Genomic DNA, 66946 nt, shown 5'->3' on the forward strand with positions numbered 1-66946 from the left:
GAATGGAGAAGTCAAGGTGTTGGAGGAGAATGTTGCGGACATGGACTGGTCATCAAGCAGACAAAGAGGTTGCTCATGGGGCCATTGCACGTGTAAGGATGATTTGCCCAGGTCAATTGCATTCAGGCTTCAAGACTAAAATTGTACTATATTCTACCTGTTCTTTAAATTTTGTTCTCTCGATCCAGAGGCGGTTGAGAAGTAGTACTAGACTGAACTAGGGAGGTTTTGAAATAGAAATGACTTGGGTAGATATATATACTTGTATAAGTTCTCTTTATACTTATCTTAGTAGAAGCTCCATAATTGCTTGCTGGCCTTCCTCTCTGCAATTATATAAAATTAGATTTAGATTGACTGGTTTAAAAAACATAATTTAGAAACATGTACGCCATTTGCTCCCCTCAATTGGCACCATTCCTTAGTTTTGCTTATAATGGCTAATAATATTATAACTCACAGGTAACCTAGTTTGATTAAGCACTCAATTTGTTTACAAAAAATAATTTTTCTATTCCAAAATTCTTTCATTATGTTTTGCAATTAATTAGGGTATAAAAGTAAAATCGTACAATTTATTATTAGTAATAGGTCCAATTTCCTCCTAGGGGAGGTCAGTGCAATTTTAGAAATCATAGGGGAGGTGAGTGCTGGTATCAGAAACCTCAGGGAGGTTTCTGGAATTATCCCTTGGTAAAACTGGCTCATTGAAAGCTCTAAAGTATATCACAGGCTTTGGGCCAACCCTTCGTACATTAGACATTTGCAAAAATATGACCACAACGCTGGAGTATTTCTCTTGCAGTTGCTCGTGTCAGCCAAAATAATAAAATGGTACGAATAGATTGACTAGACTGAAAGAAAGCCAAATGAGAGAGAGTTCAGAAGTTTGCAGCTTCAAAAGAAACTTTAAGTAAAAGTGAATTCTTAACAAGAAAGAATTCAACTAAAGAATTATGTATCTGTTAATCGACTTGATATCCTTCATCTGCCAGCCAAGCAAAGTTGCTTGTGCCTTAGATATCCATTAATTATCTCAGCTGAGCACCTCAACCATGACATTTAAACCTATTCAAGCAAATCAGGGGGGAAAAAAAAAAAAAGAGAAAAGACAGTAAGGAGATTCTGCCTGCTGTAAGCTTCATTTGACCGCAAAACTTTCTTCCTTGAATAAATACAAGTATTTTTGAACAGCAAAGAAGAATCTGATGCAAAACTACCTCCCGCAGGGTTAAGGCCCTTCAGTTTCAATGCACTGCCTTTTCATCTCCAGCTCATCTCCCTCACCATCAACCTCCTCTTCTGTATCATGTTCATTGTCTTCTGACCCAGTCCCACATCTTTTTCTTTGAGGAATCACCTGGAAGAATGAAGCCTTCCAATCCCCTGTTTCCAGGTACTTGAGGAGTATCTCTACCACCTGATTTACAGTGAGGACCTGCGCTCAGGTAGTGAGAAGCATTATTTTACAAGACACATGGAACATTTTACATTTTGAGACAACTTCAAAGTGATTTCTTATAGCAAGTGCCCAAACATTACCCTCCTGAAAAGTGGTCAATTATCCCATATCACCAATACAAAGCTGAAAAAGACAACTCTTCCGCCCAATGATATACAAAAACACTTTACTAACTGAGAAGCATCCAGCAATCAAGGGGAAGTTGTGTAGCATATCTCGCGACATTACCACAGAATCTTTCTCGAGAATAAAGTACTATAATTTATACTACCAAGTCATCATAAACAATATCAAAATCCCAAATGTAGAGAAGGCAACTTATTATTTAAAAACCAAGGCTTCTATACATATAAGTGGAGTTGCATGTGGTGAAAATGCAGATACACAAAAAAGACTCTACTTGGCAGCATCGAAATCCTTTCTCCAACATCCCCATTCCCATAGTGATACTGAGTCTGTTAGGGATAGCTATCTCTGGTGAACAAACTAAAGCCACTAAGAATTCCTTAGATTCCTAAAAAGGCAGCACATTGAGGTAGAAGAAACCAGGAATACAAAGTAGCATAGGTGACAACAGTATGTCTGGCTCATGCTATTCTCGAGCACGATTCTAACGAAACACAACTATGATGCAACACACTCCATGTAGTTATATGAAGGCAACTAATACAGTTAGGATAACAATGTGGAGGTCCAGCAAAATCTCTCATCAAAATGCGCATCTTCATCCAGAAAGTAAGTCCAACATGTTCTCATACTAAAATAAATAAACATACGAATCGTGATGAGAAATTTTTCTTAAGGTTAACCAGCAAAATGTTATTCCTGATGTCCAGTAATGAATTCCAGTTTGAATAAAATAAGCAAATTGGATATACCTGAGAACTAGACATCTTAAGGTAATATCCTATAGGGAGCTTCGCTGTCTGAATGCCCTGATCTTTTGCTTTCTTCAAGGTTATCCCTTTCCACCGATTCCGGTCTACCATTCCACCAATAATATATACTTTCTTTGGATCGAGGTCATCTAGTTCAGTTTCTGAGTCAGCTGTGAGGTACACCAGGTTATCCTTCTGATGTTGGAAAGCTTCAACATATGGGCGACTCTCCTTATCGATTACCCACTTCTCATATCCTGGGAGCCTTTGCAGTTGGCTCTGCATTTCTCCTTGACAGCCAGTCAACCAAAGATGGGCAGGACATGGACATCTTCCATTTACAGCATAACAGTACATAATCTGCAAAAAGACAAATCCATTATTACCTTGTTCATATTAAGTTTATTAGCCTCTCTGCAGTTGACCAGAAATTGAAACTTAACCCATAGAAGTGTCTTTGGAATTCCATTGCAGGATTATAGCAAGTAAAAAGATGCTCCAAAAGCATAAAGGCCAAAGCCTTTCTTAATTGAGTTAAGTTGTTCAGAGATAAGCAAAAAACTGAAACCTTGTCCGGAATATGCATTGGCAGACAAAATCAGGTTATGAAGAAATCCATGCCATACACATATATTCACCAATCTTGAGCACACAAAATACTTTTCTGTTCCTCTTTTTCCTCCTAAGATCACTCCAGAAGTCCAAGTTTATTTATTTAAACTGCACTCAACTAAGGCTACAGGATAAGCAAAAGAATTAATCATAATTCAGCACAGAGAATGGGTCTGAGGAGAAAAGTAAGTGAGCTGCAAAATAGGAGCACTGGAACAATACTACATGGAACAGTCAGATTCTAGCAAATACCTTTAGGAAGTGTTGCGTTTAAAAAATGAGAAGGAATTAGTTGGCCTCGGCATAAGGTGAAGGATTCTTCTCTTTCTAATTAGCAGGTGTATATCATGGAAAAAGCATTAATCACAATAGTAAAGGCCCTTGAAAGGAAATGGAGATGACATTTTGAACCTGCACGAGGTTCAAAGACTCTGATTAAGCAGCAATGTGTGTTGTTGGCATACCAAATGTGCTCCCTTCTCCCTCAACAGAGAGAAACGGAGAAACTTCATAAGAAAACAAGCATCAACATAATTTGGATGTATAGAATTCATTTTAGAAGAACATTTGGCAACCTCTCTAACCATTGACAAGAGCTGTAATATCGCTTGTATTGTGCTCGCGGTTATGCATTGAAATCAGAATAATACGTCATTCATAGTCCATTCTCAAAGTCAACGCAAATCAGAGTTCATACGAGAGATATGACATGCTCGGTCAATTTCTAAAGAATGCTCAAGTTTTCTCCCTCTCATTCTCAAGGTGGGGGGGAGAGAGAGAGAGGGGGGGGGGGGGGGGAGGAGGAGAAGAAGTGAATGCTTACCTTGAATAGCCAAAGCTTGCCAAGTAACAAGGTGATTTATGTTAACCAAGGGAAAGGACAGGAATGAAAAAGAGAGAACAGGTGATACTGGATAGAGTTGGAAGCATGGGCTAGCTATCATGGATTTCCATTTCCTGCATCTCATGATACATACAGAATCGTGTATGAATCAATAAAGAAGCAAAGAAAGGGCCAATGGATTTCCAGATGCCGAATACATGACAGAAAGCACCAAGACTTGTCTTTTGCTAACTCCATAAGTTTGACAATTGGGGATGAAACTATATTTTCTAGTTTGAAGTGGTGAAGTGCAGGCAAAGACTAATAACATAAACAAAATCCAACATTAATCTATCCCCTGAAGAATAATAAAAGGAAACGAAATCACGGGGAAAGTTATAAGTAAGAAATAGGGACCTGTTGAACGAGGCTGTTGAGTTGAGCAGGATTCATGAGATGGGAAAACTCGAGATCAATAACGATATTCTGGCCATCGACTCTGGCATTATTCAGCCTCTCTAACTTGCTCTCTTTCTCCTCGCACCGCTTCTCCATCCTCTCTTTTCTTAACCCCTTTCTGGACTCAATGAGCTTCTGCCTCTCCTCTTCGCTCCCTAAGCTCCCAAGTTTCTCTTCCCACTCCCTTTTCTTGCGTTCAGCTTCCCTCTTCTTGTGTTCCTTCATCATCGCCTTCTTCTCCGCCTTCTTCGCCTCCCACCTTTGCTGCTTCAACAACTTCTTCCGGGCATTCTTCGACAGCGGCTCTGGGGACTCCACGGGGCCGGCGTTATGGTCGGGTTGCTGCGGAGACTCAGACTCCATTGGAGGATCAAACCAAGCTCGCTTACGACGACGTACTTATCAGCGTTCAATTACAGGCGATCTCTGCCTTGAAATTGAATTCCATCCATAGGACTCCGAAATTTGCCCCATTCAGGTTTGATTTGGACTTTCGACCCAAATGGTAAGAACTTACATACTGTCTTGGCCCAAAGTCGGACGTGTTACTGACTTGGATGCATGGGCTCCATGTTCACTTTCTTTGGTTCTTTTTTTTTTTTGTTTTTATAATATTACGTGCTGAAGTTGAGAGTGTGGTTTACAGGTAGACAATTTCATACGGATAATAATGTGAAAAAGAGTTGCATGTGATGATGGGATAAGAAGGGCTAAATCCAAAGTCCATTTTAGCTAAATATTTCATATTGCTAAATAAAGGGCAGGACAAGACAACCATTTCGTTACAATTCTTTTATGGCCAGTTAATGGTAGAAAATTTATACGAGAAAAGAGAACATGTTTTAATTTTGGTTGAATATAAATGTCACTAAAATGTTTATACAGAAGTCATTATTCAAGGTAAAAGTTTATACTATTTTCAAAAAATTATACTCCAACTTTTCATTCAAATTCGGCGCATGTATGTATGAATAATGTATATAATTCGGCGCATGCATGAATAATATATATAGTCGGCTCTGCGGGTCTCTTTTAGATTGCTTGTTTATCGGGTCGATTTATCCGTTAACTCTCGTGCGTGCTTAGTAGTTTAATTAAGTGTGTGTGTTTATTTCGGAAAAAAAAAAAAAAAGGCAGAAAACTTTCTGACACGCACAAGTACCTATGAGAGGGTTCACCAGTGTTGGGGGAATGGGTACTTGAAACGGGGTACACTTGGACATGGCAACGTAACTAAGAGGAAAATCAGTTGGAGGATAATCGGACAAAAAAAAAAAAAAAGTAAAAGTGGTGGATGAACAGAACAGAACAGAACAGAAGGGAATACGAGGAAGAGAAATTTCCGAAACGGTTAGCTGAAGCTGTCGAGTATATGGAACGAACATGTATGGATGGATGATGGTGCTGAAGTCAAGAATGAGGAGGACAGGACGGAGTGACAGACCATCCTCTCAAAATCCAAATCCCTTTTTTTTTTTTTTTTTTGGGTCTAAACTCTAAAGATAGATAGAGAGAGCTCGTGCGAGTGAGCCAGCAAGGACACTACTAAGTAACGACTAGACTACTAGATTATTTGTTAGTAGGAGTCAGTAGTAGTATTAATTTAGTACTATTTTTTTTTAATTTTTAAAAAATATAAATGGGGATAGAGAGAGTGGCCAACCCCATTTGTTTCGCTTCTTTGTTCGAACCCACAAACGCAGAAGCGAAATACCAATAAACTTCGAACCCCCCCCCCCCCCCCCCCCCCACCCCATTTTCTCTTCTGTCTCTGGGAAGAGCTTCTCTCACCAACACAAAGCCCTGGGAAACGTTTTATTTTGTTTTCTTCTTCTTACTGACTGTCAGTAAGAGCAGCAGTGAGGTGTGGTGCTCAAGTAGCAGTGGTTATGCAGCTGGTGAAGCAGTTGTGAAAATTACGGAAATGGCTAATCAAAAACTTCTGCTGCAGCTCAAAGAGCTTGGATCCAAGCTCGACAATCCTCCCTCTACTAAAGACTCCCTCATCAAGCTCCTTAAGGTTTCCTCCCCTCTCTTATTCTTCCCCCATCCCCCCCACCTCCGGAATTTTTCCTTGCTCTTGATTTTGCTCGTTTCTCTCGATTAAATTTGGGTTCTTGCTGATAAAAATTGCATTCTTTTCTTGGGGTTTCAGTTCAAATGGGTTTTTGGGGTGTTGCTTTTGCTATTCACTTGAATTAGGGTTCTTCATGCCTGCTCTGCGCGCCTATCTAATTGAATAGAATTGTGCATTTCCTTTGGACTTCTGGCGTCATTCATCAACCCTTTCTCCCCCTCAGACAAAGATGTAAATTTTGGACCGTTGAATTTTTACTTTCTGTTTTCATAACTGCTAAAAATTTGTTGTATATACTTTTTAAATGTTCTGGTAAAATTGTTGTTGTTCTTGTTTGTTAAAGCAAAAAGAACAAAATAAATGTCACAAATTCTCTGCTCAACTCACTGCGCTTTGTGCCAATTCAGTTCAATTAGGGTTCTTCTGTGAGTGAATGATGGAAAATTCTGCCATTTTTAACGTATCGACTTTTATTAGTCTCTATATGTATATATACGTATATGTAAATTGCAGTCCTTGACTTTTTTTTTTTTTTCAAACAAAAGGGATGTGGGATTCTAAACTTGTGCACCTAAGCTTGCTTTCGATTTCTGCATTTTTTGTTTTTCAATATGAAACCAACCAAAAGAAAAATTTTAAACCACTAAAGTGCTCCCTTCTGTTTTGTGATTGTCGTGAAATATTTAAGTTAAACTGAAGCAGCTCTTGATCTTGTCTTATCCTAACAGGGATAGTTCTTATTACACCTTCTTCTCGTGATTCATATTTTGCTTTTGTAGAGCACATGAGAAAGTTGAAATTACATATTTTCACTTTTAAGTTAAGAAAAATTTGCATTAAAGGTAGCGTACTTTGGGGTTGAAAGCTACTCTTTACATTTTGAAACAATGAAGACAAGATTTAGTTAGACTACATCTTACAAGTTTTTTCTTTTGGGTGTGTTTGTAAGAGAGAGAGGGAAGCATAAAGCTTGGTGCTATCTTTAGGAATCTGGAACTCTTTTGAATGACTGAAAGGAAGGTTAAGATGTACGTCTTGGTTTTGAAGGAAAAAGGATTTGTAAAATTTATCATGCAAGTTACGTTAAGCTTATCACGAAAGTCTTTATGTGATTTTAGCTCAAGATTGCTGCTTGGCTAGCATAGTGATTCTAAGTAAGGGGATGTAGCAGGAGCATTTTACATGTAAAGATATGTTTATTTGTTGTTATATGAACAGAACAAAATTTCTGACCTCTTGAGTATGTTTTGTGGACTGAGGTATTCTCATTTTTTTTATTTATTTCAACTTGCTAAGAAACTATTCTTGTCTATTCTGTTGGCTTATCCTTATTGTTCTTTACACGACCTCCATCTCAAGTTATCCTGAGCAATATTGTCCTTATTGCTTGTGTTTCTGTGTTAATGATCTTCTGCTATTTACTGAATGTACAGAAGCGTTGATATTTTCTGAATGTCTTACTGCTTGTAATTTTCTTGCTTCTGGGTGTCTAACTTGGATGGCAGAAAAATCTGGGGAGAAGTTATAGACACCTTTCCGTACTTTGTATCTGGAGTACTTCATCTAACTTATATCCATTACGGAGGATGTCTGTCTGAACCAATACTGTAAACATCACCCCCATGGTTTTGCAGCAAAACCAAGTGAAGTTCCTTTAGTCAGTTGTGCAGATTAAAGCAGATCTTCAACTGACTGCTTAATGGCAATGTTTTTCTTGCAGCAAGGGGCTACCTGCCTCTCTGACTTGGAACAGTCACCACCAAAGGCTGTCATGGAATCCATGCAACCTTTTGTAAATGTAGTTGTCAAGCCTGAACTTCTGAAGCATCAAGATAGGGAAGTTAAGCTTCTTGTTGCAACATGTATCTGTGAGATTACTCGAATAACCGCACCTGAGGCTCCTTACACAGATGATATTCTAAAAGTACGTTTTTCTTCTACTCATTAACTGATCAAGCACTTCAATAATGAGCTCATGCGAGCGCTGAGCTTCTGTCATATAACTAGTAACGCCTCTCGTATCTGCTTCAGGATATCTTCCATTTGATTGTAAGCACTTTCGGAGGATTAAGCGATACAAGTAGTCCATATTTTGGGAGAAGAGTAGTCATTTTGGAAACTTTGGCAAAATATAGATCGTGTGTTGTGATGCTGGATCTTGAATGTGATGATCTTATCACTGAAATGTTTAGTACATTTTTCTCTGTTGCCAGGTGTGTCTCATCTAATGCTTTACCATAATATTGAGGGTATTTTGTTTTATTAACCAGAGGTAGCTTCGTATGATACTCTAGTGTGGCATTTGGATAGAGTTAATTTTTTCTGAAGTATGATTCTTCACCATTGCCTTTGGGAGAATTAATTCCTGTCTTGCTTACATCTAAATTCAAATAATCAGTTCAACTTTTGCTCATACACTTACTCATTTACATATTCTGGTGACATGGTTTCCTAATTTAAACAAAGTCGTTTCCCTCTCTTTTTTCTACTTTTCCCCCCTCTCCTGTGTGTGTGGCTTGCAAATTTTTCACTGTGAAAATTTCTCCCTGTCAAAATGCACATTCTTTGGTTTTTATTTCAGTCTATTGGAGCTCTTGGGATATGTGTTGCAAAACATAAGAGACTGGGAACTTCATGTGGAGAAATTAACTAAGGAGAGTTGGAGGTGGGTGTTAATGACCCTTTTAAGATGAAAGCTAAAGACAACTTTGAAGAAGCTAATTCATCAGTAGTCAGGGTTCTAAGCACTAAGTTACAGCCAATGACTGCTGAACTTGGGCTTTCGGATAAAGCAGTGATATTTTCTTCTGCGCCATCTATATGAAACCAAAAGGGCTCTATATCTTGTACTTTTGCCTGTGATCCCGTTGCTATGAAAATACTAATAAAGGGTGTGGTATTCTAAATGCTTATGAGCAGAAATATTAAACTAGAATGGTCGTTAGACTGAACAAAGTGGCAAATATCACGAGTGTTAAGCTATGGCTCAGAAAATCGAAGATGTCTGTTGGCAGGTCCTAATTGAGTATCCTTGGCTGCTCTTGATGCAAAGAAGCTACTTGTGGTATTTTAGTTTTCAGTGCCTTATCAATGATAGAATGTTGAAGAGTATGATTAATATCTGGACATTCCTGTTCCTTTTAATCTGATTTCTCATGGCTAAATTATGGGTCCATAAATCTGATGTTTGAGAAACTTTGTGTATATTATGCCTGATTGATTCTTGATTCAGTAATTTCTGCTTCTTTTACCTTTTAATCCAACCTATGCAGGGATGAGCATCCGGAAAATGTTCTAACATCAATGGAAACAATCATGGCTGTTCTCTTAGATGAGAGTGAGGATGTCTGGGAGGATGTCATACTTAATGTATTGTCTAATCTAGGCCGCGATAAAAAGGTAAGAATAGATGCTCTTTGAACCTTAAAAGTATCTTCTGGCACAATAAAGATTATTTGCTGGTCACTGGAAGAGGAACTGACTGTTTGAAATTCTATGATCAGGATGTTACTACAGCTGCAAGGAGGCTTGCCATGAATGTGATTAAGCGATGTGCTGGAAAACTAGAACCTAGCATAAAGCAATTTCTTATATCATCAATGTCGGGAGACAGCAGATCATCGAAGTATCAAATAGACTATTATGAAGTTATTTATGATATCTTTCATTCTGTCCCTCAAATTTTATCAGGAGTCGTCCCATACTTGACAGGAGAGCTCTTGGTAATGAGATTGGCTGCTTACTTCCTGTGCCTCAATTTTGTACAATTTTGCTGCTTATGATATGAAAATAAATAATTGATGAATCTCACATATTTGAGGAGCAATTCTCATTCTTGTGCTCATGAAAACCTGGTCTGGCTGAACATTCCTTGTGAAAATTGCTCAGTTTTTTTCATTTCATTTTTGTTCTCCGTAACATTTCAATTATAAGCTTGCAAAATTGGGTCAATTAAATAGAATTCAGGATATTTCCTGGTATCATGAGATGGGATGTTATTTCTATTTCCCAAATTCAGATTTTCAGGATACTTCCTGGTGTCATGAGACGGAGATGTCATTTCTATTTCCCAAATTCAGATTTTGGATGGAATATTTAACCTTTTTGTTGTGCATTCACAGACGGATCAGCTGGATACTCGTTTAAAAGCGGTGAAATTAGTTGGGGATCTTTTTGCACTGCCTGGGTCTACTATCCCTGAAACCTTTCAGCCAATACTTATGGAATTTTTGAAAAGGCTCACTGATAGAGTAGTTGAGGTTAGAATGTCTGTCCTCAACCACATCCGAGTTTGTCTACTCTCTGATCCTTTTAGATCTGAGGCTCCTCAAATTATTGGTAAGGATTTCTGAATTGGTTATCCTGCATTAATGTATTTTAGCACGTTAGCTCTGATATAGATCTGTACATGCTAGCTGCCCTTGGTGACCGACTAATGGACTATGATGAAAATGTGCGCAAGCAAGTAGTTGCTGTGATTTGTGATGTAGCATGTCATGCTCTAACATCCATACCTGTTGATACTATAAAGCTTGTTTCGGAGCGGCTTCGCGACAAATCTGTGCGTTTAAGCTTCTCTGTGTGCATATCTTTGAGGCCTGATGTTCCATTCATTAGTTCTTTGGGATGACATGCTGATCTTGTTTCCTTTAATATATTCAGCTTCTTGTGAAGAAGTTTACCATGGAATGGCTTGCTGAGATATACAAGAATTATTGCATGAGTTGCTCAAATGAGTCCACAAAGAGTGATTCATATGATTGGATCCCTGGGAAGATATTGAGGTGTTTCTATGACAAAGATTTCAGGTATCCTAGCGTTTATTGATAGTTGCAATGTATCAAATCTTTATTCCTGTTTGCTTGTATTTTTCTCAGTTATACACATTCGTATTCTCTCTGCAGATCTGACACAGTGGAACCAATCCTAAGTCTGTCCTTATTTCCATCAGAATTCCCTGTTGAACATAAGGTTAAGAATTGGGTAAGATCCTTTGGTGGATTTGACAAAGTTGAGGTAAAGGCTCTTGAGAAGATATTGGAGCAGAAACAAAGGTTTGATATTCATACTTAAACTTGACAGAACACATTCCTAAGATGATTGTTTTTAAACTGCCTCCTATTATTTGAGACTTTAGGATTTCCTGTTTGATTTCAGGTTACAACAAGAGATGCAGAAGTACCTTTCTCTCAGGCAGATGTATCAGGTTTGAGTTTAATTTTTAGTTGTCATTTCAGGCTGAGAAAAAGTGATGGATTACAGTGTTGATAAACTTGATTTTACTCAAATGCAGGATGGTGATGCTAATGAGATCCAAAAGAAAGTTCTGTTTTGCTTTCGTGTGATGTCTCGCTGTTTTACTGATCCTGTAAAAGCAGAAGAGAGTTTTCAGATTCTTGACCAATTAAAGGATGCAAATATCTGGAGGATTTTAAGAACACTCCTTGATCCAAATACTACTACTACACAAGTTTCCAATTCCCGGGTGAGAAAACTTTTTTAAGTTTATTATACTCTCTTGCTCATTTTTCAAGAGTCTTGAAATCAATCATCATAATTTTTTACACAGGATGATTTACTTCGTATCCTGGGCGAGAAGCACCGGCTTTTTGAGTTTTTGAACATATTGTCCTTGAAATGTGCGAATTTACTTTTCAGCAAGGAGCATACCAAAGAAATCATTCTTGAGGCGGACATCCAGAAATCTGCCGGAAATGCACAATTAATTGTGTCTTGCATGAGCATACTTGTGGTAAGAGTATACGTTCTTTAGCTGCTTCTAAAATGATTTTATGATTTTCAGAGGTCATACCTCTTGTGGTATTATATTTGGTACTAGCTTTAAGCTAGCTGTTAGGGAGGAGGATTATTTAATTGGCATTATTGTACATCGGGGGCCAACTGTTCCAACTCCTAATCATACATCATGGGAACTACAGAGTTTTTAGTCTTTTCCATTTCAGAGTACAGGAAGCAGTTTTGTATAAATCACCCATCTTAACGAGTCAAAAGAACAAAAGCAGAAAAAGAAATGAAGGGCAAGTCTTGCAACACATTTTTCTGCCTCCAACTTGTAGCTTAGACATTTATATGTTTTGTTGCCCAATGCACTTGCCAGAATTTTTGAAAAAACTATCATTAACTGCTGGTGAAAAGGAAAGGACTCCACATGGTTTGATTACTAAATAAACAGCAGTTCTTTTGACATGACTGAAAACTTTAGCATTTTTAATTGATGACAGACATTTAAAAAGTGGTGCCTTTGTAGCATTAAATTGCCAGTTCACTGTCTTGTATGCTTCTGATACTTTGTCAATTTTGGTCAAGCAATCTAGTGATCACTTTTTGCGGCACTTTCAGGACAAAGTCAAAGCTGTATTTCCTTTGAACTGCTTTGTATTGTTCATGATTTTTTTTTTGGTTTATTGACACTATTTTGTACATTTTATTTTTCCTTGAATTTTTCAAGCCAAAGCATCTTATTATTAATTCTGCAGATTCTTGCACGTTTCTCTCCTTTCCTGCTCAGTGGAATTGAGGAAGATTTAATTCATCTGCTTGACGATGATAATGAAATAATAAAGGAAGGTGTCTTGCATGTTCTAGCAAGGGCTGGTGGAGCCATCCGAGATCAGTTGGGAGTTTCATCAAGGTTTGGATGTCGCACTATATAGTTTTATCTTTTTGGTTCAATGCTTGGAGTTTGTCGAAGTAATTTTTTACATGCAGATCTCTTGACCTAATGCTTGAAAGGATATGCTTAGAAGGTAGTCGAAGGCAGGCAAAGTATGCTGTGCATGCACTAGCTTCAATAACAAAAGATGATGGACTGATGTCTCTTTCTGTATTATACAGGGTTTGTTCTAGCATTTTGTTTCACATACAGATTTAGTATTTACCTGCTTTGCCTTTTGCTGATCTATTATGTTTTCTTTTTGTCTTGATAAACATGGACACTATGTTCTCTGTCATCACGTTTCACCATAAATTGCAGAAGCTTGTGGATATGCTGACGGAGAAGTCACACCTGCCTGCTGTTCTGCAGTCTCTGGGGTGCATAGCGCAAACTGCCATGCCAGTTTTTGAGACAAGAGAGAAAGAGATTGAGGGCTTCATAATGAAAAACATATTGGAATGCAGCTCTGTATGCCTTCTAAAACCACTGTACTTTTCATTATGCTACTTCTTTGTTGCTTATTTCATATGAATCCTATCTAAAGTATTGTGCACAATCAGGCATCAGAAGATAGAGTGAAAGAATGTTTTGATGATCAGAGTGAACTTTGTTCCCTGAAGGTCAGTTCATAAATTTTAGCATGTTGTGAATGAGAATATACTGTTTGCATGACATGTGGGCATAAATACGCACGCATGCACATACATATTTCAGCAAAGTGCAACATTTATCTGTAAAGCATTTTGTGGATACTCTATTTGCTACATCTGCTTTCATTAGGTATGATTTTGTGAAACTCGTATTTATTGTTGGATTTTCTCGTGCAGATCTTTGGCATTAAAACATTGGTAAAAAGTTATTTGCCTGTCAAAGATGCTCACCTTCGATTGGGAATTAATGACCTTATAGGAGTCCTTAAAAGCATACTCTGCTATGGTGAAATATCGCAAGAAATTGAATCGAGGTAGTGTGAACTTCCATAGGTAAAATGTTAATTGTATTGTTTCTTAGTTTATATATATATTGGTTTCATTTGGCAGTTATGTTGACAAAGCCCATTTGAGGCTTGCCGCAGCGAAGGCTGTTCTTCGTCTTTCTAAGCACTGGGATCATGAGATTCCAGTCGATGTCTTCTATCTAACCCTGGGAATTTCGGAGGTGATATATTATTTGATGCTTTACTTGAATAATGTAGAACAGAATTTACCAGTGCTTGTTGGAAGTTTCTGGACCCAGTACTCTTTTAAGTTAATGTTCTGTTTTTATTTCACCCTTCATGTTCTTAGGCAAGTTTTCCTGAAGTTCGGAGACTCTTTCTCAGCAAAATATATCAATACATAAAGGATAGGCTCTTGGATCCTAAATATGCTATTGCGTTTTTACTTGACATGGGATCTCAGCAGCAATTATTGGAAGAGGTGTAGTACCATGCTCATGGCCATTGTCATACATCTTGCTCATTTATTGCATGTTCCAATTTCCCACATCTAAAAAAATGGTTTTGAGTTTCAATTCTTCATAAATTTGTGCCTGCTAATGCTTTTTGCAGGAACAGCACAACTTAATGGATATCATCCAAATGTGTCAGCAAGGGAGGGCACGCCACTATTCTGCACCAAGTGATGCAAATACACCACCACTTTATCCTGAATATGTTCTCTTGTACCTGGTTCATGCTTTTGCTCATAACTCGTCATTTCCTAATCCTGACGAATGCAAGGATGTTAAAGCGTACGAATCTTTTTACAGGTACAATTGGTTTCTATTCTGTTGCCACGTCAGTTATGCAATCCCACAGAATTGAGGGATTAAGAATTGGGAGGGAAGACTGTTGTAAATCCCCCCATATGTAGTTCTACATTTTTACCCTATTTTGCTACTCCATTTTATTGATGAACTAACTTCACAGTCATTTATCAACAGAATTGTTGATTTTTTTTTTCCGAGAGATGGTTTATTTTACTTTTCCTTGTAATTTATTCTGGCAAGATGGATATGTGAATGGAGATCTATAAATGCTCTAATAACTGCGGCAAAATATAAAGCAGAACATAATAAGCAGTTACTATAATATTATGTCTGCTCCATCACTGTCTAAAATGTATACTAAGCATGGAAGCTGAATTTATATAGGAGTCAAACCAGACAAGGGACAAACTGAATTAGAGTCAAATTTCCTAAATAATATCCACTGGCTCCTGACTTTGTTAATGTAATAAAGTGACATAAAGAACAACTTGTGTGATTTTTGAACATTTCTGCCAACTGGTAGAAACTTCCTTCATATTGTTACGAGGATTTCCGATAGCAAATCTTAAATGACCTCTTTAATGTCCGTCTGAGCTACTAAGGTCTCTCCTCTAGTTTCTTTTCTGAAATTAATATGGCATCTCACCATGCCCTATTAATGAGATCTCTCCCCATGCCAATGTCAAACAAGCTCTTAATTACAAGATTAGTCTTAGTAATACTGTGGAGTTGTAGGTTATAAAAAAATATAATCTATCAGAAAAGTTGTTAAAGCTCCTTGAAATTATTAGTCGTGGAGCTTACTGTAATCTCAGCCATGGGGGAGGTCTCTGTCATAGGGATGTACTTGAGCTAACCTGGTTTAATTGTCCGTGACATGTCACATACAAGGATCTGTTGATCTAGTGAATCAGTAGCACAAATCAATCTTCCATTCACCCATAATTTACAATCATGTGCTCACATGTAATTATGCTAGTGATGCTGTGCAATTACTAGGAAGCAGATCTACAGCTGCTGATACGTTGTGTAATTTGCAACCACTATAGGCATGTTAGTGTTTCTTAGTTAATTATCAAGTCTACACAAACTAAAAACCAAAAGTTCAGTGGTAAGTTATGTTTAATCACTTGTCAACTCATATAACTATAAATTACCATGTTTAAAATATTCTAATCAAAATACTCTTTTTTTTCCTATTATGTAAAGTTTAAGATAATTTTTGTCAGCCTATGCTGCCATTTTCCTGATCATTTTGATTGTTTGAAAGGCTTTTAAGTAGACGAACTTGTCTTGAAGCACAGAAACTAGGACGGAACCACATTTCTCAAGAAAAAAAAGCCCGGACAGTGATCCATAATCAGCAAATTAGTTAAGAGGGTGACAGTCTCTTTGTGTTTTACAAAGCGTGATGCTGTTTCTCCAGCTACTTAACCTGACTCTTTTGAGTGGGGCTCAAACCAGTTGTACCTAAGAAACTAGGTAAACTTTAGCCTATATCCTTTTAGGAAATAGCGGGCTGATAGGAACTCGTAGCACATAGCTTTAACTCATAACTAACTCAGGAACTCAAGATCGGAACGGTATCCCCCTTAATCCCCCTCAGGGGAGGAGAAAGAATTCCTTAATTCATTATTAGATCAAGAAGGACTCTTTTCTCGTATCTTATGCATAACAACTCCTTTAGGTCCTAAGCATGAAAAACATTTATTGGAATCACAATCTAATGATAACTCATTCGTACTATACTGCCAAGTCCATCAACCCCAACACAGAGCATGGAAAAAAGAAAAAACGTTTACCTGTTGCTTGAAACTATATATGGTTTCAAATTGTTATCATTCAATTTGAGGAACCTTTACACATGTTTGCTATTCAAGATGTTTGCTAAACAAATTTATCTGTTCTTTACTAGGCAATTGTACTTTTTCCTTTCAATGCTGGTGCATGGAGATGAAGATGGAAAGTCTGACATTGATATTAGCAAGGACAAGGAAAGCCTTTCTGCAATAATTTCCATCTTTGAAAGCATCAAACGTTCTGAAGATAACGTTGATTCTACAAAATCCAAGGTTGGATAGACTATTAGGTCGTTCTTAGGCTGGGTTCGCAAATATTGCTGGTTGGAAAAGGAGAGAAGTCTGAAGTTCAGTGTAGCCTGATTAATACAAAATATATTTCCTGTTAGGATATTTTGACACCTAATGAAAAGAAAAAGGAGAAAAATAACATTAATGACGTGAAACTGCCGGTTCATGTCTGCTTAGTAATATGTGCATTTTGTGTGGCAGCAATTATATGCTATATGTGATCTTGGCTTGTCAATTACGAAACGTTTAGCACCAAAACAAGAGGATCTTCAGGGCTGCAGTGCACCTGTCCCTCTGCCTGCAGTACTATATAAATCAAATGAGACAAAAGAAGGCAGTGACTCAGTGGTATGTCATTTATGTGGACTATTTATATCTGCAGTTCTTCTCTTTCTCTATCAATTTAGTTTCCCAATGTAATTGCAGATCTTGCCTTGGTATCTGCACATCTCCTTTATAAGTCCTCAATAAACATACGAGTGAGAAGAAAACAAGAGAATGTAGTGCATATGCCTTTTCTGATAAGTCGACTTGACTGTGATGTCATCAGATGGAAAAACCATGTAACAATTTATTGAGAGAGCCTTTTGTGAGTGGATTTTGAGATTTACAACCTGGTTTTAGTTAAATGAATTCGATGAATACAGTGCCTAACAAAGACTGGAAAAAGATAAGCTGGACTCGGAGATCATTACAGTAAAAGTATAGGATCCATTTTAATGCTGTAAAGTCTTTTTGATTGGATACTGAACTCCAATAACTTCAGAAACCATTTGCATTAAACAGGAAATTCTTACCTAAAAAAGAAATGGATAAAGAGATAAAGTTCCATATGATTGTCACTAATATAATTCATGAAAAGTATAGTGACATCAGGACACGGAAATCCATTTTCCAGAATCTTAAATAAAATGTCTTTTGTGATTGGATATTGTAACATAAAATTATTTGGGAGTTCAATAAATTCATCCACATATTTGCTTTCGCAGACAAGGGAAAAAACATTAGTTGACATGGAAGGGACTGTAGTTGCCCAACAAAAAGTGAGTATAGTCTTGAATATTTGACGTATATTTTCTACCACGCATTGCAGCAAGTCTTTAAAGATATTTAATCTCACATGGAGTGCTCAATTCAGAATATCCACAATTTTTTTCAACCAATAGATGTCTTCCAAATTAAGCTAATTTTAATGAGGGCCTCCTCAGTAAACGGTGGTTACCTAACTCGAATCTGGCTCATTCTCCAGTTTATAAGTTTGTTCAACTGATTCTTCTGTTATGTGTGTGTCTGTGTGTGTTCTTTTTTTATTTTTTATTCTGACTAGTTCTGCTGCACCTCATGTTGACGTCATTTACGCATTGTTCAAATAGGTTGGTGAATCAAGGACATGGTTGGCTGATGAGAGCGTTTTGACATACTTCCAATCCATTAAACTGGAAGCTAATAAAGCTGTAAGATTTCTTTATATCTCTAGTTGTAGTTGTTGCTTGAACTATAAAATCTACTACATAAGAGAAAAAAGAAAAGAAGAAAGTCATCTTGGGGCAATAAATACTTTAGGATTTTCAATGTCTCGTCTTGATTGATTTGTTTGTGGCCTACTATATCCATGTCAGGTTACTCCGGAAGTTGTTGAAGATGAGAGCATGAAGGACAGTGAAACTGATGGCAGTGAGATGCCTTTAGGAAAAATTATAAAGCGCCTTAAAGCTAAAGGAGCCAAGGCAAGAAGAGAGGTGAAGAATGAATCTGCACAATCTGTTCAGAAGAATGAAAATGATCTTGATATCTTGAAAATGGTGAGAGAAATAAACTCAGATAATTTGGGTGACTCTAGCAAGTTTGGGTCTAGCAATGGCCACGAGTATGTGTTAAAGGAAATGAAAGCAGATCGTAAGCTTCAGAAAAGGAAAACAATGTTGGACGAATCAAAAAACGTTCCTGTTCCAAAACGCCGGAGATCATCTTCTAGCTTGGTTCATAAATCTCCTGCTAAGAATACTTCGAAGGAGGAATTGCCATATTCTGAAGTGATGGAGATGGATGAGGGTTTTAAGACTGGTTCAGAAGAGAGATCTTCACGTCAAAAGATGAACGAACCAGAAGAGTCAGACTTGCTTGTATCGTGCATTCAGAAGGATTCAAATCCAAGCTTCCCGTCAAAACATAAAGGAAAGCGTTCATTTAGGGGCCATGACAAGGGACATGAAGCTAGATTGCTTGGGAATGATGAGCAGAAGGTAACCCTCTGTCATTCAAGAAAAGTTCTGACATGCATACAAGCTCAAAGTATTGCATATTAACTTCTTTTTTTCTCCATTTTGTCATATTCTGCCTTCACATCCTGCAGAAGTATAAGAAAACCATGGATACAGATAGTGATGTTGCAACTAATAATTCCAACTCAGCTGCCACCAAGAAGCAGAAACGTCGAAGTGTTGCTGGCTTGGCCAAGGTTAGCCTGTTGTCTCTGTTCTTTGATCATTCATTGAACTTTGTTTGGTGTTCATCAAATAAGATTTGCTTTGTCAAATTTCAACTCTGAACTGCTATTTCTCTTTCTTTTTCTTTCCCTGCTGTCATTTATTATTTGACAATCCTGAAATGAAGACTTACTGTCTTATATTTTCTGTGCATTATAACAGTCATTGCAATGATATGTAACTTTCTATTAGATAGGAATAAAGTTACTTAGACTTGCTTTTGTTGTTGCTATCATTTATAATGACTTGCGACTGCATTCTTTGTTGGTGGGATTATCATTTCCTTGAAGAGATTCATGGAGATTATGTGTTTTGATGGGGGCATGTGAATTGTGCTGCTGCCAGTACGGTTGGAGTTGAAGGGTGATAGGATGGTTTTTAGACTCATTCTAGGCTGAAAATTGCTACTATGAATATAGTCCTCCTATATATGCTCATTTCTGTTCATATGCAAGGAAATAAATTTTATTAAACAGTAAAAAATCCATCTGCTCCATGAACCACATCATACATTATCCATTATTGTTATAGTCTCTGAGTTATACCCCCATTATTAGCTCAAGCATTTTGAGCTAATGTTTTGTGGAACAATATTCTCCGAGTGAACCTCGTTGCTCCAAACTCTTTGGCAGCTAGTTTGAAGTTCTCTCCATTTAGCAATCTGATCTGATTGAAAATATTGCTTTGTTTGGCACAATCCTGATCTATTCCTGGGTGGAGAAGTAACAGAGCTGTCAGTGTGAGAAATACTAAAGGTTCATTTAATTTGGTGGTTGTCCAAATAGTGAAAGAACAGTTTTGAACTCTCGCAGTTAAGTTCATAAGTCTCTAATATGACAATGAATTGTTTTTTGTATGCGAGTTTTGTTACAAGATTTATTGACTAAGCGGTTGCTTGAAAAGAAGCCTTGAAGACAAGAAGCTAAGAAAACTGGTGATGGTACAATGGCATGCGTATTTATACACTAATACATTCACTGTATGGTTGATTTGGTATTTGTCCCCAGAAGTACAACAACAGAGTGAAACATGGAAAGTACCTCTCTTGTACTAAAACTTCTGGTATTTTTTGTTTCCTTTTTTATTTTAGATTAATATAGTAACATTTGCACATAACATATAGGCAACAGTACATGATGCAAAAGTTTATCTTCCATTGGATGCTTGGGAACCTGCTATTGAATTTTGACGTGTACTTGAGCATATCAAATTTTTGAATTTTGGAGGCTTGCCAATCTTTTATGAATCTGAAAATTTTGTGTTTGAGTTAAACATCATAGTGCCGCCATCATATAGTTGTTGCAGTGCTGTGATTGTCACCAAAAGGGGTCTTAAATATGACCTATTCCTTAATATAATAAGGGGTGCTGTGAGATGAAATTGTTGATTCTTAATTAGATATCAAATTCTAGATCAAATAGGATAGGTGATGTCTCTTTCTATCATATAGTGTTAAAGAAAAAGTCACATAACCTAATCACTTGCCCAAGTAAAACAGATGATTTACGAATAATTCGTTGCTCATGATTACCTTTGACCTCTTGCTTTAATAGATGAAAAGAAAAGGCTTTTTCTTTGCTCTAAAAAGTACCTGGTTGTAGTATTGATATGGAATAATTTTTGTTTGAAATAACTGCCTTGTGAGATCCGTCTCCAGTCTTTGTAAACAAGTACTTTGTATTATTAAACTATTCTGGTTGTGTTGTCATCTCCTTAGTCTTAGCATGCCCTTCCCCTACCCTGACTGCTCTTATGCTTGTTAAGAATGAGTGATGGGACTTTGTCCCTAGTCACAAATATGGTGACATAACTTTTTTATTCTTTCCCCCTGCCTTGCTAATAAGATGTTCACTTCTTAAAATATCCTGTATTAGAATTGGAGTAGGTAGGAGGCTTGCCAATTAGAATAGCATGTAAGTGGTATGTCAGCCTTTGCAACTAAGAACCTGACAAAGTTTTAAGATTGTGGCTTAGCTGTACTCTTGTCTAGCAGTTAACGCTTGGGATGACTCCCTTATCTGGTGTCGCCTATCCGCTGCAAAAAGAGTTTGCATATTGAATGTGACATCTGCTCTTCTCTTAGCATGAACATGATTTAGATTCTATACGTCCTTTTTTAATTCTTAAGAGAACACCTTCCCCCCTCGCACTACTCTTCTTTTTCTTATTCCTTCTTTCTCCATATATTTTGAGCATACAGTGATATAGTACACAGTTCATTCAAAGCACGCAGCTCTCTCTACTACTCAATTTCTAGTGATATGCATGCATAGATAGATTTTCAGTTCCAAAACCTTCTGCTGTGCGGCTGTAGTATGGTATTTTTGTAACCCTTCCATCTTAAGGTTCCAAAGTCGAAGGATAATGAACTTGTGACAACTGAGAAAACATAAACCAAGATTTTTTTGAGTAATTATACTTTGTTCGTCGTCAAGCATAATTTTCAAGTAATATTGCTCATTATTATGCTCATTAGCAGAGTATGATATGCATATTGTGACTGCAAGAAACATACTCCAGCATCATTGGAAGATAATTTGCAAGTATAGATAATACCTGCTTATACAGTAGGAACGTTCCTACTGTACTACTACCCCAAAAAAAAAGTAGGAACGTGTTGTTTCATTATATTTTTGTACTACTTTTTGAATAATTGCTGCCAATTTTCTGTTTGTGGCCTCATTGCACCAGTATCAGGCCTAGTTTTTGCTAGTTATTATTGACTGACTGTACTTTGTGGGATGATATAGTGCTCCTCAAAGGAAAGTGATACATCAATCGGAGACTTGATTGGCTGCAGAATAAAGGTTTGGTGGCCAATGGATAAAAGGTTAGCACTATCTTCATTAGAATCAGCAATGAGTTAAGGTTTGTTACTATTCTTGTTGATGTATTGGAGAAAATATAACCGTGCTAAAGCAGGAATCGTGTTTCCTGTTTTTTCAGTTCTTTTATAGTGTTTTGATGTTGTGTGATTTATGCTTGTCTTTTCCGTTAAGATTTCATTGTAAAAAAATATGATAATATGCTTAGCGTGTATCTTTCATTGAAAAGCATTCTTGGGTTCCTCATCTTTCCTCTTTCACTTCTAGTGGGCTTTGGTATTTACATTACCCTTTCTTGTCAAATTTATTCATATCTTCTTGTCAGATTATCTTCAAACACGTATTGTTCTTTAGTCATTCAAACTCTTAATTAGTTTATCAGTTACCCTGATTTTTCTTTCTTTTAAGTGTTTCATCCTTGTCTAATTATTCTTACATGATCCATGAAAACTGAAGGTTTGGATACTTTAATATTTTTCCTGTTTTAAGTTTATTGTAGTGGATATGGTGCTGCAAGACACCTGCCTTGATGTTTTGACTTGTAACCTGCAGGTTCTATGAAGGTGTTGTAAAGTCCTTTGACACGGAGAAAAAGAAACATGTGGTAAGCTGCTTTCTTAGTTCCTTTCATTTCCTCCCACTTAGGAGGAAACTTCTGTCTGTCTTGCAATGGAAATAATCCAGTGCATTGGTGGGTTTGATTTGGTCATTACCTGTTCCTTTAAACAGATATTGTATGATGACGGAGATGTTGAGGTTCTCCGGCTGGAGAAAGAGCGCTGGGAGATAATTGACAAAGAGCAGAAACTGGTAAAGTTTGTTGTTATCCTTATGACACTTTTTTGAGCAACTTATTCTGGATATTTATCTATTAATGATCTCTGTTTGCAGCGATCAAAATCATCAAAGAGATCAGGATCTAAAGGAAGGTTAGTTCTTCACTGATTACATTGTTAATTGATGAACAGTTGAGGTGGGAAATGTGTTTTCAGCTTTGTCTGTTGCTTGTTTTTGGTTACTCCAATTTGTTGTGACTTGCATTTATTGGTTTTTTGTGCATGTACTTTCATTTTAGTGTATTAAAGATTGTCTTCTTGGCTGCAACAAAGAATATTTAGTTGCAGATATAGAGAATAAGCAATTATAGGACTCTTGCCAGCAGAGAGAAAAAAAGGCATCCATCAAAAACCAAAAAGTACAAAAAATAAAGTTCATGGGATTGTATTCATAGCTGCATGACTGCTAACATGAATGGCCCAAACTAGAATCTATTGTAGGTGCTGACTATCAGCCATCTATTGAAATGCCTGCACTTCCACGACACATCAATAATACAAATCTGATCATGATATATGGAAACTCGAATTTGATGATTCTTTTAATCCACATGGTTTATCTTGAAGGTAGCTTGAGTCAGATAATAATTACCGCTGCAATCATAATAGATTTGTTTATTTCAACTCATTTATGAAAATTGGTGCAATTGCATTTCCAATTTCCTAATGAGGATCTAGATTGGTCAAATATATGCTTCAAGTGCCTTTTAGAACCAGCCTTTTCCCTTTTGAAGGCACATTGTGTACTTGTCTGAAGCCCTACTGTGTGTAATATCTAGGGAAGTTTCTTTAGTAATAAATCCATCCAATTGATGGATTTTATAGGAAGACTTTAACAAGTCCAGTATCTGGTTTCTTGTCGAAGATGGAAATGGATAGCTGTATTCACTTTGATTAAATGCATTTATTCTAGAAAAGGAAAACATAGAAGAAAAGGTTTTGATTGAAACCAAATGAGGAATTGAATTGATATTGGTTTCCAACTTGAGCTGGGAATTATTACTGATAATAGCTTTATGCTCACTTTTGGTGTAGATCCATGCTATGCTTTCACTTGAAAATACATAGCTTGACAAATGGATGAGGATATACCTCTTGATTCATTTTGACCCATGATGCTTTTGAATAATTACACAAATTTGTGCAGGAATTGTAGCTTTATGGTAGATTAACAGTATATAATGGTCATATTTAGCATTCTGTAGCATAAACTCTAGTTCAGAAAAGTGAAGAGAAGGGTCGATTTCAAAGTTCTTTGCAATCCTCATTCTCCAATACGTGGGGATCAAGGAATAGATGCTGAGAACAACAGGAAAAAAGGTTCTTGTCCAATTCATTATGTTTTAAGCAGCAAAAGGTGGAGCTAACTCTAGATAGCATTATTTAAGTTGAATAAGAACATGTCAATCTTCAACTTGATGACAAAAAAAGCCATGTTTTTCTCCATTTTGTCTTTCAAAGACATAGATTTATGTTCTTGGGAAGCTTGAGAACCAACTCATGGCATCAGTTACGAATGGGAGGAAATGGGTAAATAAACAGGAAGAAACACTTGAACCAAATGGATGACTTTTGGGTATTAGCTCATGTCAAAGAAATCTATATCATTTTCATCTATTTTCTTATTTATTTTTTTTAAATACTGCTTTTTTTTTTGTTTTGTGTGTGTTGGGGGGGGGAGGGGTGCTGCCAGTGGCGTTCATCATGGTTTTGCAATGATTCTCAGGAAACCTTAATGATGCCTGATCACTTTGTGAGGTACACAAGTGAGTTTTCCTTTTTCAGCATCTCACGTCGAAAATTTACAGCAGCTTGCACTGCATGCCTCCTATCCATTACCATGGCATGCATACAGTTATAACATTTTTATTTAAAGAATTTATTGTTCGTTTGATGATATAGTCTGAGGGCTTTGTTACTGTTCTTTCTTGTGCAAAATTAACATGTCAATGTCAAGTTGCTTTGTTAGTCTTTGATATTATACTGTCTTCCTTCTCTGTACATGTGCTTGCATTGGAATAGGATGTGAATTCATCCTCAATGATGTACTACTGATCTTATTGACTTTTCAGGTCTAAAACTCATCAGAAGAGGAAAGCTTCAGATGTCTCAGGGCAAAAAGAGAAAATTCTTGACTTGTGAGTCAGATATTGCACTGCCATTATTATGAAAATAGCCCCACATGTTTCATCAGCTTTTGAAATTGATTGACAGGTCACCATCATCTCAAGCAAGAGGCAAAAGAACCCCAAGGAAAAATGTAAAGCATGGAAAAGCGGATGTGTCAAAGGATCAAGTACAGGCTTCTTTTGAGAGTGGAGGCAGTCCAAATTTGCCAGACCCTGTACCTGAAAAGTCTGAAGATGCAGACTCTGATGAAGGTTATCATTTTTTTCCTTTTACGCCTTGTGTTCTCGGGAAGTAAATTATTTAGTTACGACTTAAGCTGTCAATTTTTTATTGAAGCATTTATTTTTTTTAAATGACATAACCAGTCCTGTTGGTTTTCAATTGCAAAAGTTTCATTTGATAAATATAAATGGTACAATCGGGATAAGGATGCTTGATTAATTTGAGTCATTTCCTTGTTCCTCCACTTGGATGGCTATACCAGGTTTTCCTGGCCATTAGATAAACTAACAAGTATGATCTGTAAATTTACAATAAGCTCAGGACCAAGATGAGTTGGTTTTATAGATACGTCTTTATGGATAAGGGTATTTCTTGAGATATCACCGAGTGTGAGGTTTATGGGCCTTAGTGGGACTGTCTTCTTCAGTTTTTGTGATGTTGTACAAGTTTGTAAAATATTGTGTTTAATGATCCGGGCTGAAGAATTAAGGAATTGAGGAAGCTAGGAGGGAAGGGAAGATAAACTCCTGTATATAGATGCAGCTTATGTAGTGCTTACGGACGACTAACTGAGCTATTACAACTGTGAGTAACTAACTATTCTGGCAATATTACAAATTTTCCTAGGTAACTTCTTTAAATGATGATCCAGCCTTGATGATCTGATAATGAACTGTTGATTATGAAATTTTATGTTCACATTATTGTGCTTGATGGTTTGGATCATAACATTGTGTTAATGATCTCATGTTTCATGGGGATTCGACTGTTAGGGGGTATTTTGGTAATATGGTAGCTGCTGAAAATGGGTTTCAGCTGTGGCCTGTATAATTTTGGTTCAATTTACCTGATGTCTCAATTTACTGAGTTTGAAAATTTTGTTTTGAATGCATGTTTAAGAAGTTTGTTTTGCTTGTTATATCTTTTTATGTCAAATAATAGCTAGTTGCTTTGTAAAGTACAGAGTGATGCTGTTTGTGGTTATAATTCTCAGTATGTTTCATGACTATTCCAGAAAGGCAACAAAGTGTTGGTGGGGAGAAGGGTTTTGCGAGTAGCGAACAAAATGAAAAGGATGAAGGTTCAGTTTCTGAAGGAAAAGAGGAAGAAGATGCTGAGAACATGTCAATTGACTCGGCCAAGGCCCAGGAAGAATCATCTTCTGAAGCTAAACCGGCTGAGGGTGTAACTGAATCCTTGCATGGTGATGGATCTGACAAGGAAGAGGTTTCTTCGTCAGATGAAGAAAAGAAGCCAGCAGTGACAAGGGATGCAGTGGAGAAATCAGATTCTGAAGATGTTCATGGGGACGATGCGGGTATATTTGGTAAAGAACAGCATATGTCTGATGAGAAAACTGGTTCTGCAGACGAGGAAATCTCTGATGATGAACCTTTGGTAGTGAATACTTTTGTCTTTCTGTTACATTATAATAATGTGTTCCATATCCCAGCGAGTACGTGCTCTGCATTCTGATACATGTATATGTTGTATGCAGTCTGCGTGGAAGCGTCGAGTAGGGAAATCGGCTGAAGGCAAATAGGGCAGCAGTAATGACAACGTTCCTATAGATTCTCCTGTGTCATTTTGTAGAAGTGCAACATAGACAAATATTTCATTTTGACTCAAATCAAGTTGGTGCAATCCGTACAAGCCTGACTGCGCTGCTAATGCTCTTAATGATATTTCAGTTGACAGCATACTTCAAATAAATGGTCGGAAGCATAGTTTCCTGCACAGGATTGTAGCATTGCCAGAAGCAGCAGATTTTATAGGACATAAGAAGAGACATTTCTGTATAGATGCAGGAATGGATGTGCAGTTTGAAATAGATCAGCAGTTGTCGAGAGTATTTTGTACAGCTACACAATTTGGCATAATGTAGTGCAGCCGGGGTTGTTATGGCTTAGCTTTTCATTTGTATATTCCTAGCTAGAGCTAGCTAGCTTAAAAAATGAGACTGATGTAAGTAAGTGCATGCTGTTACCTGAATTCATTTTTGTAGACACACCCCTCCGTCCGTCCAGCCAGCTATGGATGTTGTTATTAATGTATTGGAGCATGGAGTGTGTACATTTGTGGCCCGCCAGCCTTCCCAGTAATTTTTTCAAGAGAGAAGCAGTCGAACAAGGGGCTAAATCATATGAAGTCTGAGGACTAGGATTTGTTTTGGTAGAAAGGTTGAACGTAACGTAGGTTTTGAGTCCTTTGACCTAACCCATTTAGTGGAGTACTTCTTTATGTCCTGGAAAAAAGAAAGGAACCTTTTACATTACAGGCCATCTTCTTCCGCCCAGACTTTAATTGAGTAATAATAAACCGCGGGAAATGCGACAGATTAGAATCTGTGATATGTGGGGATAAAGAACAAAAAAAAGTCTGATTTGCAGCAGGATGCCCTCAAGCGTCCAAGAAAAGAAACCTAAATGCAGACAAAACACGAGGGACAAAAGCAACGACTTGAAGTTGAAGGATGTCTCTGCCGGTTGGTAAAGTACGGTAATAATAATAATTAATGTTTACTGATTTACAATCCAGCAAATGGATAATGATTGATAAAACGGCAGAGAAAACGCGGCAATTAAAGAATCCAATTCCGCATCACCGGTCCAATGGGTTCAAAGCGACAGCCACTGAGGTAAGGAATGAGGCGCCGCACTACGCTACACTACAATACTTGATGGTCGAAACTAAGGACTCAGGACCAATGAAAATCACACGACTCGCGTCAACAGAATCCCATATTCCCCACCTTGGATGTATATAGCTTTGGACCAAAACTTCCGACGGCCTGCCTACACAGTCGACACCTCCAAGCTCCAACAACAACCCAGAAAAGGAAAAAAAAGGGGGGGAGATTTAAGGAGATCACAGGACAGGACAGGACAGGACAGACTTGGTGAGGGTGAGGCTATCTTCCTATATTATGCCCATTTTAGTTCTTCAATTTCCTTTCCTCTAAATTTTCTCCCTTTGTGTCGCTACTGCTCTTCCTCTCTTTTCCTATTCTTTTTCCTTTTCCCAGCAAAAAAAAGGGACCTTTTTTCAGTTGCTTCTTCTTTTACGCTTGTTGAATGAATGAAGGTAGTAGCTTCGACTCTTTAACTAATCCAGCAATCTGGAAGAAAATTCAGTTTAAAAAAAAAGGTCTTTGCTTAGTAGTACTAGTAGGGTAATAGTCTTTCGTTTCCTGTCTGATTGCTTCCATTGCCAGAAGTAGAACGAAAGAAGCAAGTAGAAAGTAGAGTAGTTATCTTTAGCAGCTTCATGATGCAAAATATTTTCCTACCTACCCTATCTGTCCGTCTCTAATTAGTACTCGTGCATCGAATAATGGAAATGCAGCTAAACTCTAGCCTACCACTCTGAAATCAAAACACGGGAGAAGCAATGGGGCAGATTAAAGTAGAGGTAGTACACGGGAAAAGACTGGTGATCAGGGATTTCAAGAGCAGTGATCCTTATGTCCTTCTCAAGCTTGGAAATCAGGTTTTTTTCCTATGCATTTTACTACTCTCCTATACACCGCCTTCTGTCATATTTTTCTTGATGCATTTGCATCATTCCTTTTTATTGCTTTTGCTTTCCTTCATTCCCCCCCCCCCCCCCCCCAAAAAAAACCAATATTTTTGTTTTTGTTTTTGTGTGCTTTTTGGTTTCTTACACAATTAGATGGGATATGAATTGCTGCAGAAATCACCATTTTATTACCTGTAATCAGCGCTACATCCTGGAGGCCTATTCCACATAATTTTGTCCTTAATAATTCTGCCTTGTGAGATCTCCACATCTATTTCGTTCTTATGCTGAATGTTGACATATTCGTGTCTGTAAATTACACCGCATTTTGAATTATGTTGTTGAATGCATCCAGTTATTTTGTTTTACATTATCTCAAATCACTTTGCTCCATCAAGAATCAATTTTTGTATCCTCTTATTTGCACCAGACAGCAAAAACCAAAGTTATAAACAGCTGTCTCAATCCCGTTTGGAATGAAGAGTTTAGTTTCACCTTCTCTGAACCTGTTGGAGTTCTCAAGCTGGTTAGTCTCTTCTATTGACAATATCCTCTCTTGATCTGTGGCACGACTTTTTTGTTCCATTTTCATTTTCAAACTGTTTATGGTCATTATTGAGATAAAGGACAACGTGAGTGCAGCCTCACCTCTGCATGAACGGAAGCTGTTTCTCCAGTTATTATACCTTAATGTTAAATGAGTTTGTAATCCTATGTGTGGAATTAACCTTCTGCATCAACATGGATATATACCCGTATTGACTCACAAGCCTGCACAGGATTTTCAGCTGACATTTTGGATCAGTACACATGTAACAAACATTTAAGGTGAAATTTCATTAATTAATGGTATATTAGATATATTCATACGCTTGCATGTCATCAATGATAATGCTGCATTCTTCAACTATATAAAAATTTCCATTGATGTGTCATTGAGCTATGTACTTGTTGCCACATGGTCATAATTATCTGAAAGAATGTCTTCAACTGGTCATTCCATAAAAGACCAACTTTCTTGATGCTGCATGTACAATAACTGTATTGGAAAGTAAGAACATGAGATTGACCATGAAATAATTAATCCTTACTGTTTATAAGTGAAAATCCAGACTGCAGAGGAGAGGACAACTGAGGGAGTAAACAAATGAATCACTTTTGACAGCATACATCCTTCAAATCTCAAAACTTAGAATCTTGCAGTTGGAATAAGACTAAAGCTTGAACAAAGTGTTCGCATTGCCCCCGCAATTACATTTGAAATACCTTTTTCACTAATACAAAAGGTGCTGGATTGGGGAAGAATGGGCTGGTGGAAAACTTACTATTGTTAGATCTCAGCATGAGGAAATCGTGAAGTAGTCACCTTATATGCCACTGTTAATTTCCTAAGAATGATGTTCATATACAGTACAGGCCTTTTATAATTATAAAAATGGTCATTCCAAAACAAGAATTGATCACAAAATGGTATTCTGGAGCTAGATTTAATTCCTTTTATTGTCAGAACATTCCAATTTTCAGTGGATGATAGTTGTGAGTACTCGGCTGTTAGTAAATGTTGAAACTGTCATCATTTTAATCTGAGCCAAAATGTAGGAAAAAGCTTCATTTTTATACCAGATTCACCATGATACCTGTGTTTATCATATATGTAACTCTGTATCTTGTGGCAATACTAAAATTGGTCTTCCAAATTGCTTCATGCTAGAAATGGGTTCAGTTAGCGGTAAAAAGGAATTTATGTAAAGCATTAACAGGAGAAGATACCCCATCATGATGATGTATTAGAAAACGATTGTAGGAGTGCCACTAAAATCATCCCCTGAACTTTGTCATTGTAAGGTAGGAAACTTCCATAGCTTCTCTCCTCTCTTTTTCATTTTCAGAACAATAATGAGCTAGATGTTTCTTGTCTGGTTGGTGTCTTTGGAGATAACCTGGCCATTATAGTTTGTAACTGCAAGCAAGTTAACAAAATTTCAAACAAATGCTGCTTACTGTACCCTTCAATCTGCTTTGTCTTTAGCAGCCTAGGCAAACTGCCACTCAAATTTCATCAAAATATGTGCTGTTGTAAATAAGTCCAACGGGGAGCTGGTATTTTCCACCCTCCTCCTTGAAATCTTTTCGAGACATCAAAGTTTGAAACACTTTGAGATTCTAATGTGGGATTTAAGCTTGTGAAGTTTTATATTGATGCAACCTACGAAACAGGAAACAAAAGAAGGAGAAGAGAGAAATGGTAGATGGGAGTCGTACCCTCCATCTCACACTGTGGTTAGACTTTCACTATCTCCATTCTCTATATTGAGTTTTTGTGATGCTCAAGGTACATGCGTGCACTTCAACTAAACCAGGAGCTATTGCTGGGATTAAAAAGAGAAGTCATATTGCATATTTTATCTTTCATGCGTTCTAAAAGTTTGGCCAGAGAAGCACATTTTGTTTGTTCGTTGATGAAGGATGCACTCTTGTAATAGAAAAAAGTTTGAAGCTTAATTGCCAAAAATGAAATAGTAGAGACAAAAGAAGAACCTTCAAATCTGGGACATGAATGGCTATTGAACATTTGCTGAAAGTAATCATGAAACTAAAATGCTCACCAGTTAACCGCAACTGATAAAGCTGCATTTTCAATAGGAAGTGTTCGATAAAGATCGGTTCAAGTCTGATGACAAGATGGGACATGCTGAGCTTAGTCTTCAACCCTTAGTTGCTGCAGCGAGGCTGAAGCAGATACTTAGCGTTGCCACTGATGGGATGACCTTGAGAAAGGTTATCCCTGAGAGCGATAACTGTCTGGCCACTGAAAGCTCCATTGTTTGGGCAAATGGTGAGGTGAGGCAAGATGTTTGGCTGAGGCTGTGTGATGTGGAATCTGGTGAAGTAGAGTTGAAGATCAAGCTAGTGAATCTTCCTGCAGTTTCCCCAGCAAGGTAGTGGGGGAGCAAATGTTCGGCACAAGTGTTTGATAATCCGTTAATGTGCACAGGAGCTGATGTCGACAGTTGAGAATCTCAGAGTCTAACCTATTCCAGCTATCCTTGGAGTAACGAAGATTTCAAAGTAGTTTTAATTGTAGTTATGGAGATAGTGGGTCTAAGTTGCTAGTCACTCACTGTGAAACATAATTATGGTTTTCTCTAGCATAAGATGTTAAAGAGGGTTGTATGTGAAATGCGTGCAGTATTTGTCTCCGTAAATTTTCATTTTGAATTTGGCATTATCATATGTGGGATGAGGCATCAGAAGACAGGGTAAAAAGGCTAAATATTGAGCGAGAAAATGCTGCGTTGTGGTTATAATTGTTTAAGGTAGATGAAAGTTGTGCCGATAAAGAAGTTGATAAGTGAACATATGAGGATAAAACCCCCAAAAAAAAAAATTCAAAGGCGGAAACAGCTTCTGTCACTCTAAGAGTCTTTGTTGGGGAAGCAGGTTTACAACATATTATTGTATTTAATGAGTTCCATCTGACCAAATTCCTTCGTACCAAACAGAAAGATGTCAAAAGTGATGATTGTGAACATAATCAAGACCGTGATTGAAGCTGCAACACTTAGAACAATCGATGGGTCAAACACAACAGTAATAAAATTTGAGTCTTCAACCTGTAGAATAAAAATGATATGCTCCATTTGTCATTTCACCCCTTTTACACCCATTTCATTGATTTATTTTTCCAGCTAACATTTGTTGTTGCTGTCAGAGACTACTGCTGTAAGAAGAAAATCGTAGGCTGGCGGTGGCGGGTTACGTGTTACAAATTGCAAGGGGAGTGGAGAAAGAAGCCGCGAGTTGTGAAACGACTCGATTGATAGATAAAGAGAGATTCCAGAGGGCGCCGCTCCAAAAAGGGGAAGGGCGGTTAAACTTTTGATAGTGCTAGAAAACTAGTATCGCATTCGCATGACGACGGTGACGAACCTTATCCTGAAAGCAGCAGCAGCAGAGAATGGTGAAGAAGACCCTGGTGGCGCTGTCGGTGGCGGTTCGGGGACAAGCAGCAGCAGCCGCCGCCGTTCCACATTAGGTTTGGATTTAGGAAATGGAAGCCAAGTGGTGTGCGTGGCGAGGTTCCTTGGCTACCAGGAGTCGTGGGATTACTTCCACTATCTAAACAAACACATCCCTTGGACCCGTCCAACCATCCGCGTCTTTGGCCGATCTTCTGTCCAGGTAGGTGCAAAAAAAAAAAAAAATTTTTTTTTTTAAAATTTCAGATTCAATAATGTTTTATCATGCCGATGGTCTTAATTTGCGGGTTGTTGAGCGAGTTTTGTATGTGGGATTCTGAGATTCACCTGGTTTTCTTTGGCGGGAATACTTTGAAGGTGTTGGGCTTTAACTCATAAATAGTACTCTAATACTTTATGCTGGAATTGATTTCTGATGCCTGAATTCTGATGCTGTCTCCTGACTTGATGCCTTCTCACATTTTGCTGTGGGTCATGGGCCAAATTTAAACAAGCGCCCGCAGCAGCAAATTACACTTGTGTAAACATAGTGATTAATCTTCATTACTGCGGCATTAGACTCGTAGCTCGGAGGCACAACCACTTTTGTCGGCTTGAAACGAAGAGGTTTTCTGATTTGTGATTTTCCTGTCCACAGCCCAGAGATGTGTGCTATGTCGCCAGTGAAGGATTGCCAGACCTAGCATACAGCGGATACCAGCCTCATGCACATTCCTGGGATGAGTTCCCCCCGCTCAAGGACATTCTGGAAGCAGTATGATTGGTGTTTCTTCAGTTTGATGGATTTGGCATGCTGCATATGTGTATGTGTGCCTGACTGACTAATTGGCAAACCACGCTGTTGCTATGTTATAGGTCCACAATGCGCTTCCTGGGAGTTGTTTCAACAGTTTACTGCTGAATAGATACAAAGGCGGAAGTGACTGCGTTAGCTGGCATGCTGATGACGAAAAACTGTATGGTCCAACCCCTGAAATTGCCTCAGTTTCTTTTGGTTGTGAACGGGAGTTCTTGTTGAAGAGGAAGCCAGGCAAGAATTTTCGAGGTACTCGAAAAACTTGTTACTGAAAAAGGGCGTTCTTTCCTTAGAATGTGCTTTCCGATGTATGTATATGATGGATGATATATCTGCATTTCATCCATCGGTCGAGAGTCGAATAACGTGTAAAAAGAAATTTGAAGCACATTAAAAAGAACATTTTATTTCATCTTGTAATGGCAGCAGCCAAGAAGAGAGCAGAGGGCAAAAGGCCAAGGGTCGCTGAACAACACTCGTTCACGTTGAAGCATGGGTCGCTTTTGGTGATGAGAGGCTACACTCAGCGGGACTGGCTTCATTCGGTGCCCAGGCGGGCCAAAGCTCAATCCACACGAATTAATCTCACCTTTCGACTTGTTCCGTCGCACGCTGGTTGATTGTTGAACCACCTAATTAGTAGATAGATTATTGCTCGCAAGGCTTTTGTTTGCTTGCTCCTTTTTGTGTTGAAATGAAATTTCGATATCAGTCACTGCGGCTTGATCATACCGTGAAATCAAAGAAGCAATTTTGTATCGGTCAAGAAATTAGCCTTTGTGTAATGACACTTGATGAATCAAAGACTCGTCGTCCCATGTTTGGCACCATCCCATCATGTTTGGGTGGTCTGGTCTTGAGCTTTGACATGCAGCCTGTTTATTTAACGTTGTTGTTGTTGTTATTAAATAAACAACCTGCTTACCAACTCTCTCCCAAATTCGGCACTACCATTAAACCTAACCTACCTGCCGTGCGGACAAAACTCACAAATTGCTGCTTTACTACTCACTACTACGTATTCTGTGTACTATGTGACGTCGATGAATTTATCCAAACTCGCACGAATCGATAACCACGACATTTAACATTTTGTAGTGTTTGCATTTCCAACAAATATATATATAATAAAAAAAGTTGCTAAAATTAGTACGCTCGCTCGTGCACTAGAATTTAATAGACTGCCACTTTGCTCTCTGTGTCTGCGTTCCCCGATTCCACGGAAAGGGTCCTCCGCTCCACCTCCGTGTAGTCTTTGCTTGGTCTTTTCCTGTCTGCAGGACTGGAGGCAGAGGGCGGCACGGACGGACTAATTTCAAGATTCTCTCCGCCGGAGACTGTTTTACCGTATCACTTACACACCTTGGTTTTTGGTGGGTCTTTTCTCGTTTTCGTCCCGATGTACGTTTATACTGCCTGCCCGGTTGCTGTTGATAATTAATTTCATTCTCTTGTTTACAATTAGAGTTGTCCAAGCTGTTGCTCTATGGATACCTGTACTTCCGTATGAAAATAAACCTTTTTTTTTTTTTTTTTCTCTAACATGCCTCCCAATTCTAAACTCTGAAAACATGTAATAATTTGCTCTCTCCTAATCCTCTACTATTCCCAATTTTTCCATTTCCTCTGCTGAAACTACTTTTTTTTTTTTTTGGCAGATCATCTTCATCTTGATCGGGGACTAGAGACCTCCATGGCCTATGCTACAACTGATAACTCTATTCAACCGAGAGGTCCTCCTCTGATTTTTTAGTTGTCTCTCTTTTTGCCTATCTTGTTTCATTACTACTGGTAGGTTATTTTACGCTTCACCAACTTGTTCCCGTCTTCTTAACCTAAATTTTTTCCATTTCTCATTTTCTGGATAATTGCACAATATGGTCTACTATTGCTATTACTGATTTCTGGGTTCCTTATTCTTTATGCTGCTACTGCACGCTACTACGTTTGAATCTTTGGCACTTCTGCAAAGTGATACGTGAATCAGATATTGCAAGTTCTTGATCGTGATCCTTGCCCATGTTTTGCTCTTGAATCCTATCATACTGTGATCAAGTTCACAACTTCTTCTTGTTTGTTGTTTGGCGGGCTCATCACATCTGCCCTTTTTTTTTTTTTTGGTTAACCATATCAAACAGATGTTTGCATTGTTGGAGTTGCCAGAACTCCAATGGGTGGATTTCTTGGCTCCCTTTCTTCTTTGTCTGCAACAAAGCTCGGCTCTATAGCTATTCAATGTACGCAAGACTAATCAGTATACACCTGCAGCTCTCCAACTCCCTGTTTCTTTGACATTGTTACCATTTCTGCGTATCTGACCCACATCTTTAATGTTACAGCTGCTCTAAAGAGGGCAAATGTTGATCCATCTCTTGTACAAGAAGTCTTTTTTGGAAATGTTCTTAGTGCAAATTTAGGCCAAGCTCCAGCAAGACAGGCTGCATTAGGGGCTGGGTTACCATACTCGGTAATTTGCACGACCATTAACAAAGTGTGTGCTTCAGGAATGAAAGGTGCGTTCTTTATGTGTACCAACTCGCATCTCCGATTTGAAATGCCAATCTCAGAAGAAAATTCAAATTGAAATACTCTATGTATTCACCTATTTGTTGATTTGGATCTGAAGTATCATGCTAAGTGTAATGAAAATTTAATTTCTCGTTTGGTCCAGCAACAATGCTTGCAGCGGAGAGTATACAATCGGGTACAAATGATGTGGTGGTTGCTGGTGGCATGGAAAGCATGTCTAATGCACCAAAATATTTGCCACAAGCAAGGTTAATCTTTCTGGTTAACAACTAAACCATGTTTTTATCTGGTTTTTCTGATTATTTTTGGATAAATTTTGAGGAAAAAAATAAAGCAACAAAGAGAAGGAAGAAAAGGAAACAAAAGGAACATGAATACAGTACATAAACTTCTATCACTTTGAGCAAACGTTTCTTCCCGTATGATCCCTGTATGATCCATTGGAGGTTCAGTCACCACCGAAAGAAAACATGAGACCTCAACTTCTAATATTATTCCTACCATTCCCATCCGATTATATGGCTTATTAATTTTAAAATCTTGAGATCCAGTCTTATCATTTAGGAATTGAAAGCATACTGGATTTCCTGCATCTGCTCCATGCTTATATAGTGAAGGTTCCCCATTAGTTCAGGTTTTGAAGCTACTTCTGATTTGCTGTTGTCACCATCTTGAGATAATAAGAGAATAATTTGACCTTCCTGAGTTATACAAATTGTGGTTTGAAAAGTTGCTAATTCTCTGCATATCAACAGGTTGGGTTCTCGGATTGGGCATGACACCATTGTTGATGGCATGCTTAAAGATGGCCTGTGGGATGTTTACAATGATTTCGGAATGGGAGTATGTGGAGAATTGTGTGCTGACCAACACAATATTTCAAGAGAAGAGCAAGTGTGTTTTGGTTGCATTTGGAATTGTATTTTCCATTTTGTTTTACTCCATAAGTGTTAATTTTTTTTTTAAAACAAAGGTCAAATGATTGAAAAGGACTTCGTGGATATCTTCATTTGTGTATCTGTACTTTTCTTTCCCTAGGACTCTTATGCTATTCGAAGTTTTGAGCGTGGAATTGCTGCACAAAAAAGTGGTGCTTTTACATGGGAAATAGCTCCAGTGAGACCCTTTCTCTCATGCTTTTGTCATGAATATTACATTGCTTTCACAACAATTAAGGTAATTTTTGCTATTTTGGTGTATTACACACGCAGGTCAAAATTTCTGGGGTAAAGGGGAAACAACCCCTCGTAATTGATAAAGATGAAGGTTTAGGGAAGGTATGCACGTCAAAATTGGGAATTTTCACAAACTCATATTGTGCAGCCTTTTTTTTAGCTTTATTCCACTGACGGCAGGGTAGTATTAGGAAAAAAATTGCTATAACTGGTCGGTAGATGAGTGTCTGAAAATGCATTTGTGATCTTAATGTTTATCTTATCTCTGTGATTTCTCTCCACTCCACCTCTTAGAATCCTTTGCCTTCTCTATTATGACCATTGGAAACTTGATTTGGTGATATATTGACCAATCTGTCATGACATTTTTCATTGGTCTATTGATTTCTGCAATGTTAACTAACCCAATTCAGCGCTTAAACTTAATGGATTCAGATCTTAACATATTCAGACTGTTTGATAACCAAAAATTGAACATTTGAATAAATTAAGTGGCACTGAATTTCCTAGGCAAAACTTGCTCCGAAAATTAAGTGATAAGTTATTCACTTATCATTGAATGTGATATGCACTCAAATGTATTAGATTTAATACTTAACAATTCAATAGTTTAATAGATTCAGACTTCAGTTTTATTAAACGCGCCCAAATTTGGTATGGACATTGAAGCTAATCATATTTATAATGTACATAAATTATTTGAGCTAATACTGACCAGAGTTTGACATTTAAATGCACTTTTAACTGCATCAATTGCTTAAATCTTCATATGTAGACTTTGAGAACTCAATTTACAATTTTGTCTTGCTAGTTTGATGCTTATAAATTGAGAAAGCTTCCACCAAGTTTTAAGCAGAATGGAGGTACTGTTACTGCTGGGAATGCTTCTATCATAAGGTTCAGTTGCTCTCTCTTTTCTTTAGGTCTGTATGTTTGTCATTTGTCAATCTCCAATACTTCAGTGTACTCTTTTCAGGCCCCTTTTATTCCTACGCAATGCTTGCGTTCCCATTGCCCTCTAAATAAACAGTTAATTTTCATTTGTTATTTCTTACATGACTTAAGTGCAAACCTATTCCCATGGTTTAGCTCTTGATTATCGATAGCATCCTGTTTGCCAATTTTGCTTTCCTGTGCTCACTTAACCTCTTTGGTATTCTGTTTCTGTACAGCGATGGGGCTGCTGCATTAGTTCTAGTGAGTGGAGAGAAGGCACTTAAGCTTGGACTAAAAGTTATTGCTAAGATCAAAGGATATGCTGATGCAGCACAGGTATTGTTAAAAAAAAAAAAAAAAGTATTTATGTTGTGAATTTGGATTAAGAACTTGTGCTCTAACAATGTTTGTGGACAGGCACCTGAGCTATTTACAACTGCTCCAGCTCTTGCAATACCTAAAGCAATATCAAGCTCTGGCTTGGAGCAATCTCAAATTGATTATTATGAAATCAATGAGGCATTTTCTGTAAGGACCTCTCTCCTGTCTTCTGCTATTACTGATAGTTTTCCAATTTGTTACTAGTGTTTTAGCTTTGTTTGTGAAGGTTGTGGCTCTTGTCAACCAGAAGCTGCTCAATATCGACCCGGTGAGTCTTCTCTTGCCCTTTGCAGTCTTTCTTTGACCTGTTATAAATGGGATCATCAAGATCGTGTCTACCATTTGGTTTATCAAATTTGTTAATTTTCTTTGTCTATTCGTATTGGGCCATTTTTTCATGTTCCTCGATTCTTGTCCCCCCGTTACAGGAAAAACTTAATGCACATGGTGGAGCTGTGGCTTTGGGACATCCATTGGGCTGCAGTGGAGCTCGCATCCTAATTACATTGCTGGGGGTAATCTCATGACTATTTTTTCTAGAATTTTGTTTAAATGGAAAAGCATAGAGATGTGCAACTAGTCAACCATTTAACTGATTCTCTTCTCTTCCTTTCTCTCTCTCTCTCTGTGTCTCAAACATGCATGTATATGTGTGTGTCTACATATTCTTTTGCTCTTTAAATGCTGCAGGTTATGAGAGAGAAAATTGGCAAGTTTGGGGTTGCTTCAGTCTGCAATGGGGGAGGAGGAGCATCTGCCTTAGTTATGGAGCTCATGTAAGTCTCTTGGTTTACTCATTTATAAAGTTTTGTAACTTTTATGTCATCAGGATTTCTTAATTCAGGAATCAGTGCACTGATCTGCATGTTGTCGTTTGTGCGCAAGCACATCATGTATTCTTTCACCTCAATTCTGAAAATTACGGTGATGGCCTAATATTCTGAACTGGGTAGGAGGAAAAAGTAAAAATTCTGATGGTTGTCTTTGGTAATGATAATATAGATACCAGTGTCCCAATTTTTCTCCTAGACATTGAGAACACTTTGTGCTACTTGGCTATGGAACCTGATTCACAGCAATTTCTGTAAGTCACTGCCTGCTTTGTTTGTTTAGTGAATCTAAACAGTGTTACCAAACTAGATAAAAGATGTTAGTACAAAGATCTCTAGATGCTTTATGATTACTGCACAATAACATGGACCATACAATTACAAGTATATAACTTTTAGCAGAACAGTGGATCAATGATTATCAGGTCAGAAGAATGAAAGAAACTAAACATGTTCTTCTTATTGCAAATGAAAATATATTGGAATGGCTACCCTCGCTGTGTGTTTGAAGGAGACTTGACAAATGAAGTTGTGACTAGTTAGCAACACCAGGGGAGAATCTAGCAGTATGCAGAGAGGGTTTTTCATCCAGAATTTCAGACTACAGAGATGGGTATTGTTGGATTTATGATCACAGTGTTGGTTAATAGAGTGGCTGTTTATTACACATTGACAGGATTATTAATGTGCAACCTTTTTAGATCATGTCATTTGGAGCGGTTGCTCAACATATTTTAAATGTACGGAAACTTTATATATTGCAGGCCATTTACAAGGGTGGTGCGCTCCTCGCTTTAAAAACTCAGATGTTGGTTGCAGAAGTGTCACTTTCACTGCCAGCTGATGTATGATTACTCCTTGCTGAACGAACCTTTTTTTTTTTTTTGTTTCGCCTTACTAGTTTTTGTAATTAAATGGTGCATCAGATGGTACCATCAAATGGTGCGGAGTACAGTTGTGTACGTGGTCATTGACTCTGTATAATTTGCCTCGTTGACAAGAGAGTGACTACTGAAGCATGCTCATAATTAGGAAAAGAACTGCGACAGCACATTGAGGGAAAACATAAAGGTTGAATGGTACTCTCGTTGCTAAGATATGCGCTGAGAAAGCACCAACCCCATTTTCTGTTGCCCCTATCTGGAAAGAAACTCCTTTGAATTGTGGCTAATCGAGGATTCTACGTTAACAAATAAATCGGAAGTAAAATTGCAAAAGAATACTCTTTGAAGAGGAGTGCTTTACTATTTTAATTGTCACAATAATTAAGACTTGATTAAATTTATGACGAGATGCTTCATTTTTGTAACCGCGCGCTATCATTATTTACTATTATCAGAATGCAGTCACTCAATTGTGGGAGAAGAAAGTACATTTGGCGTAATAATAAAAAAAAAAAAAAAACTGATTGATCTAGTAGAGAACAACGTAGGATGGATTTAGACGAGATTACTGATTGGAAAAGGGAAACTTGCATGATAGAGTATGAATAAACTACTACTTGCTGTGAAGAAAGAATGGAAGTGTCCTTTCAGCTTGCTTTTGTAGACTAGAGGGCATGAATTGAGGAAAATACGCGTTAAATGAGCGGTGGAGGATTTGCCTGAAGCGACGGGGGGCCTTCATTTCATTGACTTGGTTGGATGGCCGGGAATTTACCCGTCCGTCTTATTACTGCAGATACCCATTTAGCTTGGCGTTTATTCCGGGCTGATAGTTGATTGATACCACCTTGATTCTCCAATCAAAGTAGTGGGGGGTTTTTCATTTTAATTTCTTGGCATTGTGTTGGAACAAGGATTTAGGGTGAATTTCCTCCTAACGCTATAAAGAAAGAAAGTTTCTTCAACTGAACATTGATGCCAACACTGGGCATCCTCCTACTCCAAGCACAAGCTCAAAGTCGTGTATTGCTGTATGATATCTAATCTCAGCTAGTTGCCGTTATTAATTGTTTCTCTCGGTCACAGGATTAATTCATAGGTCATTGACCATTCGCATGGTTTGCAGCCCCAATATATCCTTCTTCATTGAGGTTGAATGGGGAAATTGGAGGAGGAACGGTAACTCCCTGCTTCCCAAGAATATATAGTTTCACCCTTCTAATTTCTTGTGGGTTCCTAATTGTGCATGGGAGGTCAAATACATCCACATCTCGATCACCAATGCATGCAAAAGCGATCCATCATTTGAGGTATGTTTTATAGGCATGCTTTGTACCAGCCGAGTCTGCAATCATTTCGTTTGAGGATTCTTGTCATTGTCACTCCTTATTTCCTGTCCAGCCATTCATTTTTACCGCTTAGTGTGTGTGTGTGTGTGTGTGTGTGTTTTATTTTCCTTTCCCGTTGGAGGGCATTGAAGTGAGCCATTTTCAAGAATCAACAATGCTCGTAGTAATTATTTTGGTGGATTGAACTAAATACGATAGTACTTGACGAGCTTGCTACATTTTAAAAAAAAAAATTAAAAGAAATAAATAAACTGAATTGTTTGTGGCGATTTGATTTGTTGTAGGTAAACAATTTCCTTCCGAAAAAGAAATTCTCACAATGTTCGGATTCCACATACGAACTCGTTCCTTGGATTCTACAATTCCGGCGGGTTCACCGAAACCAACACTGGGAACTCCGAGATGCAGCAATGGAGGCTCTCCAAGAACTGAGGTGGGAGAGGTGGACACCAGCGCTCCATTTCAATCTGTGAAGGCCGCGGTTAGCTTATTCGGGGATGCTGCAACCTCGCCTAGGTCCAACAACGACGACAACAACAAGAAGCAGCCCCTTCTAGCTAGAAAGCCAAAAAATTCCTCTGCCGCTGCTGATGAGGTATGGTATTCTAAAGCCGCCCTTTTTTTTTTAACATAGAATCTATCGTTTCGACAGCCAGCCACCATCACTTTTACCTCCATGGTCGGACGCAGGATAGTAAAAAATATTTTTTTTTTTTGTTGGGTGTTGGGTGGGGAGCAGAGAGTGCTCGAGAAAGAATCCGCCCTTCACTTGGCCCTCAAGCAACTGGAGGACTTCAGGGCACGACTCAAATGCACAGAAACCACAAAAGCTCAAGCTTTCCGGGAACTCGAGAAAGCCAATAGAACGCTACAGGAACTGACAAACAAGCTCGAAATCATTAGTGAATCCAAGCAAACGGCCATCGAGGAAACAGAAGCTGCAAAGCAAAGAGCCAGGGAGCTCGAGGAGCACAAATCCAGCAGACAACACCTTGGCATCGATGCTTGGAAACAGGACGTCGACAGCGAAAGAGAACTATACAAGGCCTCCGCTGCTGAGCTCATTTCTGCTAAACAAGAGCTTACAACCCTCCGACAGGATTTTGATCGAGTCCTCGAAGCAAAACTGGCTGCATTTCAAGAGGCTGCGGACGCCCAGCACGCCACCCAAGTTTACCGAGACAGGCTAACTCGAATTTCCAGTGAAATCACCACCTTGCGCGATACACTGGGAGAGGTCAAGTTAGCCACGCTCCAGGCGCAAGAAGAAGGAAATAAGCATCACGAAGAAAGGCAGGCTCGCTTCCAATCTCGCCAAACAGCCAACGAACAAGTAGAGCTGAAAATCAAATCCTTGAAAGAAGAATTTGATGCTAGCGAAATTCTCGAGGAAAAGCTCGAAGAAACGACGGAGGCAATCAAGCTTTTGCAAGAACAGCTGCAAAATGTTAGAGAATCAGATATGTCCTCTCTGAAAATCGCCACAGCAGAGCTTGATGATGCTACAAGAAAACTGCGAGAAATTGTGCAGGAACAAAACTTACAGAGAAGCTCAGTAGATTTCCTTAAGGAGGAGCTCGATAATGTCAAGAGGGACCATTCTGAATTGAAGGACAAGGCATCGAAAGCAGAATTAACAGCTGAAACTTTGCAAAGTGAATTGGAGAGATATAAAGCACTGCTCGACGCAGCTCTTGCAGGAGATCCCCAAGGAGAGTACGATGATATGCGCTTAAAACTCCAACAGCTGGTGTCGGAGGCTGAAAATGCTAGGCAGGGAGCAGAAGAGATCAGGAAGGACATCTCATTACTTAAGCAAGATGCTGAAACAGCACGCATTGCAGCCAAGGAAGCAGAGGAAAGGCTACAAGTAGCACTGAGTGAGGTTGAAGCAGCAAAGGAAGCAGAAAGGCACGCAGGCGAAATCATTCATGGTTCATCCAAAACTGATGCTGTCCAAGGCTCAACTTCAGATTTACATGGCAAGATCAAGTTATCTGTTGAGGAGTTCGAGTCTTTGAGCAAGAAAGCTGAGGAATCAAAATCAGATGCTGACCTAAAAGTAGCAACCGTCATGGCTCAGATTGAATCAATTGAAGCAAGTCAAAATGAAATGCTCAAAAAGGTGGAGTCCTCTGTGAAAGAAAAAGAGGCAATAGAGGCTGCCATTGAGGATGCTTTAAAACAGGCAGAGATGGCTGAAGCAGCAAAGCAGGTGGTAGAGGGTGAACTCATGAGGTGGCGTCAGAAAGAACAAGACGATGTGGCCTGAGAATCTTCTTACTCGTAGGAGATGGATAATCAGCTTGAATTTACATGATGAGAGAGTTTCGCAGTCAACTGCATGAATTTTTGAAAGACGCGCGTGGAATTTTACTCTTCTACTACAGCATAGTGATAAGCATGCACGAATATTTTCTTCTAATTTTACCTACTCGTAATAGATGGAATCCCCAAGCAAAGCAGGAAAAGCGCATTCACCCTTTTACTGCTTACCTCGAGAAAAAAAATAAATAAAGGTAAAAATCCAATGGCAACTTGAAGCTTCAAGTTCTTCCTCTGCGACAGGGAGCAATAGCCGTACATATAAGGACTACAATTCGGATATTGTAGAATTAGGTGGACCAAATCAAATTATAGCACTAAAGGGAACATGCAATCCTTCCACCATTTTCAGAAGCTTTTTTGATGCAAAATACAGTATGGATGTCCTTAGTCAGTTGATTTTCACCAAAAAAAAAAAAAAAAAAAAAGGCCTACATGTTTAATGATATGCATAATACATATACAGATCCAACAGTTAATGAAGAAGATGAGTTGATGCGTAATGCACATTGACCTAAGAATACATGTTTAATTCCGCCCATCCTTAGAATATCGGGATGTTCTTTTTGGAGGTTTTTAAGTTCTTGGCACGAGAATGGCCCACAAATCACTTGTTTTTATTATCATCTGCTGATGATGTTTGCATTGCTGTCATGAATTTCAGTTTTTCTTTTGTGTCTTTTATTTCCAATAAATATCAATGGATTGGCTTTTATCAACAACAAGAATAGAGAGCATAAGAGTGAAAAAGAGCTCACAAGAAACCAACAATTTAAAGCTATGAAAAAAAAAAAAAAAACTAACCCGCTGATCATTTAAGATGTTCATATGCAATAAGCCAACCAAGGTGGGAAAGTCGCGCCTGAAATTAGATTACTCTGAGCCGAGAAGAAGCTTAGGCTGTGGGTGCTGAACCAAGTCACTGCCAAAACCTGATTGTGATTCGCTGCAGATATGCTTTAAACGAAGAAAAAGAAAATGAATGGCACTGCGTGTCCGTTAGTTTATTTGGACTTTGAAAGATTCAGCGGCCAAACCGTACAATGAAAAGTCAAAAGGGTGTGAAACTTGGACAAAATCACCATATACTTTTTAATCAAATGCTGCGGACTTTTAAGCATTTGCTGTGGGTTTAGGAGTGATTAATCCTATTCCATGCATCTAAATTTCCTCAAAAGCAAAACAAGCAATATCCTTGTCTCCTTAACTACCTTTTTGCTTTTCTTACCTACTGCTACTGGTAGGAGTATTGATCATATCATTGTCATCATCAAAAATCTCAAATCATTGTCATCATCAAAAATCTCACAGTAGGAGCTAACTGACTTTTCTGCCGGCCAATCACAGGTGAGATGCGGAGGGCAGATGATAAAGCTCAGAACCTTTATGGATCCGAAAGCAAGCCTGTGGTTGCCGTCACTAGTGTTGACCATCAAAAAGGTCCGTGGGGTCCCCCGTCATCAGCTCATTATAAAGGTGATGATGATTTCCAGATGATGATGATGATGAGCAGCAGCGGTGGATGGGGTAGCACTGGTGGGGTGAGCGAGATCGAAGAAGAAGAAGAAGAAGACGAGCCTGAATATTCAAGAAGAAGAAAGGTATTTGACTTCAATAAGAGCACGGGGGGTCCCCTGGATAGCATTAGAGAGGAGGAGGATCAACGTCAAGTTGTAGGCTTGGAATTGGAGGAGCAGTGCAGCAGCAGAACTAGTACTCTGTTTTCGTTCGATTTCCACGAGGGGGAATCAGAAGATGCAGTGTACTATGTGGCACTAGTGCAGGGGGGGCAGCAGGGGAATGGGGGCAGCAAGAGGGCCGCCGATCAGGACTCAGCCAGCATGGATGCGCTTTTATGGACGCTCAATCACGCCGCCACCGCCAACAATGATCCAACTACCACTCCTCTGCTCTTTCTAGTCCATGTCTTCCCCGAGATTAAGCACATCCCAACCCCGCGTAAGTAAGGCTAGTTTACTAATTTCTACAGCTGAATTCAGGGGATATTATTACTCTAGCAAATACTAAACATATCTTCAAGAGCAACTTCCATCTTCCATGATGATTATTCTTATTCCGTTGGGGGTTAAATATGGCAGTGGGAATGGTGCCACTGAGTCAAGTGAACCCTGAGCAGAAGGAAATTTACATGGCTCAAGAAAGGGGGAAGCGCACACAATTCCTTGACAAGTTTCTCAATGCATGTTCCTCTGCTGCCGAGGTTCGTACCAGTCATACTCTTGCTACTAAATTTGAGCAATAAAATCTGCAAATTTGGTGGTGTTGGGGGTTTGACAACATTATGGAGCAGTTAAATTTTGTAAGGAAAAGAAAAGAAAAACAATAGAACTCTTTGCAATTTGATCAGGTTAAGGTGGACACCATTCTTATTGAGAGTGACATGGAGGCAAAAGCAATATTAGACCTCATTCCCATCCTCAACATAAGAAAACTTGTGCTGGGCACCACCAAAGCCATCCTCAGGTACAAATTCATGCAACACTACATCTCTAATGTTATTTATTAATTTTTGTTTTCAAACCTTGGGGGAACGAAAAACCAATGGAGTTAATTTGTTTCCCATGGACTGCGTGGTCGTTCAGGAAGGTGAGGTCTAAGAGATCAGCGAGTGGGGTGATCGATCAGATAGTAAAAGGTGCACCTGAGTTCTGCGAGGTGAAGGTAATATGTGAGGGAAAGGAGACGCTTGATTTCATGATCAGGGATTCTCCCTCTGGAACCTCTCCCTCTCCACAGGCACAGGGTACCTACTCCGACAACAACCATACTTCCCAGCCTATGCACAGTCAACGACGTTCAAGCAGTGCTACCGATCAATCCTTCAGCTGTGGATGCTTCAAACCCAAGGTAGCTGATTTCTAAAACAGCAAATCCTGCATTCAAGAGCTGAGAGAGTCGATGCTCATGCACCTGGGTGAATAGCTCAGTTGGGAGAGCGTCCGACTGAAGGTGATCCGCGCTCACCGCAAACGTTGTCTCATCTTAATCACTTTTAGTGTTTGCCTGGCCCCCAATACTATTCTTAAGTATACTTTCTACCTGGTGATCATCAGAGTCTGGCCCACAATATTGTTGTTTACCAATTGCTTAATTTTGTTCATTGTATATATAGTTTCTTAGTTTATATTATACCAATAATCAAAGTTTTGCACAGAAATTTAATATGCTAAAGGGTTTAGGCAAAATATATTATTATATATTGCATCTCAAAGAAGAGCCAGCCCTATAAAGCATTGACGCAGGCAAAATAGTTTTAAAAAGTGTTAACCGTTTTTGCTGCAGCACATGCACCAACAATACAGGTACCAAGTACAACTTCTTGGAGTTAAACAGGGCACAGCTTTCTTATGTTTGATCCCTACTTACCATATCCTGTATCGTTTTTGCGAAAGGTGATGCCATTGCCGTACATCAAAAGAGTCAAAACTCCTGCAATCCTAATCATTGGTTGGTTGGTTGCCTGGACAATAGAATTCTCTTAATAGATTTCCAAAGCTGCTGTACAGAAGCAATTCTCGCCCTGGAGAAAACCATCAACACTGTTGTCTTTGTATTCTACAAGTTGAAGAATAGACTTTACTTCGTACATGATTAGTAGTGTTTATGGCACACTACAGTATGTGTAACCGTTAAACGGCAGCAGGACAAGGACAAACAATACATGCAATTTTTCATCATCAACTAATATGAACGAAAGTCTTGCCATCCCTACAACTAGCAATGTTTACTTTTCCAGAATATTTTCGTTCCATAAATTAAACAAATCTCCACACTGCTATATTCCTTCGTACTAAAAGAAATCAAATTCCAGGTAATTATCAAAGCCTTTTTTATCTGCAGCAGCTGCAGCCTTCTCACTTGTTGAAGCTGCTGGAACAGGTATCCTCTCAAACTCAACTGGCTTTGGGATCTCAGGGGGGGTAGCACAGCGGATGAGTGCCCAATTAACTCCTTCAAAGAAAGGGTGCTGCTTTATCTCAGTTGCGCCTCTTTTGTACGCCAACCGATGCTGTGGTTCTTTCACAAGCAATCCCCTAATAAGATCCCTTGCAGCAAAACTGACAATAGGTGAATCAGGAAATCTGAGGGGCTGTCCCACAACATTGAACAACGTCGCTCGATTTCCAGATCCTTTAAATGGCGTTTTACCAAACAAAAGTTCGTAAAGAAAGATCCCAAAAGTCCACCAATCTACAGCGCTTCCATGACCCTCGCCTTTGATAATTTCAGGCGCCAAATATTCATGGGTCCCTACAAATGACATAGAACGTGCACTAGTTGGTTCTGCAATCAACTCTGGCAACGGGCTGACTTGGCTCCTGATCTCATTTTTCGGCTTCCGGTCCTTCTTGGACTTGCTGGAAAAGAGGCGAGGAGAGAAGCAAGTTGTTGGAACCACACAGGATGGTTGCATGCAGGCAGGTTCCATGCAAGTTGGCTGGACACAATAAATGGGGTTCTTCCGGAGGGGATCTGATTCAATAGAAGAGGTCTTAACTAGTGTTGGGCTAACAACGCAACGAAGGGAAAGGTCAAAATCGGATAGCATTATATGTCCATCTTCCCGTACAAGGACATTTTCTGGCTTGAGGTCACGATAGACAATCCCAAGCATGTGGAGATACTCCAGAGCTAGGAGGACCTCTGCCACATAAAATCTGCAAAAAGGACAATGAAGAAGTGTAAAAGGCGAACATTCTGCCTGCCTCAATCAAAGTGTGTTCTTTCATAAAGATGCTTATAGCTGGGTGAAATGGAAGAAAGCCAGACATTTGCAATTGCCTTATTCCAGCTCACAAAATAAAAAACAAGAAAAAGGAAAATATCATAAGACTAAGAAAGTAGTAAATTACTTGGAAAAAACACTGCCCAACTTGTTTCCTGGACATATTTAACACATAATAAACAGTATGAATCGAGTGTGCAAGATTCGTGGTACTGCCTTGTTCTCAGTAGCACACATAGTTTTTCTGGCATAAACAACCCATGCCTAGCAAACAGCGCTGGAGCAACCTTACCATTCCATCAAGGGTTCCCTTTCATTAATACCTAATTCAAAATGCTCAAGTTTCACTATCATTTCTTCTTAGACACAGATTGAGATTGAGATTGAGATTGTAGTCACAGTGAGATTTTAACATGTACTGTTGAAACCTGAAGCTCCCTAACTTGTAATTCAGAGTTTAATGGTCAAAATTTAACCTTCACTCAACTCTATGACACAAGTAAAAGACCAGTATCACATGTCTACAATGTGCTCATCAATTTCATAAAACAACTGCATTATGGAAGTCGGAGCACCAGAAATCTTGAAAATACTACCAAATACTTTTGAGTATCGGACTCCCCAGAAGTATCCAGGAGAAGACGTAATATATCAGTTGAGGTTCAACTACAAAGTGATCAAAGAAATCTGGAAAGGTACAAAATTTACAGGCAGCTGGAGGCAGAGAAAAACCCACAAGATGCAAAGGGCTACCTCATCTTATGAGCTTTCAAACTATAGAAGGGTAAATGCTGCAGCTATGACTTGCAAAAGAAGATTCAATCACGGGGAAACATTGAAAAGGAGAAAAGAGCATGAGCAAATGAAAGCATCTTCAATATTGAAAAGTTATTCTATAAAGGATTAGACAAAGATCATACTTTACTGCTTGTTCAGAAAAATGTTTGCCTGGCTGTCTTTGCCGAAGAGTGTGCAAGTCTCCTCCAGGGCAGAATTCCATCACCAGACATGAAAATTTATCTGTCTCAAAATGCGTGTAGAGGGTTGGAAGGAACGGATGATCCAGGGACTGTAGTATTTCTCTTTCTGTCTGAGCACGAAGAAGCTTCTTACGACTTGCCAGAGATGCTTTGTCCATTACTTTCATGGCAAAGTAACACTTGGTTCCACTCAACTCCGCAAGGTAAACACTCCCAATGTCTCCACAACCCAGCCTTTTCAGCAATCTGAAATGGCTTAAGCCCAACATAGCATCTTTTGTTCGGATTCCTTGGATGGCCTCCCATCTCAAGTCATTTGCTTTATGGGGTTTGCTGACGCTGCAACTGAAACTGCTGCAAGTGCTTTCATCGCTAACATCACTGCTAGTGCTGTCTCTACACATACTGCTCTTACCACTCTCAACAAAATCAGCACGATCACTAGTTTTAGCACTCCCACTGGTTTTCCCAAGACTGCTAGCCCCGTCACTCAGTTTTCCAGAGACGGAACTGTTCTTTGTGATTTCAAGCTCAGAAGCTTTCTTCTCTTTTTCACCTGAAGCTTCTGATGAGCTTCCAGTTTCACTGAGCACAAGACCTACAGTTCTTGAAACTCGATCAACATCAGCTGAAGGATTATTTGAATGAGATATTTCTATTGATGGATTATTAGATCCTCTTCCATTGCAATTTGATGGGTTTTTTATTTCCAAGGATTCTACAGTAACTGTCGTCATCACTTTCCCAGATTCTGGTAATTTCTTGGGTAAAGCTGACTTGGATTTGCTTGTTTTTGAGACGTGCGGGGGCAGAGACCCGCAATCCTTCATTTCGCTATTTTGATTATCACCTAAGGGTTTCTGTCGCTGTTCTGCAGAAGGTCTAATGGCAGTTGTTGAGGCCATATAAGAGTATGGAGACAATTAATTGTAAAGATCAGATTCAACTCAAGCGTCATTCAGCATCCGCCAAAATTATGGCAAATATAGCTTTCCATAAAGATTGACGAATTCTTGAACACTTGTACAACCAGACTGGATCATAAGCTTTCCCCTGGCTCTGACCACGACAGTAATAACTAGTCACTCATTTGGAAAGTTACAAACGCGATGATCAACAGATTTATAGTAACATACAAGCCAGGAATAAGACCTTTAACATTTTTTTGGCTGAATTATCACTAGCTATCTTGATGCTATATGGTTAAGGTAATAACCAACAAGAATTAGAGATTAGGTCAACAAATGGAGGAGAAGTACTGAAAGTATGATATAATGATAAAGAAAATACGCACGTAGTCAAGTCCTAGATCACAGATGAAATGCATTGAAGGCTACAATTAAGGCAAAACAGGCCCATCAAGATGCAATCTTTCACAAGCAGAATCGCAAGAAGGATGAAATTAAAGTTACAGAAACTACTAGAAAGGAGCTCAAACACAAGGCGTCATGCAGAGTTCCATCAATTGTTACTAAGGAGTAAGGATGGAACCTGGAGGTAGCATGCACAAGGAGCTGCTACAGAACAGATACAGACTAGGCTGATATATGCGGCAAAACAGAGGTCCAGCTTAAAATTTTTAAGAAGGGGTCTTGGACACTAGATTGTATTAATTTCAACTTTAAGAAAAAAATAAAAAATAGTGTCCGTGGAAAATACTGAAACTCAGAAGACACGGAAAAGAATTGAGGACCACCAAAAAGTAGAGACGGGAGTCAATCCAGTCAGCTGCAGCAAAACCCCAGGCAGTTTCACGAAAGCAAGCATCAGACAAGTATACAAATACAGCCATACAGGTGCATACAAATTATTCGAAGGCAAATTCAAGAGCATGATTTCAACTTGAAGACCCATTAAAAAAAATCAGATCTTGATGAGAAAAGATTAAATTTAGGCACGGCCCAGATCCATCAGCATGGAAGATATAAAAGGCTAAACTCGGAAGTAAGTAAAACTCGTCAAATTTTAGAAGAGCCCCCAGAAAAGTAAGGAGGAGTTTGAAGCACCTGAAATGAAAGTGGCAAACAGTAGGAGACGAGCAGTGTTGTTGAGTTGAGGAATCAGAGAGAAAAAATCACACTAGCAGAAAGAAAGAAAGAAAGAAAAAGAAGAGAAGGAAGCAACTCCTCTCTCCCTTGATTTAGCAAAACCTGTGGCAGCAAAGTAGGGAAGAGAGGAAACAGATGCTCCTCCCTGTGTCTGGATTTTGGCGTGAGGGTGATAAAAATTGGAATAGTGTGGGGTGGGGGATGGGGATGGGGCCCCATGGGGTCCTCAACTTCTGGAACGAGTCCACTTAGTAGTTAGCACTGGCAGTAGTAGTTTCCTACTTCAGGGTTCAGGCCCTCCCTCAGGCCTTTCCCCTCCTCATCCAATGGAGAGTTATCGTGTCGGAAGAAAAAAAAAATAGTAGTTTCCTACTTTTACTACACTGTTACTGACTTCAGTAGTGGGAACTGGGAAGGGAAAAAGTTAACTGAAGCTCTCACTCACGCAAGCAAGGCAGGGGATACGGGGCAGTCAGAAATAGAATCGGACGAATCAGACGCTGTTGTGTTTTTTATTTATTTTTTCTTTTTCTAGTTAGTACTATTATAGTCTTTACTTAGTAGTACTACTTTTAACTGGTCCCGTTCATTTTGCTATTTAGATTTAGATTGACGATGTCCAACCAATAAATAAATAAACTCCGTCGTCTTCTTTTTATTGGTCGTCCCAAAACTGAAGATGGGGGGGTCCAATCTTACAAAATCCAAATCAACAGGTCGGACTCTACAGCCTAACCCTGTCTGCCATGCCCCTAGGCCCTAACCACGTGTGACGAACAGCCCATAACAGATTGAATTCCGTGTCCCATTAAAATGAGTGAATTACACAGGCAAATGCTGCTGCTGCTGCTAATATCATTTAACCCCTACTGGTGCATCGGAGCGCATTTGCATTCAGCCGCAGTGAGCAATTTGGGTTTGTAAAGTATACGGTACTGCCGATGATGTCTGTGAGTATTGAAGGAATCGCAGGCCGATCTTGGGTTGGGTGGTCCCCTGAAGATGGATTAGGCAAGCAGTTTGCCGGGACCCCACCTCCCACCCATGCAGGCTGGCGGCAGTGCACAAATCCATCTCGGGTTCAGCTACCCAATGACCATTATTGTAATTAGCCGATCATTTACCACCGGCACCCCAGTACCAGACAAGAGGATACGACAGGAAGAAACTGAGAGAGAGAGAGAGACAGCACTGTTTTGCGTCTTGCATTCGCTTAAGATTGGAACTAGGACGCCCAGAATCCAGGCGACACATGCTTCCCTTCCTTCCTTGCTCAATGGTATCACGTACGCTAAATAGTAGTAGTAGTATAAAAACAAAACGAGCAAAAAAAGAGAAGACAAAAGAGAAGACGGGAAAAAAAAACAATAAAGAAAAGGGAGAGCTTTCAGATGAGTTTACTGTGTGATATAAAAGAAGAGGGAGAGAGTTGGTCATTGCTGTAGCGTAGAGGGAGAAGAAGAAGAAACAAAAGAAAGTAAAAAACAAGGAAAAGCAAGTGACGCCTCAACAAAGAAAGTGGGAGGTCCTTCGCAGTCAGGTTTGACATTTTTTTTACTTTGAAAACCCTAAAACGTTTTGCTAATTATATTTGGCCCTTTATAATTTTAGCAAAATGTAAAATTAACCCATCATATTTTCTAAACTACATTTCTTCTTATAACCTTTAAAGTTATTTAACCAGAGTCCTTTTGGATTAAATCTAAAGGTCATCAAAGAACTATATAATGTTGTAAACCACTAATTTAATTTAAGGGACACTTTTATATGTTATTTTGTATTATATATATTAATTTATATTTATGACGTCATTCGATTTGATCCCCAATCGAACCTATCGACCCTTAATTCCTGAGTTTGACCGAGTTAATATCCGATCCATGTTTGAAAACATAGGTTAAAGGCCAAGGTCCCCCCCCCCTCCCCCCAACCTCTCATGCATCAGCATGATACATTTTTCTTATTCTTTTTTTTTTTTGTCGCATTGATAACATTTGTATAGCTGCCTAACCTTGGAGAAGGGGGGGTCTAATCGATGGGTTCCTTCGGAGAAAGCCACTTGAAAGTGGTGGTCACAATTAAGTGACAAGTATACGATGGTAGGCATCAAGACTTTAAAGTCTTGAAGGTGACCAAGAGCCCAAGAGGTTGTTGGCAACATTTCTCTTATTCATTATGCCTAATATTATATGTTGGTTATCCTTATAGCTCTTCTTTTAGTCACGAGTCATCTTCACATTAAGGTAACTGCAAATTAATTTAAGCACTCACTTGTATTATCTACTATTCCACACTTTGAGTTGTGACGGGCTCTTACCATTGATGTTTAGTCTGTTTACCAAAAATTACCATCCCATAATCGCCCCATAAAAACCAAAAAAAAAGAAAGCCCTGATCATGAATATATGAATCTTTGGCCCTCCATTTTTCTGCGACTGCAAGAGCTTGTACTAAAAAGTAGCGTAGTAGAGAATACAATCATACATGTACATGCCAGCGTAAGTAGTAAATGGGGCAGGCAGTTGATGAGATGAGATGACTAGGAGAAAGAATTAAGGACATCACGAGACGGTGAGATGGAAATGAAGGTGGTGGGCGGGCGACTTTGAGTTGGCCGTTGTTTTGTTTGGCTGCTGTTGTCGCTGACATCTCATTTGTCTTTTAGGTGCCGGTCCACATCCAAGAAGATGACTCAAACTCAACTCCGTCCCTTTGTGGGTCTATTTTTTCAATGTCAGTTGATTAATTAGATATTTAAGTCACGTCGTCTTGCCTCTGCTTTATAATCTAAGGGCGCGCTTCTTCGTAATTAAAATTTTTTTGGAGTATTAATATCATCATTTCCCTAATCTAATCTACTGAATGATTGATTGATGAAAATATGAATAGAGGACAATGGATGCCCAAATAACACTCAAAATCCATCGAACACCAAAGGAATGGGTAGTTCGTGGTGTGAGGGCATCTACAATAGAAGGCGTAATGCCCTTGAGTAATTACACCCATGCATTGTACTATCTTCCACGATGGGAATACATATAATATGATAGTCACGTCACTGCACGCATGATTGAAGCACAAAAGTTGAAAGAGTGGATCCCGTCCGTCTGTCCAATTATTCAAAACTTTGTAAGGGTCTCATTTTGTCCAATTATTCAAAATTTTACAACAATCCCTTGAATCCAATTTGTTTGCAACGGTAATAATATTTATTCACTTTCAATCCTCAAAATTTTGTCTATGAATATGGTTAGGTGTTTGTTTAATAACTACTTAATTATTTTTAGAAAATAACAATGTATTATTTTTTTTAGAGCCATAAAAATATATATTATATTTTAAAAAATCAATAATATTATTTTAAAAAATTGAAAAAGTAAAAATTTCAACGAGATTAATACATTATTTTTTTTAAAAAAAATAAATTTATCTATATATGGGATATGAGACATGTATTGAGAATTATTTTTTTAAAAAAAAAATAAATATGTAATTTGAATGTGGGTAATCTATGTTATTATACTATGTGAAGCGTAATTAAATAAATACCAGCAACAAACTTACTACCAACGAAACAAACAAGAAAGGCGGAATAGGAGAGTAACATTAATCCATCATCATCTGTCAACGAAGAATGAGCAAGTAGTAGTAACATTAATCCATGATGGTGACGTGATTTGTGGTCCTGGTAATAAAATTAAATTCAATGGTTGGGGATGCATCATCCCAGCAGAGAGACTTGCATGTCACCGTCTACACTTATTCCTACCCTAACTATACTATACTAAGGGAGTGACCTTGTCTCCAACAGGATCACAGAGGAGAGGAGAACTGACAGGAACTGAACCACCATCGGATCGGACCGGTGTATATCATCATGTACATCTACACCACCTAAGGGGGAGAGACTAGTAAAGCTATATGGTACATGTGATCATGGCCTGTGCATGTGCGATAGATAGGCCAGGCACATGTGAGGGTGTGATCTGGAGGAGGAGCATATCTTAATGTGTAGTAATAAGCAGGTCCACTTTTGGACGACCCTATTCTTGAATTCCCTCTTGACTTATTACTCCTGTCCTGCATTAGGCAGTACAATAAAATTGACGTTAGTATATGCTACCTCTGATCATATCATATGCTCCTCCCAGCCTATCCTCAACGAACGGAGTGATGATGGACCAAAACAAAAAAGGCATTAGTAGCAGCAGTGGCAGTTGGCATTCAGCACTAGCAACAACACCACCACCACCTAAAACCAGTTCAACATCACCCACCTTCACTTCTGAATTCTTCCAACTGCATGCATGGCAAAGCTGAAAACAAATTATTAAGGCGGTGAAATATATATACGTATATGTATACATCTACTTTCTGGTGCAAGTTGAATGACCGGACAATGTTCATTTATCTTTCCATTCACACACTTGTACAGTCCTGAGCCATAGGGAGACAAACTGGGAATACCCAAACTACAATGAGACCGCCACTGTTGCAGTTGATGCACTACAAAAAGCTGCTGAATTCGACCCTACTCTCATGCATCTCATCAATCCTTTCCTTTGTTATCAAATCCAAGCATGTAAAACTGAAATTAATGCCAAGGCTTTAAATCCAAGTAGGTAGACTTTTCGCCCAACAAGCCTTGGATCCACCGCACACCAGCTCAAACTATTAAGGAAAATAATCAGCACCTTGTCCAAAAATAAAATGAAGTAAAATTAAAAAAAAAAGAAAAGAAAAAGAAAAAGAAAGATTCTCATCCCCTTGAATGTTTTCCACGTCTATGCTTTTAGATAAATCCTTCCATGAATACTAGGCCAATCATACAAGAGAAACAGACACACACACATATAATTATTATTATTATTCCAGGCCAATTAGATACAGCACATGCCGGCCATTGATGAGTGACTTATAAAGTCTTAAACAGGAAACAAAAGTGCAACCAGCAGAAAAGAACATGCGGTAATCCAAAGACATACATAAATATATACCCTTTATGTTCGTGGATCATTCTCAATGAAGGCAACCTAAAAATTATAAGCAAAGAGCAGTAAAATGATTTACAGAACACCTAAAAAGCAGCCCCAATGCAAATACAACTAATCCACGAAAGCATGATTTCAAAAAAAAAAAAAAAAAAAAAGGGAGGATGAGTGTTAATTAATTCTAATGATGTGAACCTTTCAAACGCTTCATCACGTCCAGCAGACTGGTATTACATGACTTCTCAGTAAATAGCACCAAATTTGAGTCCATGATACATGCATCGCAGTCTGGATATGGATCAGCCCTGTTTCCCAGTCCAGTCACTTGTCCTACCATAGCCCATAGGCACAGGCCAAATTACTTAATGGCTTGCACACTTGCAGTACGCAAATGAAGCTGAGTATAGAAGGTAAATACAACGGGCATAGAATCAATGCCATCTTAGAAACACTCAACAAGAGGATTGCACTCAACACCTTCACATCATCCTCAACCATCAATCCAAAGTTAGATGCATAAATTTACTGAGAAATGAATAATTTACCACCGACTGTAAATTTCAAAACACAGAGTAAATGTAAAACATAAAACGTAAAAAAAAAATAAAATAAAAGCCTTTTGATGCTGAAAGTATAGCTAGGGAGACAACAAAGATATCCATTTCTTTATCAGCAAAAATAGCAGAAAGCAGAAAGGAAAACATAAATCGAGCAAACAGAAATTTTCCTTTGGGTAAAACAAGAAGAATTTTACATTAGCCAATCACTAAAATTTTTTATGCTCATTGGAAAGAGAAGGTTTCAGTTTTAAAGAATTTTAAGACCAGCAACATGTCAGAATTCAGGCATAGTCAACCAACTAGATAGGATTGCATACAGGAAGTGCAGTTCAGCAGTCACCATTATGTAAATAAAGAAGGCTTACTATCCTGTTATGTCAAAGGGAGTTCTTTCTAAGGTAAATAATCACAAAAGGACTTGGATAATTAGCATGATAGATGAATAGGTTTAGATACACAGATCAAAGACAAACAAACAGAGAAAGATAGAAACATATGAAGAAGCCAAGGATGAAGATAAATCTAGAACTGGAAAAGGGAGAGCCTGTCAATACAAAAAGGATAGGGAGAACAAACCTTTAGCATAAATTCTTGAGGGCAAGATATCTTTTTTACACAAAATTATTGCGCAAACAAGAAAAAGATCAAATATAATAAATCTATGGAGAGAAAGATCAAAGATAATAAATCTATGTTATCAGACACGCGCATACACTTTCAGACACCTTATCTCAATCAATAATTTCAACTTTGCACCACCATGAAATACAGAAAAATAGAAGCCATTAAGAATAGCATCACACTGAGTGAGAAAGAAATTAAAATCTTTAACATTCAGATCGTTTGCATCCCTTGGCCATGAAAGAGATAGACAAATCAATACAAGTACTTAGATAGCAAGAACAAAATTAAAACTTAAACTAAAACATTAATCAGTTTACACATGTAATGCAGACAAAAGAGCAATAAAAATCTAAATAAAGAAAGCTGCAGTCATACAGCAGCTTATTCCAGCCCACAGAACCAATCCTTTAAGGAACAAAAGAGTATAACAGAATACTTGCTCTCAAGAGTTGTAAGTCAGCAATCATCCAATTGAACTTGTATGAGAAAGAAAGCATCACAACAGCTTAGACGAAAAACACCACAACTTGAGGTTTTGAACTTGTAATCACAAAAATAATAAAGGACAGGGGAGATTAAATGCTCAAAAAAAAGGACCAAAAAAGGCATTGTTCAAGGAGAATGGAGGTCCTGGGGTTACAAAGAGCTCAAGCCTCATACAGAAAATGAATTAAAAGAAGGAAATATATCATATGGTCTTGTCAATGTATCTGTGCCATGCGAAGTAAGATTAATATATGGAACCATGAGGCCTTTCCAGTGGCAAAAGAAGGCGTATAAGTGCAGTATACATATCCATTCATGCAAAGCTGACAAAGAAGCTACAATGAATACATGGACATAAACAGGAAAAAGAAGCAAAATTGCCAGCAGGAGAACAATACTCAGTAAACCCAACACAATAAAGGTAAGCAGCAAATAGGAGTGCATCTTCACCCATGGCAAGATAAGATCAAATTTAGCTGATAGATTACATTTTTCAGATAAGAAAAATCACCTTTAACAGCATATGCAGCTGATATTAGAAAAGAAGATGAGACTCTTCGGCAAAATTCAATACCCTGGCTAGCCCATGTTACACATTTTGTTCTATACGTATGAACTGTCGCTATCATCTGCATAATCAGAATCTGACCCATCTGTTCTAGTACCAAGTAAAGAGTTCATGTCAAATGATGACTCAACTTCCATCTCTTCCATGTCAATAGTGTCATATGTCATCCGCTCCTCAAATTTCTCATCAGAACAATTAAGGAACCAAGCAAGAGAACATTTCAAACCCTTCTTTGCAATCATTGCATGTCTTGGTTTAATAGTTGACTCAAGACCATAAGTGAAAAAGGCTGGGAAAGAAACCAAGTCATCCAACGGCCTTGCCATTTTTCCCTGGCAGTAATCAAAGCTTACTTTCATGACATCAAGATTTAGAGCAAGCAGTTGGGGACAGGCCATCACCATCTTTCTCACTTGTTCCAAGGAAAATCCGCATTCCTTGAGGAAATCCAAATGCTTCAATATAGCAGTATTATTGAGGCTGACAATCTGTGGCATCTTCTCTACAACTCTCCCAAAACCAACAGGATCCAATTGGATGATTGAATTAAGAAAGTCCCTTCGAGTGCAAAGTCTTGTTTGAACATCTACTCCTATAATTTCAGGATACTGTGCAATGACAGATGCAAGCAACGATTTTCTAACATTGAACTCTAAAAGGGACTCAACATTTGGCTTGATCCTGTCTTCAAGTCCAAATCCAAGAATAAAAGGTCTTTTCTCTATTAGTCTAGCTATGGCTAATTGTGGTATTCCCAAGCTTTCTAGATAATCCACAAATGGTTTGACTGTACGGCCAACTCTCATTCCTAATATTTGGGGGTATCTAGTTAGTACCCCACCAATTTCTCTCCTTGCGACCCCTATTCCAACCAAGTAAGCCACTGAAGTACTCATGGTGCCTTCCAGCTTAAACCCAAATACTTCAGGATACTTCTCCAGAACCCGAGGAATATCATTTGGCTTGATATCCATTCCTTGAAGATACTTAACTACCGGTGCAAGATCGACAACAACACTAGAATGGAGGACTTGTGGGTATCTACGCAAGAATTCTGTAAACGTAGATTTTTTAACACCCAACTTGCCGAGGTAATCAAGGACGGGAACCATGTTTTTCTTGACACTGCAGCCGAGAACCAGTGGGTAATTGTTTATATCCTCAACAGTGAGGCCTAATCTGTGAAGAAAGTCCACACGTTCGCGCATGACATCTACAGTGACAGGGAGCTCCAATCCATCAAGCTCATCAGGGAAAACACCAATTCCCCTCAAGAAATCATAAACACGGGCTCGATTGGCTGCCTTCTCACTCCTAATCTGTGACAAACTAGGATGAGCATACAAAGAGGAAGAAGCCTTTTGCCTTTGAAGCCCTTCATTACCAGAATTGTCCTTGGACAAAGATAAGTCTAGAGAAGTAGATGAAACGGTTCTACCAGAAACTGAACAACTAAACCGCATGAATCTACATCCATTCATGGAAGAAGAATACAGTTGAGGCTTACAGAAGGAAATGGCAGGCACGTCACAAATGACAAGGGAGAAAGTAGGCCTGGCAATGGCCCTGTAGCCTATGATCATCATGATTGGTCTTTTAAATAAAATCTGCAACCAGAAAAAAGACAATGAGGCAGGATCAACAACATGAAACACTTTAAGGAAGACAAATTTTCATCAACTATCACAATCGCATGCTGCATTAATCTCATGCCAGCTAGAAACGGCAATTGGACAGGTCCCTATGCGATAGGGTCAAGCACAGCAAATAACCAACCAAGACTCGAGTAGTTCGAGTCGAAGTAGTTTTCTGAATCTACCAACTTGTGAACCTCCATAATTACTTTAGTATCATGACGTTTTAAACTTGAACCATAGAATCAACACTCCCCCACGCAATCAACCAAACACACGCCCACCCCGCCAAACAAAACACCACAAAAAAAAAAGGAGAATACTTTGAGTATACATTGCGCCACCAAGTTGAAGAAATCAAATATCGTGATTGGCACAAGCACACACAGAAAGGATAATTAACAAAATTGGAAAAAAAAAAAAAAGATGAGGAAGCAGCAGTTTGTCACAGATTGTACTACTACTATTGCTACTACATTTTGTTATCTGCTTGAGGTGTATAAATTAGAATTGTTCTGAAAAATCCAAGATAAGATATTTTTACCAATTTTAGCTAATAAAACATAAAGGGCAGGAGCAAAGCCAGAATGAACTGAATACGGCGGAAGAGGAGTAGCTTATTTTCTCTATTGGATAACTATTGAGGGATGTAGGTGTAGGTCGATGTGGAGGAGAATACAGTCTCAAGAAACCGATAATGAAGACTGAAGAGGCCCTACCCGGAGAGACAGATGGAGGGGGCTACGATCAGTCCAATTAGAATCTGATAGCAGTAACAATAATTAGCACTTCAGCACTTCTTCTGATATCCGGCATATCATCTCCTGCTGCAAGTGGGAGGACTTGATACTAGTATTCTTGAGTCTTTTGGGGGCCTCCCGCCGCTGCTAGAACTAGAAGACGGATGATAGGACCGCTAAGGCTTCGTTTGGGAGTTTAGGATTAAAAAAAAAAAAAAAGAGACTTTCAAGTTATTGAAGAAAAGAAAGATATCAGTGTCAAGTCTGGAGACTCTGTACTACTAGTATTGCTACTACTAAGGCTTCGTTTTGGTTATCTTCTTATTTTTTTCTGGTACTTTTGCCTCCTTGATTTTTTTTTTTGGTAATTAAAAATTTGGATAGGTTCGACTCTAATTACTATCACGTCTGGACTTTTTTTTTTTTTTTTTTTTTGTAATCAAAAGTTTAGATAGATTCATTTTCGGTCATTATCACGGGTCAGTGTATGCTTTCGAAATTATAAGTCGCTTACAGAGATTCTTACAGATCTCCCGTCAATACAACTCTCTTGATTTTTTTTTTTCTAATTAAAAGTTTTGGTAAGTTCAACTCTAATCATTATCACGAGTTAGAGCATTTTTTTTTTATAATTAAAAATATGTGTAGATTCGCCTCCAGTCATTATTACGGGCAAAGCATGCCTCCAAAATTATATATTACTTACAGAAATTCTTATAGATCGTCCACTAACACAGCCTCGCAACTAAGCCAAGTTGTGTTGGCATTGTTCTTGAATATGTGATTAAACCAATTCACTCCTCGAGTCATTACGACCCTTCCCAATCAGGTGCAATTGAATCAGGAAGCTCAATTTCGGGTTGAATGAGTCGTATCCAATACACATGGTTTAGTGAAGTGACTAATTACACCGCAAGTGTTTTAACCAAATTGTAATTACTCGTTGTTGACGAAAAATCGTCTAAATCACTATAATTGTTCCCAGTGTCCCTGGCGGTGGCAAGTAATCACAAATTTAAATATTTTTGACGGAGTTGAGTTTGTAGTAGGCGTAGGTACAAAATGAAGGACAGGAATGATTGTAAGCAGTACTAAATTGATGGGGGCTTGATATACGTATGCATATACACCTACATATGTGATATATATATATATGTATCTATCATATCACATTATCACAGTAAGTTTTATCACATGATTGATATGGAATAATCATTGAACAATTCTGTGGTCTACAGACAGCACACGCGCTCGCGTGTCTCCTTTGATTGACTCCTAATGACTGGTATTTTTATAAATGACTCCTAATTAATTACGTGCGACTTTAGCTAGCTCCCCGTGTACAAGTGGCGTAGTTGTAGAAGCAGCACTTTACTTGTCAAAGATGATGATGTACGAGTCGTAGTAGAAGCAGTACTTTACTTCTTACCCAAAACAAAAAAAAAAAAAAAAAAAAATTGCTTGTCAAAGATGATGATGATGACGACGACGCTGGTCTGGTTGCGTCCCCACGCCGACATTCCTGTGGATTCTGTCAAAGGAAAAAAGAAGGCCATGGATGGATAGAATCCCCCGGCTGGGTACCAAACACATAAACCTGGGGGTTTTCTGCTGGGCTGACTTTGCAATCAAAAAACCGTACATTTTGAATTTTGGCCTTACCAAATTGGACGGAATCATTAACTACCGCCCAGACGGTGTTGTAATTCCTTACAAACTAAACCAAGCCACCTACGGCTGATGATGCTGCGACATATAGGAATGCTACTCTATAATTTTATGAGTTACTCCCGCCCATGTTTCCAAACCAAAATGTCCAGTCTCAGAAAACCAACCACAAGAATGCAGAGATTTAGCAAACTAATTTCTTGATGCACAGATGATGGAAAGCACAATGAATGCTCCCCAACTACTCCAGAACTAATTTCTTAATGTCAGACAGCTTGCTCGTATAATAATCCGGTCGGATGTGATTTGAGGAATCTTCAAGAGTCGATAGATTTGTCACACCTGCAAACATTTATAAACACAGTAGTGTCACCTTCACGATGCGCAAGCTGCTAACCAATCCCATCATATGATCAACTTTAACCCAATTTTGAGAAAAAATACCCACCTGAAAGTACAAGCAGAGTTCTGCATCCAGCATTCTGTCCAAACAAGATATCAGTGTCGAGTCTGTCACCTACCATACACATTCTTGAAGTGCTGACATTGAACCTGAAAAGGCAACAGTATGCAAAATTTACCCAGCCCCTGCTTACGCAATGGCTCTTGTACCCACATTTAAACATCTAACCAAATGACATTGACCAATAAATCCATTTGTGCTTAACAGCAGAAAAAGTTGGCATACTTTTTAAGTAAAAACTTCATCATAAAGGTCGATGGCTTCCCAACCACAATGGGTTCTCTTTGAGTGGAACCACAAATGGCTGCAACCATACATCCTGCACCTGAAACCCAAAATGACCATTTAAAAATCAGACAAACCTACTACAATTTTCATATTGTTCTCCTCCTACTTAACAAAGGTAGATGTAAAACAATACCAGGCCATTCTTGCAAATCAGTCATATGTCCCACAGCATCACGGTTTGTAGCTATAAAAAGGCACCCTGGGTTCTCACGTATGCAGAGAGTTCCATACCTGCAGGTCATCACCGCCATTAGTGTATTAGTACTTTTAAGTCCACATACTCTCCCTCACACACACACACACACCAACTAACAGAGACAAGCCTATCAACCAGAGTCCATTATGCCACTTGAATTATTATCTGTTACCAGAAGATTTGCAATTACTTCCAAAAGCAATAATAACTGAATGTGTCCTGGGGAATAATTCTACAATCTGGTTGCCCTTAAAGGGAAAGTATCAGCAGCAATATCTGATTACTTAAGCAACTTAAATACGTTCAAATTGAGAGGCCATAGAGACGAGCAATCGTGTCAAGTGAACAAAGATTCACCATTGAGAATTACCATGAAAACTCTGATTACAAGTTACAGGTCCTTGCTAATTGCAAATAGAAAGGACCAAGGACTACACTTACGTGTAGGAAGACACAAAGACGTGGGCATCCTACTTAATCATGTCCAGTAGACGCTTAACCAGGTGATTGAAGGAACCTCAAGGCTCAAAACAAGATGGAAGAAAGGGTTTTTCCCGCGGGGAGGGGGGGGGGGGGTGGGAGAAGAGCAAAGTTAGAACAGGGGATGCGAATTTTACTGTAGTTTGTAGTAGTTTATATATGGGTCGAGTCCAACCACAACAGCTCCAACCTGGATTAGAAATTTCACTTTCATGATCCCAACAAAGCATAAATAATCCAATCTTCATTGTTCTTAAGGGATTGATATTACATACACTCTTATCATGTTCAAAACGACAGTTTGCCTCCAATTCCACCGTCTTTTTCCCATCTTCCTGCCAAAAGATAACACAATCATTTAGACGAAGCTCAAAAACCAGAAGAAAACAATTGCTTAAAAAAAATATTGGAATACTGCAAAAGATTCTTTGCTCTTACAATCAAAGAATGGCTGAAGCACAGACAAAAGACACCCCATCAACAAGAAATGGCGGATTTCCTGACTCTTAAAGTCACATAGGATTTCCAAATGAGCAATAATTCCTCCTTTCACTAACTCCCTCATCCTTTACTCATATTCCCAATGCAAGAATCTAATTTTTTTTTTAATCTTTGTAAATCAAGAACTTCATTTTTATTTCTTCCCTAACAAGAAGGCGCTTGACATTATTCAACATGGCCAAAACATGAGGAGAGTTCCAAAAGCAGCCTTCTCAACTTCCTTACAGTGATGTGAGAACGAAAGAAAAATTATTCATCAAAAGTTTCTGCAGCAACAATCCCAATATTTTCCTCAAAAGTTGGTTAAACCAAGCATGATTTCTAAGCAGATAAAATACAAAGTACAGAGCTCTGCCAAATATATGACAAGTTATCATGAGTACAGAAAGAAAGACAAATTGGAGCTTACTGGGCCACCAAGACCCACAAAACCAGCAAGCTCCAGTTCATCCAGTATGCCTTCCCCACCTATTACATACACCTGCAAATTCAAATGGATGGCAAGCTTAATATCTTGATCCAAGTAGTAAGAGCAAAAATTATGAGTTGAAGATTATTATAATAGTGGAATTCAGATGCAAAGAAGCATAATTATCCGACTGCAGCAATAGAATGTCTGGCAAGATTATTTATAGGAGGAACTCAAAGCAGTTCAGAAGGGCCAGAACTTCTACTCTTTCGTTGGAGTAAGTACTGGATGCTTTTGGCTAGAGCATTTTATGGAAACAAGGGCATATCAAATTTTCAATTAGCTGATAGAACCAAAGATATCTACTTTTAGTTACTTATATGTGTTATTTGTCTCTCAAACTTGGAGCATCCTGTAAGTATCGTTCTAAAGCACCAACTAAATGAATAGATCTTGCACAGCAGCACAGGTGGCTGCAGCAATAATAAAATCTGCTATGGTATTGAATAAGTAATCTTATCATCCTCTAATCCATGATTCTTACCTAGCATCAATTCATAAAGAATGCTGGCAAGCCTTCGCATTAAAAGCACGTATCACTGGAATGTCCTAATTTAAACTCCGCATTTAGGATGAACACTAACCTTCTTTTCTTTAGGGAAGTCATTAACTTTCAAGAACATAGCAGCAGCAAAGGAGGAGGAGAATATCTCGTCCTGTAAGTTGCAAGAGAAGTTCTTATCATGCATCCATCAAGTGCTTTTAATAATAATAATAATACAAACACACACAATAAGCTCCAAGAGAAAAATTGATTAATACAACAAACCTCAGTAACAGTGATTCCTAGGGAATGGAACTTCTTGGCGTATTGCCTTCTTGATTTTGTGGAATTGTTCGTCACAAAGACCAGCTTCTTCCCCTGCCACCACATGTTTGATAATTATTCTTTTCACCCCGCCATATAAATAAATAGAGCCCAATCCAACAGAAGCATTAATGTAGAGAAACCCAAAACAACAAAAGCTACATAACCTTTATGCCTTTCGGTGTTTATCTGGGGCGGGCCACAAAAAAGAAAGAAATTTCTTTCACTGTATTTTCTCAATCAATGATGGAAGTATATAATAATATGTTGGCGGACTAACACTAAATAAGAAGCCTATCACTGAATCAAGATCAAATCTTACTTGAAGAATAGAAACATCTGTGCCAACTGAATAGTATTTAGTGAGGTATCAATGGACAACGCAAGAAAGCAGAAAAAGCTTTTTCTCATTCTCAAAAAATTCAAAAATAAATAACTAAACCAGAAAGAAGTGAAAACATAATTCAGGGTGGAGGGGGGGGGGGGGGGGGGGGGGGGGGGGGGGATGGCAGAGGAATACTAAAACAGAGAGAACTGAGAGAGAATAGTAAGTAGGTACCATAGAGCGGAGCATATCAAGAGTGTCACGAACACCATCAATCAGAACATCACCTCTCCAAATCACACCTATTAAGTATTAACCCCCCATCATCATTTTTCATTATC

At 38.6% G+C, this 66946-nt stretch overlaps 10 protein-coding genes across 29 annotated transcripts in view; 6 read left to right on the top strand and 4 right to left on the bottom strand.

Moving 5' to 3' along the window:
* Positions 1 to 888: 888 nt before the first annotated feature.
* On the bottom strand, positions 889 to 4796 carry LOC140014373 (tRNA (guanine(9)-N1)-methyltransferase-like). Of its 2 annotated transcripts, XM_072065173.1 has the most exons (4): positions 4193 to 4796; positions 2341 to 2700; positions 1221 to 1438; positions 889 to 1068 (listed from the first exon to the last, which is right to left on the bottom strand). In XM_072065173.1, the coding sequence occupies exons 1-3, from the start codon at positions 4595 to 4597 to the stop codon at positions 1232 to 1234; spliced, it is 972 nt and encodes a 323-aa protein (XP_071921274.1). In that variant the 5' UTR covers positions 4598 to 4796; the 3' UTR covers positions 889 to 1068; positions 1221 to 1231. The 2 variants fall into 2 exon arrangements, with proteins under 2 accessions (XP_071921274.1, XP_071921273.1); XM_072065172.1 differs by having other exon boundaries at positions 889 to 1438.
* Positions 4797 to 5900: 1104 nt separating this feature from the next.
* LOC140013987 (sister chromatid cohesion protein PDS5 homolog A-like) lies at positions 5901 to 27409 on the top strand. 4 transcript variants are annotated; one of them, XM_072064206.1, is made up of 35 exons: positions 5936 to 6254; positions 8032 to 8235; positions 8343 to 8524; positions 8893 to 8976; positions 9584 to 9710; positions 9815 to 10033; positions 10433 to 10649; positions 10727 to 10872; positions 10974 to 11119; positions 11216 to 11365; positions 11469 to 11517; positions 11605 to 11796; positions 11881 to 12063; positions 12809 to 12963; positions 13041 to 13167; positions 13306 to 13455; positions 13548 to 13607; positions 13815 to 13951; positions 14028 to 14145; positions 14274 to 14405; positions 14537 to 14736; positions 16652 to 16808; positions 17028 to 17174; positions 17816 to 17869; positions 18200 to 18280; positions 18446 to 19069; positions 19180 to 19284; positions 22063 to 22142; positions 22690 to 22741; positions 22867 to 22947; positions 23029 to 23066; positions 25046 to 25111; positions 25188 to 25354; positions 26341 to 26723; positions 26824 to 27409. In XM_072064206.1, the coding sequence occupies exons 1-35, from the start codon at positions 6159 to 6161 to the stop codon at positions 26866 to 26868; spliced, it is 5154 nt and encodes a 1717-aa protein (XP_071920307.1). In that variant the 5' UTR covers positions 5936 to 6158; the 3' UTR covers positions 26869 to 27409. The 4 variants fall into 4 exon arrangements, with proteins under 4 accessions (XP_071920309.1, XP_071920310.1, XP_071920307.1 ...); XM_072064208.1 differs by lacking the exon at positions 8893 to 8976 and having other exon boundaries at positions 5901 to 6254; XM_072064207.1 differs by lacking the exon at positions 17816 to 17869.
* A 622-nt stretch (positions 27410 to 28031) lies between these two features.
* On the top strand, positions 28032 to 32050 carry LOC113708987 (protein C2-DOMAIN ABA-RELATED 11). Of its 5 annotated transcripts, none has more exons than XM_072064223.1 (5): positions 28037 to 28230; positions 28671 to 28814; positions 29275 to 29370; positions 31062 to 31124; positions 31488 to 32044. In XM_072064223.1, the coding sequence occupies exons 2-5, from the start codon at positions 28716 to 28718 to the stop codon at positions 31785 to 31787; spliced, it is 558 nt and encodes a 185-aa protein (XP_071920324.1). In that variant the 5' UTR covers positions 28037 to 28230; positions 28671 to 28715; the 3' UTR covers positions 31788 to 32044. The 5 variants fall into 5 exon arrangements, with proteins under 5 accessions (XP_027087539.2, XP_027087542.2, XP_071920324.1 ...); XM_072064224.1 differs by having other exon boundaries at positions 28084 to 28224; XM_072064225.1 differs by lacking the exon at positions 28037 to 28230 and adding an exon at positions 28293 to 28409.
* A 550-nt stretch (positions 32051 to 32600) lies between these two features.
* LOC140013989 (DNA oxidative demethylase ALKBH2-like) lies at positions 32601 to 34487 on the top strand. 2 transcript variants are annotated; one of them, XM_072064221.1, is made up of 4 exons: positions 32601 to 33026; positions 33462 to 33578; positions 33680 to 33869; positions 34047 to 34487. In XM_072064221.1, exons 1-4 carry the CDS (start codon positions 32757 to 32759, stop codon positions 34238 to 34240), a joined length of 771 nt encoding a protein of 256 aa, XP_071920322.1. In that variant the 5' UTR covers positions 32601 to 32756; the 3' UTR covers positions 34241 to 34487. The 2 variants fall into 2 exon arrangements, with proteins under 2 accessions (XP_071920322.1, XP_071920323.1); XM_072064222.1 differs by having other exon boundaries at positions 32609 to 33026; positions 34050 to 34487.
* Positions 34488 to 34768: 281 nt separating this feature from the next.
* LOC140004267 (acetyl-CoA acetyltransferase 1-like) lies at positions 34769 to 40471 on the top strand. 9 transcript variants are annotated; one of them, XM_072064214.1, is made up of 16 exons: positions 34769 to 34993; positions 35279 to 35353; positions 35759 to 35857; positions 35960 to 36133; positions 36292 to 36397; positions 36905 to 37043; positions 37188 to 37265; positions 37361 to 37426; positions 38136 to 38221; positions 38497 to 38596; positions 38678 to 38788; positions 38868 to 38909; positions 39070 to 39156; positions 39332 to 39417; positions 39644 to 39725; positions 40236 to 40471. In XM_072064214.1, the coding sequence occupies exons 2-15, from the start codon at positions 35314 to 35316 to the stop codon at positions 39675 to 39677; spliced, it is 1248 nt and encodes a 415-aa protein (XP_071920315.1). In that variant the 5' UTR covers positions 34769 to 34993; positions 35279 to 35313; the 3' UTR covers positions 39678 to 39725; positions 40236 to 40471. The 9 variants fall into 9 exon arrangements, with proteins under 9 accessions (XP_071920315.1, XP_071920314.1, XP_071920312.1 ...); XM_072064213.1 differs by lacking the exon at positions 39644 to 39725 and having other exon boundaries at positions 40236 to 40316; positions 40398 to 40471; XM_072064211.1 differs by lacking the exon at positions 39644 to 39725.
* A 1126-nt stretch (positions 40472 to 41597) lies between these two features.
* Positions 41598 to 44098, top strand: LOC140004306 (WEB family protein At5g55860-like). Its single transcript, XM_027231313.2, has 3 exons — positions 41598 to 41665; positions 41989 to 42299; positions 42444 to 44098. The coding sequence occupies exons 2-3, from the start codon at positions 42024 to 42026 to the stop codon at positions 43974 to 43976; spliced, it is 1809 nt and encodes a 602-aa protein (XP_027087114.2). The 5' UTR covers positions 41598 to 41665; positions 41989 to 42023; the 3' UTR covers positions 43977 to 44098.
* A 1028-nt stretch (positions 44099 to 45126) lies between these two features.
* Positions 45127 to 47059, top strand: LOC140013988 (uncharacterized). The gene is made up of 5 exons (XM_072064220.1): positions 45127 to 45269; positions 45377 to 45988; positions 46129 to 46250; positions 46398 to 46513; positions 46633 to 47059. The coding sequence occupies exons 1-5, from the start codon at positions 45185 to 45187 to the stop codon at positions 46910 to 46912; spliced, it is 1215 nt and encodes a 404-aa protein (XP_071920321.1). The 5' UTR covers positions 45127 to 45184; the 3' UTR covers positions 46913 to 47059.
* Positions 47060 to 47571: 512 nt separating this feature from the next.
* LOC140003980 (serine/threonine-protein kinase D6PKL2-like) lies at positions 47572 to 51951 on the bottom strand. The gene is made up of 3 exons (XM_072064210.1): positions 51763 to 51951; positions 49697 to 50815; positions 47572 to 48708 (listed from the first exon to the last, which is right to left on the bottom strand). Exons 2-3 carry the CDS (start codon positions 50659 to 50661, stop codon positions 47841 to 47843), a joined length of 1833 nt encoding a protein of 610 aa, XP_071920311.1. The 5' UTR covers positions 50662 to 50815; positions 51763 to 51951; the 3' UTR covers positions 47572 to 47840.
* A 3439-nt stretch (positions 51952 to 55390) lies between these two features.
* Positions 55391 to 61678, bottom strand: LOC140014273 (transcription termination factor MTERF4, chloroplastic-like). 3 transcript variants are annotated; one of them, XR_011820984.1, is made up of 3 exons: positions 61387 to 61678; positions 58977 to 60640; positions 55391 to 56475 (listed from the first exon to the last, which is right to left on the bottom strand). XR_011820984.1 is itself a non-coding variant. In XM_072064734.1 (2 exons), exon 2 carries the CDS (start codon positions 60617 to 60619, stop codon positions 59069 to 59071), a length of 1551 nt encoding a protein of 516 aa, XP_071920835.1. In that variant the 5' UTR covers positions 60620 to 60640; positions 61387 to 61678; the 3' UTR covers positions 58888 to 59068. The 3 variants fall into 3 exon arrangements, 1 of the variants encoding a protein (XP_071920835.1); XR_011820985.1 differs by having other exon boundaries at positions 55391 to 56498; XM_072064734.1 differs by lacking the exon at positions 55391 to 56475 and having other exon boundaries at positions 58888 to 60640.
* A 901-nt stretch (positions 61679 to 62579) lies between these two features.
* The window catches only part of LOC113708992 (phosphoglycolate phosphatase 2), a 4615-nt gene continuing 248 nt past the window's right edge, over positions 62580 to 66946 (bottom strand). The window contains exons 2-11 of the mRNA XM_072064961.1: positions 66840 to 66907; positions 66242 to 66334; positions 66057 to 66128; positions 65413 to 65484; positions 64778 to 64837; positions 64640 to 64692; positions 63960 to 64057; positions 63764 to 63863; positions 63524 to 63627; positions 62580 to 63417 (exon numbers count right to left, since the gene is read on the bottom strand). Of these exons, the coding sequence (XP_071921062.1) occupies positions 63317 to 63417; positions 63524 to 63627; positions 63764 to 63863; positions 63960 to 64057; positions 64640 to 64692; positions 64778 to 64837; positions 65413 to 65484; positions 66057 to 66128; positions 66242 to 66334; positions 66840 to 66907 (821 nt within the window). The 3' untranslated portion in view covers positions 62580 to 63316. The remainder of the gene's footprint in view (positions 63418 to 63523; positions 63628 to 63763; positions 63864 to 63959; positions 64058 to 64639; positions 64693 to 64777; positions 64838 to 65412; positions 65485 to 66056; positions 66129 to 66241; positions 66335 to 66839; positions 66908 to 66946) is intronic.

The sequence above is a fragment of the Coffea arabica genome, chromosome 9c (genome assembly GCF_036785885.1).
Source record: "Coffea arabica cultivar ET-39 chromosome 9c, Coffea Arabica ET-39 HiFi, whole genome shotgun sequence".
Classification (NCBI taxonomy): domain Eukaryota; kingdom Viridiplantae; phylum Streptophyta; class Magnoliopsida; order Gentianales; family Rubiaceae; genus Coffea; species Coffea arabica.

Bases quoted from the DNA above. Each gene is read 5' to 3' on its own strand.
- LOC140013987 (XM_072064206.1), top strand. From the start codon at position 6,159: ATGGCTAATCAAAAACTTCTGCTGCAGCTCAAAGAGCTTGGATCCAAG. The intron at 6,255-8,031 runs GTTTCCTCCCCT...TTTTTCTTGCAG, and splicing joins CCCTCATCAAGCTCCTTAAG to CAAGGGGCTACCTGCCTCTC. The intron at 13,608-13,814 runs GTCAGTTCATAA...TTTCTCGTGCAG, and splicing joins GTGAACTTTGTTCCCTGAAG to ATCTTTGGCATTAAAACATT.
- LOC140003980 (XM_072064210.1), bottom strand. From the start codon at position 50,661: ATGGCCTCAACAACTGCCATTAGACCTTCTGCAGAACAGCGACAGAAA. The intron at 48,709-49,696 runs GTATGATCTTTG...TCCTTTTTGCAG, and splicing joins TTTTCTGAACAAGCAGTAAA to ATTTTATGTGGCAGAGGTCC.
- LOC140004267 (XM_072064214.1), top strand. From the start codon at position 35,314: ATGGCCTATGCTACAACTGATAACTCTATTCAACCGAGAG. The intron at 37,044-37,187 runs GTGTGTTTTGGT...TTCTTTCCCTAG, and splicing joins ATATTTCAAGAGAAGAGCAA to GACTCTTATGCTATTCGAAG. The intron at 38,910-39,069 runs GTGAGTCTTCTC...CCCCCGTTACAG, and splicing joins AGCTGCTCAATATCGACCCG to GAAAAACTTAATGCACATGG.
- LOC140014373 (XM_072065173.1), bottom strand. From the start codon at position 4,597: ATGGAGTCTGAGTCTCCGCAGCAACCCGACCATAACGCCGGCCCCGTG. The intron at 2,701-4,192 runs GTCCCTATTTCT...GTCTTTTTGCAG, and splicing joins TCAACAGCCTCGTTCAACAG to ATTATGTACTGTTATGCTGT. The intron at 1,439-2,340 runs GTATATCCAATT...ACCTGAGCGCAG, and splicing joins TTAAGATGTCTAGTTCTCAG to GTCCTCACTGTAAATCAGGT.
- LOC140013988 (XM_072064220.1), top strand. From the start codon at position 45,185: ATGCATCTAAATTTCCTCAAAAGCAAAACAAGCAATATCCTTGTCTCC. The intron at 45,270-45,376 runs GTAGGAGTATTG...GGCCAATCACAG, and splicing joins TTTCTTACCTACTGCTACTG to GTGAGATGCGGAGGGCAGAT. The intron at 46,251-46,397 runs GTTCGTACCAGT...CAATTTGATCAG, and splicing joins CATGTTCCTCTGCTGCCGAG to GTTAAGGTGGACACCATTCT.
- LOC140004306 (XM_027231313.2), top strand. From the start codon at position 42,024: ATGTTCGGATTCCACATACGAACTCGTTCCTTGGATTCTACAATTCCG. The intron at 42,300-42,443 runs GTATGGTATTCT...GGTGGGGAGCAG, and splicing joins CCTCTGCCGCTGCTGATGAG to AGAGTGCTCGAGAAAGAATC.
- LOC140014273 (XM_072064734.1), bottom strand. From the start codon at position 60,619: ATGATGATCATAGGCTACAGGGCCATTGCCAGGCCTACTTTCTCCCTT.
- LOC113708987 (XM_072064223.1), top strand. From the start codon at position 28,716: ATGGGGCAGATTAAAGTAGAGGTAGTACACGGGAAAAGACTGGTGATC. The intron at 28,815-29,274 runs GTTTTTTTCCTA...TATTTGCACCAG, and splicing joins TTCTCAAGCTTGGAAATCAG to ACAGCAAAAACCAAAGTTAT. The intron at 29,371-31,061 runs GTTAGTCTCTTC...CCTACGAAACAG, and splicing joins CTGTTGGAGTTCTCAAGCTG to GAAACAAAAGAAGGAGAAGA.
- LOC140013989 (XM_072064221.1), top strand. From the start codon at position 32,757: ATGACGACGGTGACGAACCTTATCCTGAAAGCAGCAGCAGCAGAGAAT. The intron at 33,579-33,679 runs GTATGATTGGTG...GCTATGTTATAG, and splicing joins TCAAGGACATTCTGGAAGCA to GTCCACAATGCGCTTCCTGG. The intron at 33,870-34,046 runs GTACTCGAAAAA...TTGTAATGGCAG, and splicing joins GCCAGGCAAGAATTTTCGAG to CAGCCAAGAAGAGAGCAGAG.